The following is a 60,948-nucleotide window of genomic DNA, read 5'->3' as shown; positions in this document are numbered from 1 at the left end:
GAATAAAAGAGCCATTCGCCAGACAAATCAGAGTCTGATATATATATGAAATCAATCCATCATCATCATCACTGCAACCACACTTGAAGCCAAGAAGTGGAAGCAACCAGAGATCCCTCCATGTATGGAAGTGAAGAGGAAGGCAAGTTGAAGGTTCAAGATGACCCAGATCTTTCAGTGCAGAATGGGAAGATAGAGAAGCATTGGAAATGTGTGAGTGATAGAAAAGTGTCCCCAATACTGCTTGAGAAATAGGGGGCTATACTACAACCAGGTGGGCTGACATGATGTCAGTGGATGCCAAACTCCACCCCACAGAACTAGAGTGCCCAGGATTCCCTGGAATGGGAGGGTGCTTACCACAAAGTAGGGTCGGGTAGGCCTCGCTGCTGGATGGGGATGTTGCTGGCACCGGGCTAGGACGTGGTGGCAGTCTTGTCCTCTGCTGGATTCAAGAGCAGGATGCTTGCTGCCTCTGCTGGTCCTCCCCCTGATTCTTCTCTTAGGAATGGCAGCATTTCCCAAACATTACCTGCATGGCGGCCACCTCCCGCACGATCAATATTCGGTCGGGCAAGCTGACGCACCCACTGCACCATCACAAAATACCCACAATGGTGGGTATTTTGCAAGATCCTGTGGCGAGAAGGTTAACAATGGGCCAATTAGTGGCCAACTCAAACCTGCATTTCCTCTCTTGCTATCAACTTCTAAAAGAAAGTAATGCAGACCCACTTCTGAAGTCTCTGCTGCATCAGAGGAATCCTTAACGTTCTCTCCAGACTGCTGTTTTCACAGCCGAGAATCCCCCACCCTCCATCAGGACTGGCGGCACGTCCCCACTACCAGTTTGTATCAGTTGGAAAGTGCTGGAGCTGTCGTGGGGCAACCCAAAGAATCCTGGGATGGTTGTTGAGTGAAGATGTGGAGTAGCCTTGGTCCAATATCCCCATCACCCTCACAACATGACAGTTCCCAGGATTCCCCCGGAAAAGTGAAGCATGATTCAACTGGCTGGAATCTGTGGGGTAGACAAGCTTCAATAGCTAACCTTATGTATGAGTAGGCAGGTATTGGTTGGATGAGCAAAGAGAGAGAGACTTGCTCTGCACTGACGGTCCCCATAGCTGGCCTAAGGCTGAGGAGTACTTCAGCCTGAAAAGGCTTCTGCTGAGAGGGGCTATTTGGACCACCAGATGCTAGGCGGACAGTGCCAGATCTGGCAGTGACTCTCTCTGTAGCCTCCTTCTGTTGCTTTTCTTTCTGCACCCTGGAACATTTTTGTTGGAGGAGGAGGAGCAAAGATCTCTTCCAAATCACTATCCTATCCCTGACTCAGAGTTAGGAATTCCCCACAGCTCAGACCCAGAAAGCCCCACTTCACCGGAACACCTTGTGCAAGTGGAAAGGGAGCAGATCTAGTACCCCCTCCATGGCCCGAGGATGTAGCCCCCACCCCAGTTCCATCCCCTATTCCTCTTACATAGGGAACAGAAGACTTGCATAACACATACGCGGACAGGTCTCAGTCTGTGAAAGGCGGTTACCTTTGTCTGCCACCTACGGTGAGAGGAATACAGTCCTGGGGAGCAATAAGGCTTTTGAACCTACAAGAGAAAAGTTCAGCACCGATTTGGTAGCCACAGTGCCAAAAATACATTCCTCAGAGGATGGCTGATGTCCAGAGGAACAGCAGCAGAGTGCAGCTGGAAGGACACTGCACGAGGACAAAACTCTTGCGCTAGCCACCCACCCTATCTAGCCAGCAAGAAATCAAAGCTTGCCGTGGGCCTGTCAACATTGCTGGAGCAACGTCTACCCTGCTCCGATGTCCCCCTCCAGTTCTGAATCTGAATCTGAATCAGTTTATTACAGCCATAGGCCATATAGAAAACATACAAAAATTAAAACAATATTAAAAGCAAAATATACCAGCAGTAATATAGTACATAATTATCATAACAAAACAATAGCTCCTAAAAATTAGATCTTAAACAGGATCTTAATCTGATAGCGACACCTTAGTAATCTCATTATCTTGATCGTCAAGACAAAAATTCAAATAAAAGGGGTCAGCTCTTCCTGGGAATTGCTCTAATAGAGGGAATATGAGTTCTTTCCTGGTATCAGAGTACAGGGAGCAATATAGCAGCACATGTGAAACTGTTTCAGGGAGGCCTGCACCACAAGGGCATAGGCCAAAATCTGATTATCCCTTGTTAAATCTTTTTTCCAAAAGGGCTGAAGGCAACACATTCATACGGGCCCTAGTGAAAGCTATCCTAAACTTTAAAAATGTAGAGAAGCTAAATATTTAGCACCTCTATTCCCCGAAGGGGGCATGATACCAAAAAGTAGAGGAGAGCAGGTCCTATTTCCCCTAGAAACAAGATTCTGGTGCTCAATGTCATGAAGGCGTTGTATAAGTGTAACCTTCGCCTTCTCCTTCGCCTTCCCCATGAGTAAAATTTCAGAGGGAGATAGAACCATTTGCAATATTTTGTTGTTAACATATGACAGCTAATTTGTTTACTTCAATAAACAGTACAGGTATCTTCCCTGCTAAGTGGAGGATAGCAATAGTGATTCCGGTCTTCAAACGGGGTTCCCATCTTGACCCGTCTAATTACAGGCCCATTAGCCTACTTTTGGTAGTGGGGAAAGTATATGCCCTTTATTTGTTATCTAAACTTGAAACATGGATTTCTGATCAGCAGATCCTAGAGACCGAACAGGCAGGCTTCAGAGCTGGTCGCTCTACACTTGACCACTGTATGATTCTGAACCATCTTGCATGTAAATACTCTAGTGCTCCCAAGGGTAGACGTTTCGCAGCTTTTATGGATTTAAAAGCTGCTTTCGATCTAATTCCTAGGGAATTATTATGGTCTAAGCTTGGGAAATCCTCGATGGACAAAAGATTGTTGTTTTTGATTATGCAGCTCCATGTCAATTCTTCTCCCAATGGGGCACTAACTGATTCAATCCCCGCCACTCGCGGGGTCAGGCAGGGTTGTGTTCTGGCCCCTTCATTGTTCAATATTTTTATCAATGATTTAGCACAGTGTTTAGAAATGATAGATTCACACGCCCCAAAATTGGCTGACATTCGTGTGCCAGTGTTGTTGTACGCGGATGATGCGGTGTTATTGTCCCAGACCCGTTTTGGTCTTCTTAGAATGCTGGCAGCCTTTGCCCATTATTGCAATGACAACAACTTATCTATTAACTATGAGAAATCTAAGGTCCTGGTTTTCACTAAAGCTAGGAAACTTTATAAGTGGGTGGTAAATAAGGAGAATATCGAGCAGGTTTATAAATTCAAATACCTTGTTATACATTTCCCCTCCAGTTCAACTGGAGGCCCTATCCACCCCCAGCACAGTAGCTCCAGTGATTGTTGCTGGTGTCTATCTTATGTTTCTTTTTAGTTTGTGAGCCCTTTGGGGACAGGGATCCATCATATTTATTTATTCTCTATGTAAACCGCCCTGAGCCATTTTTGGAAGGGCGGTATAGAAATAAAAACCAACCAATCAATCAATCAAACTGTTGCTGTCTGGAGCGGCACTCATGCCAAGAAAACAATTGGTCAGGGTTAGGGCTTGAACTGGAGGAAGACACCCGAGCAGGGTGAAGAGCTCTTCAGAGTGGGCTCCATCTCTCTGAAGTGGCTCTCACGCTGAAACGTTTCTGCCCAAATGGCCCCCACTTGGTAAGCAGTCAAGATCACAGCTCTGAGGTCTGGATTCCTCCTGGCCCTCTGGCCTCCAGCCAATCCCCTGAGATTGCTGCAACCCCACCCTGGCCAACAATCCTGCTGGGAAGAGGATCCTCTTTGAGCATATCCCATGGCCCTTTGCTTTAACTGTGTCACTGGCCTCCCCATCAGCCACAACAGCATTTTCAAAAACAGAATGAGCAATTCAGCTCAACTGCAAATCCCTTCTGCTCTTGCATTGATGAGTGCAAACCAAGAGTATGTCGTTGTGCTGTGTCTTGACTAAACCCCACAGAAAATGGTGGTGCCCAAACTGCTTAAGGTGTCTGGAGGTCCTCCACTCTATGCTGGACAATGCCATACAAGATGCTACTCACCTCCTTCCGAGGGACTGCCCCCCATCATTATTGATCAGATTTGTAGTCTAAATCTGTGATTGATCAGATTTATAGTCTAACAAAAGCTCGGGTAAGGATCAATAACTACAATTCAGAATTGATTTCAATTTCTAGAGGTACTAAACAGGGCTGTCTTTTATCTCCTTGGTTGTTTCATCTAGCTATGGAGGCATTGGCTATTGCATTGCATACTAATAATCAAATTTGTGGGATAAAAAGAGGGGATAAGGATTATTTATTAAATTTGTTTGCGGACAATATGATCATAACTCTTGCTAACTCTGGATGTTCAGCTAAATATATTAAAGAGGAGTTACAAGGCTTTGCAAAAGTGCCAGGATTAGCAGTTAATTTCCAAAAATCTCAATTGATGTTTTTTTATACTCCCCTTATAGTCCAGAAAGACGTCTCTAATATTTTGGAAATACCGGTGGTCTATCATTCTTATCGATGCCTAGGTATCAATGTTACTAAAACTTTCAAACAATTTTTTAATCATAATTTTATTCCAGTTTGGAAAAATATATGTAAAGAAATGAAACGTTGGAGGGGAAAACATATTAATATATTAGGTCGGATTGCAGCGGTAAAAATGAGGGTTCTTAATAGTAAATTGTGGATTAAGGGGAAGGTTGTATATAGACCACGGGGAAAGGGAGGATGGGGAATTCCAAATTGAAGACTATACTACCAGGCAGCACACCTTGGACATATGATACCATTCATCCTAGAAGACTCAACTAAAGAGTGGGTCCAAATAGAGAATGCACAAGAGGCGGATGGTTTCTTATGACAAGTTCCTTTTTGTTCAAATTTTTTCCCCCAAAGATAGCCAAGATTAACCATCTATTTACTAAAGCTATGTTCCAGATATGGAAGAAAAGATATAAAGAGCTGATTTTTGACTATTTCCCCATTAACACTTTTAAAGACATATTTTGGCCCTGGTAATAAATATGTGTTGATTCAGCTGGATGTATTGAGGAAATATGAGTGATACAGATTTTGAGATTTTTTTCATGGAGAGGGGTTACTCATTAGGGAACAGATTGAGTATAAGATAGGTTATCAATTATCATGGTTATTTTGGTTTCAAATTAAATCTATTTTGAGTAATAAAGAGATAGTAAATTCAGTATCTCAGTCACTTACACATTTTGAAAAATTAATTGTGTCTTATCAGGATCAGCCAAAAGGGATCATTTCTAAAATTTAGACTCTATTGTTACCGTTAGAAACAGGGGACCCTACAAGAGCTTTGAAGGATATTTGGGAAGTCCTATAGAAGAGAGTCAATGGCAATCATTATGGAAGTCTGGGAGATTCCTATCAGCTTCCATACAGAAATTACAAGGGAAGATTTTACATCGGTGGCAATGAACTCCAGTAAAATTAGCATGTATCTCTCATAACTGTTCTGCTGAGTGTTGGAGCGGGTGTGAGCAAAAGGGAACATTTTACCACATGTGGTGGTCCTGTGAAAAGGTGATATGTTTTTGGCAAATTTTTTTTGGAGAAATAAGAATTATAATAAAACAAAACCTTGAGTGTTCTACTCAATGGCCACTACATATTTTTGTATTTTTGTAGGAAATCATGCTAGGTTAAAAAATCAAAAACTTGTAATTTTTTTTTCTTGTGGGGTTTGGAAAACATGATTGTTAAATGTTCAGTGTAATGATGTGACTGTCCTATGTTATTATGTGAAAAATGCAAATAAAATTTAAAAAGAAAAAAGGGGGGGAAAGCTCCACCTCCTGTCAGGAGGCTATACTCCAGCCGTCCGTATTGACCCTTACAAAGAAAGCTATTCTTTCCTGGTTCCTCACCCTAGACAATCCAGTTCCCATTTGGCCCCTACTCAGCATTTCACAGCACGTGTCGCTATTCTCGTCTCTCTTCTGGGCTATACCCTCCCCCTGTGGCCGCTGAAATTCTGAGCAGATACATGGTGTCCACTGCACTGAGATGCCGATGCACATCACTCAGAAGTAGAGCATCTGCTTCGCGTGCAGAAGGTCCTAGGTTCGTAGGAGCTGTCCTGCCAATAGCATCCCCAAATGCTTCTGACTGACAGCTGTACTTCTCTCCGCTCTACATCAAGTGAGCCTCTATACCCAGCCCCCCACTCTGCTCCAGCATCAGTTCGGGTCCCTGGAATCAGATGGAAAGGAGAACTAGAGCTAGAGCAACCTAGGAAGCTGCCTTCTACCAAGTCAGACCAGTGGTCCGTCTGGCTCAGTATTGCTGACACAGAATGTCTGCGGCCTCTCTCCAAGCTTCCAGACAGGAGTCTTTCCCAGCCCTACTGGGAGATGACAGGGACGGAAACTGGGAGCTCCTGCGTGCAAAGTGGAACTACTATGGCCCCCATGCTATGGGGGACATCAGCATAGAGATGACACCACACCCCAATCCCTGGCGGGCATCCAGAGGACACCACACAGCATCCTGTCCACCGCTTGGGAAATAGCCCTTGGAAGGCCACCTGAAGCCTTCTACCATGTTGCACTGGATCCCTCACAGGTCCTCTCCTCCCCTGCAGGGAATGCCAGACTTCCCTTCAACTTACCTGCCGGCAACTGGACTTGGCATCTGGGTTGGGCACTTCCATGAATGCTCCTTGGCAATGTCTCCGTACCTGAAAAGTTCAACATCTGATCAGTCACTGGAGGATCAATACTACGTGGACCGAAAACAAGTCAGTATTTCAGGGAAAGTGAGAAATGGGAGTGGGGGGAACTTACCTACAGATTTCTTGGCTTCTCATCAGTCTGCTTGTGGAACTTCAGCTCCCTCACGGGAATTGCCGGAGAGTGCCTTCGCATAGACACCCCACCCTCCCCTGCGACACGGGACAGGATCCAGAACAGTGTTCCCTCTAACAGGGATTCCCAGATGTTGTCGACTACAACTCCCAGAATCCCCAGCTGCAATGGCTTCTGCTTGGGGATTCTGGGAGTTGCCGTCAACAGCATCTGGGATTCCCTGTTAGAGGGAATACGGATCCAGACGACAGCAGTCATGACGGAGCATCACTGAAAGCAGGGAGACAGCCTAGTTACCCCTCTCTTCAGCCCTTTAGTTCCCGTCATTCATGAATGATGTGGACAGAGAGAGTTTTCTCTCCCTCTCTCAGGGGGTTCTCCCATGAAACTGACTGCCAGGAAATGTAGAACCAACCCGAGGAAGTGCTTTTTCACACAGTGCCTTATGAACTTGTGGAATTCTCTGTCCCAGGATGTGATGATGTACCCTCTTTGTACAGTGTATGGAAGCAGAAAAGTTCCCATACTTGGTGACCACATTTGTACCCATGCTCACTTTGGAAATGAATGCATGTACAGCCATTGAAACCGAAACACACTCAGTACTTCTAGGAAACCTCTATGCAACTGCACGCATACGAAACACACAATGGGGACCTCCCAATACCACATTTCCTTCCCCACCCACTGAAGCGATCATCTCCATTCCATGCAATATAATCCAAGCCACCACTGGAAAATCAAGCAGATCCCTTAAAAAGCAACATCATAATCAAGAGCGGAACTAGTTAACAGGACATGGATTGTCTGCTTTCCAAGCAGACGTCATGAACCCCGGGCCTGATGCATAGGAGTCCCAGGATGAAGGGGTCATGACCCCTGAGCTGGACAAGAGGGGCTCTTGAGGTGAAGTGGTTTTGCCGCTGAGTCTGACTATGACCCAGAGAACGTGACCAGCTTCGAGGGGCCCTCACCTCAACCACTGGAAAGGCCCACAGCTGCGGTGGACCCCCTCAACACACCCTGGCCAGTGTCCTCTGAGTCGGAGGGTGAACCCAAGGCACCCCAAACCCACCAGCAGCCCCCAAGCTAGGCCACAGCCAAGGCTTAAGAAATAGGGCACAGCCCCTTGCAGACAGCCCCGGAGCAGGTGGGATGCAGTGCCTAGTTAAGGCCTCCGCTCTTTGCTGAAACCACATCTTGTGGAGGTGTGCTACTTGGGTCCTGCTCCTGTTCTAGCTTTCTGAGCCTTTGCTTGTGTTTGGACTTCAACCCTGCCTGCTCCTAAGGGACTGATCACTGGCTCCTGACCTCCTGCTTGCTTGACTTTGCCTTGCCTGCTCCCGCCGTGTTCTTCCCCTCACACCTGATCTGCCAGGTATGAAGAGAGAAGGTCCCTGCACCGTATTGGACAGCCTCTCCATAGAGGGCTGGGAAAGACGGAAACCTTGGAGAGCTGCTGCTGCCAGTCAGAGTAGACAGAGTGAGCATTGTCCACACTGACAGGCAGCAGCACTTCAAAGGTCACATGGCCTAAGGGTTGGACTCGGCAGAAGGCTGGAGTGGGTCTGGGGACAAGGTTTGAAAACGCAACCCCACCTTTGTCTCCTTCCCCTACCCCTATATCTTGGCCACAAAAGAACTTGCAGGACATGTGTGGTCTTGTGTAGCAGGTTATCAGAGGAGACAAGGACAAGAGCCAAGGTGTTCCTTGAAAAGTGGAATGGTGATAAACACATACATGTAGCCCTTAAAAGGTTTTAAATCTGGAACTTGGATTCGGGAGTCCCCCGTTGAAAACCCCATCCAGCCATTAAACCCACTGGGTGATACTGGGCCACCCGCTTAGCTCTCAGCCCAACGTAGCTCACAGGGTGGTTGTGAAGATAACCATAACTGTATACACCACTAAAAGTACCCTCTTGCATGCAGAAACGCAGGGGACTCCATTCTGTAGCTAGGAGTAACTGCAGGTTTGTCAAGCAAAGCAGTCCAGAACAGAACACAAGGAATCACTATACAATTTGGTATTAGATACAAAAAAGAGAGGCTAAATCTGGGAGATCTAAAAACAAACCAAGGCTCAATCCAAGAAGCCTCAAGAGCAGTTTGTTGTGTCTCTTTCTTAAAAAATAAAATAAAAATAGTGTTATTTTCAAAGAGAGAGGAAAGCAATATTTTCTGACACTAGTTTAGCTATTCCAAGAAGTCATTCACAAAATCAAAAATTGTGTTCTACCTGGGTTTGGGAGCTGCCTGTGCTCCCAGTGTTTGATTGTGTGGAAGCAAGGTAGGAAGAAAAGCTGGGTAGCTTTTCCTCCTGCCTCGCTTCCACGCAATCCTTTCTACCCAGCTAGCTGAAGAAAGAGAGGCAAAAGTCAAACAGCTCCTCGCTGGGAGCGGCCTGAAAGAGGAGAGGAGAGCCTGCAGTCAAGATAGAGAAGAGGGGTGAGGCTGCTAAGCACACCTGAGCTCAGTGACCACTCCCTGACTGCCCTTTAGCTCCCACCGTCTCCCTTCATCCCCAAGCTCCACTTGGCACAATGTGACCCTTCCTACCTGCCTCCGCCTTGGTGAACCCCAAATGGTTCTGCACACATAGTGGAAGACCAACAAGATGGGCCTTTGAATGGCCAGAGCCAGTGCCTTGAGCCAGGAGGCCATCTCTGCTTCTGTACAGGAAGGCTGAAGCTGGCCATCTGTCGTCTGGAGCATCTTTTGCATTTCTCCATCTCCATGGATGCCAGAACTCTCCGCTCTGTTCTGTGGGGGGATGGGAGCCAGCCAGGCAGAGGCAGCTGGGAGGGGGGAGACACTGACTGCTGGCAGCAGAGGCTGTGGACTGGGGTGCCGGAACTGGGGTAGAAGAGGTACTCTTGGAGCCTTGGGGTCTCCTAAGCGGAGGCATCTTGGGAAAGAGAGAGTGACCACTCCAACATCTCTTATGGAGGCAGGGGGCGGGGTTTGCATTTGACACAGTTGTGGGGGCCCCATCCTGTTTCATTTTTCTGCAACCTGTCACAGTTATTAGGCACTACACATGCTTTCACTGAAATCACACAAAATAAATGCAGGGCATAGGACTGACTTTGCAGAATCCAACTTGTCTTAGCACAGAGTTGGGTTGAATTAACAGAGAGTGCCCCACCTTTGTGTAAGCCCAGAGGACTCACAGGCCTACCAGCTGCCCTCCGGGCACACCACTGCCAGCCAGGGTGGCCAGCGTCATTTCTAAGCTATGCTCCCGTGTCCTTCAGAGCAGCCCCGACACACAAGAAATGCAGGATGGTGATGATTTCCCAGGGTTAGGGACTGACCGCCATCAAGGAGGTGTCTGCTAAAAAGTGTTGATAGCTAACGATGACCCCACTAATGTCCCGATTGGTGCAATTTACTGAGGAGCTGGAAATGGAAAACCGACCCGCTCTGAAAAAAAGAGATATCCACACACTGAGCAACCACTTCCTCTATGCAGAAGCCACAGGTCGCTTTGTTCTGATTCCATTCCTCTCCTTGGACTGCTTTTCCGAAAAGAGAAGGAAAGCATGGAGGAAGTTTCCCTTCGGCACTGATTTAATAGCCCTAAATACCACTTGGCATAAGTATCTCCTCGACACATTTCGCTGAACTACAGGCCTGAGACATGAACTGTAGAAGCAGCATGCTCTGGTAGACAGTCAAGAAAAAAGGGTGTCATGAAAGCAGTCCACCACACTTTGGCCAATGGGATCTTCTGGCAGAAGTCGAGGGCAGTTTTCTTCTCAGCATTCAGGGTTGGGAGGCAGGGAGGGGCAGCAAGAGGAGTAGCCTGAGGTCATTCTAAAGGGGAGGGAAGAGAGAGGGGCCGCTCCCAATCAGGGGTCATACCTCGCGGCCTCGTGTGGGTGCAGGTTTCGCTCCCCCTTGAATGTTAAATTGCTGCTGCGTTCGCAGCGTGGACATGAGCCGTATCTCCCTGCCTTTAAGGCCGTGTGGCTCCTTCGGAGTTAAATGGCCAGTGGCCAGGAGCGGTTCTTCCCTGCGCCGGCCTGTCTCCCAACTCTTGAACAGAGCTGCAGGGCTCCGATCAGGAGCCAGACCACGTCCCCCGCATCTAACGTCCCCTGCGTTTCTGCATGCAAGAGGGTACTTTTAGTGGTTTACATAGTTATGGTTATCTTCACAACCACCCTGTGAGGTAGGTTGGCTGAGAGCTAAGCGAGTGGCCCAGAATCACCCAGTGAGTTTAATGGCTGGACGGGGTTTTCAACGGGGGACTCCTCAATCCAAGTTCCAGATTTAAAACCTTTTAAGGGCTACATGTATGTGTTTATCACCATTCCACTTTTCAAGGAAAGACTTGGCTCTTGTCCTTGTCTCCCCTATTAACCTGCTACACAAGACCACACATGTCCTGCAAGTTCTTTTGTGGCCAAGATATGGGGGTAGGGGAAGGAGACGAAGGTGGGGTTGCGTTTTCAAATCTTGTCCTCAGACCCACTTCAGCCTTCTGCTGAGTCCAAGCCTTAGGCTAGGTGACCTTTGAAGCGCTGCTGCCCATCAGTGTGGACAATGCTCATTCTGTCTACTCTGACTGGCAGCAGCAGCTCTCCAAGGTTTCCGTGAGGAGTCTTTCCCAGCCCTCTATGGGTTCAATGTCTTGACCCTCTAGCCCTCTGACTCACTAGTCGGTCCTCCACTGTCTTTGAGATAAGAGACAGTGCAAAGTCCTTCACTTCCAACAATAATAACATAGAACAGTCACATAATAAGACAGTACATTTAACAATCATGTTTTCCAAACCTCACAAGAAAATCCAAAATCAAATCTAGTACTGTTAATATAATAAATATAATCTGCCCAAATACAATGAAACTGTGAAACTCTCACAGCCTGCATTAATCGGATCTTCTGAGTGATCTTTTCTAAAAGCGCAATTGACCATACTTTGTTATACCATTGCTCAATTGTTAATTGATCCACATATTTCCATTTTTGAACCATTTGTGTTTTCGCTGCGAGAATTTAAAAAAAATTACAAGTTCCTTATTTTTTTAAATTAGCATGATTTCCTACAAAAATATGTAATAGCCCCAATTCCGGAGAACACTCAACGTTTTGTTTTATTATAATTCTTATTTCTCCAATATTTTTCTGCCAAAAACATATCACCTTTTCACAGGACCACCACATGTGGTAAAATGTTTGCTTTTGCTCACACCCCTCCAACACTGAGCAGAATAGTTATAAGAGATACATGCTAATTTTACTGGAGTTCGCGGCCACCGATGTAAACTCTTCCCTTGTAATTCTTGTATGGAAGCTGATAGGAATCTCCCAGACTTCCATAATGATTGCCATTGACTCTCTTCTATAGGACTTCCCAAATATCCTTCAAAGCTCTTGGAGGGTCCCCTGTTTCTAACGGTAACAATAGAGTCTAAATTTTAGAAATGATCCCTTTGGGCTGATCCTGATAAGACAAAATTGATTTTTCAAAATGTGTAAGTGATTGAGATACTGAATTTACTATCTCTTTATTACTCAAAATAGATTTAATTTGAAACCAAAATAACCATGATAATTGATAACCTATCATAAACTCAATCTCTTCCCTATTGAATAACCCCTTCCCAGTAAAAAAAAAATCTCAAAATCTATATCACCCATATTTCCTCAATACATCCAGCTGAATCAACACATATTTATTACCAGGGCCAAAATATGTCTTTAAAAGTGTTAATGGGAAAATAGTCCCCATCAGCTCCTTATATCTTTTCTTCCATATCTGGAACATAGCTTTAGTAAATAGATGGTTAATCTTGGCTAACTTGGGGGGGGGGGACTTTGAACAAAAAGGAACTCATCATAAGAAATCATCTGCCTCTTGTGCATTCTCTATTTGGACCCACTCTTTAGTTGAGTCTTCTAGGATGAATGGTACCATATGTCCAAGGTGTGCTGCCTGGTAGTATAGTCCTCAGTTTGGACTCCCCATCCTCCCTTTCTATATACAACCTTCCTATTAATCCACAATTTACTACCAAGAACCCTCATTTTTACCACTGCAATGCAACCTAATATATTAATATGTCCGTCCCCCCCACCAACGTTTCATCTCTTTAGATGATTTTTTACAAACTGGAATAAAATTGTGATTAAATAATTGATTGAAATTTTTAGTAACATTGATATCTAGGCATCGATAAGAATGATAGACCACCAGTATTCCCAAAATATTAGATACCTCTTTCTGGACTATAAGGGGAGTATGAGAAAACATCAATTGAGATTTTTGGAAATTAACTGTTAATCCTGGCACTTTCGCAAAGCCTTGTAACTCCTCTTTAATATATTTAGCTGAACATCCAGAGTTAGCAAGAGTTAGGATCATATTGTCCGCAAACAAATTTAATAAATAATCCTTATCCCCTCTTTTTATCCCACAAATTTGATTATTAGTATGCAATGCAATAGCCAATGCCTCCATAGCTAGATGAAACAACCATGGAGATTCGTGCAGTTTCATAGAGGTTTCCTGGAAGTACTGAGTGTGTTTCGTTTTCAATGGCTGTACATGCATTCATTTCCAAAGTGAGCACGGGTACAAATGTCCTAACCAAATATGTGAACTATTCTGCTTGCATACACTGTACAAAGACAGTACATGCAGTGATCAGGGTTCCTGATATCTGAGGATCTGCATATCTGCACGAACAGGGTTGGCCCTCCCCTTCTTGCCGACAGTCCCATTAAGACCTTGTTACACCACTAAAGGTTCTCTTCCTTGTGTTCTTGACCTCACAACACTCCTGCAATAGCCTTATCCTCCTTCAGTTTGTCTAAGCCCCTCTCAGATCCATTCAGGCTTGTGTCCGTCATCACATCCTGGGACAGAGAATTCCACAAGTTCATAAGGCACTGTGTAAAAAAGCCCTTCCTCAGGTTGGATCTACATTTCCTGGCAGTCAGTTTCATGGGAGAACCCCCTGAGAGAGGGAGAGAAAACTCTCTCTGTCCACTCTTTCCACATCATTCATGAATGACGGGAACTAGAGGGCTGAAGATTGGGGTAACTAGGCCGTCTCCCTGCTTTCAGTGATGCTACCTCATGACGGCTGTCGTCTGGATCCGTATTCCCTCTAACAGGGAATCCCAGATGCTGTTGACGACAAGTCACAGAATCCCCAAGCAGAAGCCATTGTGTTGTGGTCCAGGCCTGATTTATATACTAAATATGCTCATTAGCTAGCATACAAAATTAGGCCTGTCTCATAGTGTCACCAAGTGACCAAGTTCTTTTATATAGTGACCATGTAGGATCTGGGCACAAGGAAGAAAGGAGATCAAAGCAATCCTAAATGATTCAATGGGCTTTATTGAGTATAAAAGAATAACAACATCAATCTAGCTGAGCAGAAAGCAGAACATTCTATCAATATTACTAACAGTATTTCAACCCTTAACCAGCAACAATATTCACCCAGTGTTCCTAACTAACATGTGTGTGTATTAAATCTTCCTAGAGCCTAATACAATTCAGATATAGACGGAAAAGGGGGGGGGGAGGTAAGGAAGGCTGAGGGCTGGCATGGTTTGGGGAGATCAGGAATCAGTAGAGGGAAAGCGGGGGCGGGGGGAAGGAGAAGGAGGGGAAAGGATGGAGGGATCCAAGGCTTGTAGAGGCAGCATATTACTAGGATCAGAGGCTTGAGAACGGTGGATCTTTCAGCGGAAGGAGCGAGGCTTTAGCTGGGAACAGCAACCTGGGAGCGGTGGTCTGGCTTCTGGTGGTCAAGCAGACAGTTTGCTCAGAGCAAGGCAGAGAGTAAAGGTCCCATGGCTGGGGAAGTCTAGACTTCTCACTGCGCAGTGGAAGTCACAGACAGCTCCTGTCCATGGACAGAGTTCCTGCTTGTTGCCCCGCGGCTTAGCAGCAAACTCTGGGATTGCTTGTGAGCAGATCTTGCTTGTAGGCACAAGATTGCTAGCTCTCTGTCCAGTAAGCCTGTTCTTTATAGTTGTATTTTCCTTTGATCTCTCATAGAGTCTATTCAGATCTCCTCATCTTTAACTGGGTCCCCAAAAGGGTGACAATGCTGTTACCTTCTGGATAATGTCTTTTAATTATTCAGGATATTGGCCAGTCCAGAGAGACTTGAATCCCATCTTCTGTAAGCTGTGAGCTTAGAAGCGGGGGGGGGGGGGGACACTGCCCAAAGCAAATCTGCATCTCTGAGCTGCAAATGGGCATCTTCTCTTGTCCCAGATTTGCTAGCCTGATCCCAAAAGGTGCTAAAGTGTTAGTAAAGTAAGAATTAAAGTCTATAGGTGTTCTATTTGTGTGCATTTACCTATGTTGAATTTCTATAGAGAGCAATTGAGTCAATCATTGACAAAGATTAACATAGACTTCTTGCAACAGGAAAGGGGAGATCAGCCTCTGGCCTCTTCCACAGACATTATCTGATAGTGAGTCACATTTTAGCATTTGGATTGTTCTGGCCTGGCTTTTGTGCTCCCTTGAGTACCCATTTCACAATACAATGCTGGATCGCCTCTTCCCTCACAAACCAGTTGAGATCTGGGGTGTCAATTCACCCTGAGCCCAGGCATTAATTGAACTCTTAATATAAAATGAAATCAGACACAGGCCTGAATTCCATATACTTCTGGGCTGGTACCTCTGGGTATAATATGTTGGGGTGCAGCTAACAATGGCAGCTGGGGATTCTGGGAGTTGTAGTCGAAAACATCTGTGAATCCCTGTTAGAGGGAACACTGTTCTGGATCCTGTCCCGTGTTGCAGGGGAGGGTGGGGTGTGTGTGCGAAGAACCTCTCTGGCAATTCCCGTGAGGGAGCTGAAGTTCCACAAGCAGGCTGATGAGAAGCCAAGAACCAAGAAGCCTAACAAGAGTTAGGATCACATTGTCCGCAAACAAATTTAATAAATAATCCATATCTCCTATTTTTATCCCACAAATTTAGTATGCAATGCAATAGCCAATACCTCCATAGCTAGATGAAACAACCAAGGAGATAAAAGACAGCCCTGTTTAGTACCTCTAGAAATCGAAATCAATTCTGAATCGTAATTATTGATCCTTACCCGAGCTTTTGTTAGACTATAAATCTGATCAATCACAGATTTAGACTACAAATCTGATCAATCATGATGGGGGCAGTCCCTCGGAAGGAGGTGAGTAGCATCTTGTATGGCATTGTCCAGCATAGAGTGGAGGACCTGCAGACACCTTAAGCAGTTTGGGCACCACCATTTTCAGTGGGGTTTAGTCAAGACACAGCACGGTGACGTACTCTTTGGCTTGCACTCATCAATGCAAGAGCAGAAGGGATTTAGAGTTGAGCTGAATTGCGCATTCTGTTTTTGAAAATGCGGTTGTGGCCAATGGGGAGGCCAGTGAAATAGTTAAAGCAAGGGGCCACGGGATAGGCTCAAAGAGGATCCTCTTCCCAGCAGGATTGTTGGCCAGGGTGGGGTTGCAGCAGTCTCAGGGGACAGGCTGGAGGCCAGAGGGCCAGGAGGAATCCAGACCTCAGAGCTGTGATCTTGACTGCTTCCCAAGTGGGGACCATTTGGGCAGAAACTCTTCAGCGCAAGAGCCATTTCCCACAGTGCTGACCTTTGCACAGTCCTACACTTTCCCCCAGTGCTGGGACGGCCATTTCAGAGAGATGGAGCCCGCTCTGAGGAGCTCTCCACCCTGCTCTCGTTTCTTCCTCCAGTTCAAGCCCTAACCCTGACCAATTGTTTTCAGTTCCAGTTCAAGCCCTAACCCTGACCAATTGGGCCTGAGTGCCGCTCCAGGCAGCAACAGTTTGATTGACTGATTGATTGGTTGGTTGGGTTTTATTTCTATACTGCCCTTCCAAAAATGGCTCAGGGCAGTTTACATAGAGAATAAATAAATAAGATGGATCCCTGTCCCCAAAGGGCTCACAAACTAAAAAGAAACATAAGATAGACACCAGCAACAATCACTGGAGCTACTGTGCTGGGGGTGGATAGGGCCTCCAGTTGAACTGGAGGGGGACACCAGAGCAGGGTAGACGTTGCTCCAGCAATGTTGACAAGCCCACAGCAAGCTTTGATTTCTTTCTGGGTAGTTAGGGTGGCTGGCTAGCACAAGAACTTTGCCCTCGTGCAGTGTCCTTCCAGCTGCACTCTGCTGCTGCTCTGGAGGTCAGCTGTCCTCTGAGGAAATGTATTTTTGGCCCTGTGGGTACCAATTCTGTGCTGAACCTTTCTCTTGTAGGTCCAAAAGCCTTATTGCTCCCCAGGACTGCGTTCCTCTCGCCGCCGTAGGTGGCAGACAAAGGAAACCGCCTTTCACAGACTGAGACCTGTCCGCGTATGTGTTATGCAAGTCTTATGTTCCCTATGTAAGAGGAATGGGGGTCGGAACTGGGGTGGAGGCTACATCCTCAGGCCATGGAGGGAGAACGAGATCTGCCCCCTTTCCACGTGAAGTGGGGGTTTCTGGGTCTGAGCGGTGGGGAATTCCTAACTCTGAGTCAGGGATAGAATAGTGATTTGGAAGAGATCGTCGCTCCTCCTCCTCCAACACAATTGTTCCAGGGGGCAGAAAGAAAAGCAACAGAAGGATGCTACAGAGAGAGTCACTGCCGGATCCGGCACTGTCAGCCTAGCATCTGGTGGTCCAAATAGTGGTTCCAGCCAGTTGACTCATGCTTCACTTTTCTGGGGGAATCCTGGGGATTGTTATGCTGTGAGGGTGATGGGGATATCCGACCAAGGCTACTCCACATCTTCACACAACTACCATTCCCAGGATTCTTTGGGTTGCCCCATGAAAGCTCCAGCACTTTCCAACTGATACAAGTTGGTAGTGGGGATGTGCCGCCAGTCCTGATGGAGGGTGGGAGATTCTCGGCTGTGAAAACAGCAGTCCGGAGAGCACGATAAAGATTGCTGTGATGCAGCGGAGAATTCAGAATTGGGTCTACGTTCTTTTCTTTTAGAAGTTGACAGCAAGAGAGGAAATGCAGGTTTGAGTAGGCCACTAATTGGCCCGTTGTTAACCTTCTCGCCACAGAACCTTGCAAAATATCACCCACAGGGATGGTGCTGTTGGCGCATCAGCTTGCCGTACTGAATATTGATCGTGCGGGAGGTGGCCGCCATGCAGGTAATGTTTGGGAAATGCTGCCATTCCTAAGAGAAGGAGCGGGGGGAGGACCAGCAAAGGCAGCAAGCATCAGATCCATGGGGGTTGACATGGTTGTGCCATTAGTGCCTGAGACCTCTCCTCTGCCTCCTTGCCCTTCCCTCGCCACTTAGGATATATATGCTCCAATGGGATGTGTGTCAAAGCGTCTTCACACAGGCTCACGTGTCTTCACACAGGTGATCAAGCATAACTCCCCAATTCCCAGAGCTTGGGAAGGGCTCAGTGTTCCCTGTCAGAGAGATTCTCAGATGTGTTGGACTAGAACTTCCAGAATCTGCAGCTGCAATGGCCTTTGGCTGGGGATTATGGGAGTTTTAGTCAACCACATCTGGAAATCCCTCTGACAGGGTAGGGCTAAGGGCATCTGGTTCGGGGCAAGCTCTTGGAGACCTGAACTTTGCTGCCATCCGGAAAAGTGCAAAACACAAGTCAGCTTTCAGGTGAGCACGGTGCATTTCCAAGCAGCAAAGGAGAATGCATTGCAGGGAAAGGCCAAAGAGAGATCAAGACCCACTGGCAGATTTCTAGTCAAGCTGGGTTCTGCAGTCCTCCCCAGATGTGGTTGCACGGCATTCTGGAGTGCCCCCATTTTCTGGAATCTGCATTCTCTTCTCATTCTGGAAGCCTCATTCTCTGTTCAAACTGGGGAGGGGGTTGGCATCCCACCCCGTCTCTTTTGATGTCCAGAGTGCAGCAGGAGCTTTGCTCACGCCTATCTTCCTGCTCTTGAATCCAGCAGAGGACAAGACTGCCACCACGTCCTAGCCCAGTGCCAGCAACATCCCCATCCAGCAGCGAGGCCTACCCGACCCTACTTTGTGGTAAGCACCCTCCCATTCCAGGGAATCCTGGGCACTCTAGTTCTGTGGGGTGGAGTTTGGCATCCACTGACATCATGTCAGCCCACCTGGTTGTAGTATAGCCCCCTATTTCTCAAGCAGTATTGGGGACACTTTTCTATCACTCACACATTTCCAATGCTTCTCTATCTTCCCATTCTGCACTGAAAGATCTGGGTCATCTTGAACCTTCAACTTGCCTTCCTCTTCACTTCCATACATGGAGGGATCTCTGGTTGCTTCCACTTCTTGGCTTCAAGTGTGGTTGCAGTGATGATGATGATGGATTGATTTCATATATATATCAGACTCTGATTTGTCTGGCGAATGGCTCTTTTATTCCACCAGGGTGCGGTCGGAAAACGATGCTATCTCACCTGTGGCCCGATCCAACCACCAAGGGGCTTCGGGAGAAGGCAAGGTTCCAAGTACTTTTGAGATTCCGCAAGCTGAATGAGGTGAGGAAATAAAAAGCACACGGGCCCCACACTCAGAACCAAATTCTCTGAGACAAGCTCAGAGAGGTTGCAGGGGAGCAGTGGCAGGAGAGGGAGCATGCCTTCACCTCTGGCCTGTGGGCTCCCCAGAGGCACCTGATGGCCCATGTGGGAAACAAGATGCTGGACTAAATAGGCCTTGAGCAGGGCTCAAAGCAAGACACAATCGCATGCCTTTCCTTCAGGAACTGACAGGAGAAAGGGCAAGGTCAGGGAAGACCTTGTTCCTGTGCAACCAACCCCTGCAGGGTCCTTGGTCATGAGACAAGATGGTTGGGGCCCTGCTGGAACGAAATGAGTCCCTGTGGCTGGGTGAGGGGGTCTGGCGTGGTGTCTCCCAGACTCACCCGTTTCCCACATGGGGCGACTCTTCTCCTATGGGGGAGCCTTCATTCACCTGAACATTTCCCACCCTGGGCCATGGGAAGGGGTACAGCTTGATCCCCTCACCGGAGATGTGGGAACTCGGCCTAAGGCCTCACCTGAAAGGCAGGGGGCTGGAATGGGTTCTTTCCTGGATGAGAACGGGTGTTAGTCACTCTTCCCTGTAGGTGGCTGGAAGCCTGCAGAGCAAACCCTGGCCTGCCACAGGGACTGATTCCTTTCCTCCTCTTTCATTTGCAGGATCAAACGGAGGGACATCTGGCCATCTAGGACCATCAATATTACTCTATTATTTATTATTATTATTACATATGTATTATTGTTGTTGAATAAAGTCAGTTACTTAAAAACATCTCCTTCCAGTATCTGTCTCCCTTGAGGCTTGACAGTACAGTATGTCACTAGGGCCATTAGAAAGATTCTCCCGATGGAATGACACAAGGTAGGCCATCTAGTTTGGAGTTGGCGGGAGCAGGCAGGCAGGACCATCCCTGGCGGGGGGTATGGGCCTGTGGGCAAACTGGAGTGAGTGGGGCCTCCTTCTTTAGCTTTTGCTGGGCCCTGGGCAAAGGGACTTTTCAGGAGCCCCTCAGATGAAGCAAGATTTAACTTTTATTTTAGTCTACGTCAGCCAATCTTAGTCAACCCACGAGAAGGCAGGATTTCCGTCTCCTTGATCTCCTGCAGCCAATACCCCACACAACTGAGAGCCGATGTGGCAGCGTAGTTAAGAGTGCTGGATGAGACCTGTGGCTACCTGGGTTCAAATCCTTCTCTACGCAGCCATAACACTCACTGGGTGACCTTCGGCCAGATACTCTCTCTCTCTCTGTAGAGGGGCACTGATCCTATGATGGACACTACACTGTCAACGCAGCTTTCCTGCTGATCAGGAGGAGCCTACAGCTAGGACTGGCCAGACTCACTGAGCAGATTCTCCGGCACTCTTCCCTTTTCTGCAAATAGAGCTCAAAATCACAGCCAAGGGGAAAAGGTGCAAGTGACAAGCTGCAAAAAAGGTGCCACTGTTTCAAGCACTTACAATGGATAAAATAAAAACCTTTCTCTGGAGGAGCAAGGAGCACTTTGTCCATGGGGGCAGCGCTATCCAAGCTTATCACGCCCACCCTCGACTGCCACATTCCCAATCCAATTTCCTTCTCCTCGGGCCCCTAAGTGAACTGGAGAAGACTAAACATCACAGATCTCAGATATCTCATCTTGAACCCAGGAATATTTCAGGCCTTCAAAATTGCCTCCCCCCCTCCCCTATTTTCTCCCTACATCACGGAAGAATCTGCATCTGCCAAGAAGGCAGGCTTGTGCGACCGGCATCCCTTCCGTGTCCGTTGGTGTCCAAAGTCCCATGAGCTGCAGGGCCACGGTCTCGTCTTCAAGCCCTCCAAGCCACCACATTTCCATCGCCCTTCCAAACCTCCTCCGATGCCACTCATCCCCTGCTTGAGGGTGTGCTGCAGTCGGGTCCTGAGAGCTTCCGTCTCACGCGCACAAATCTACAGGAGAGAAGCAAGATTATTACTGAAACCAGCGCAGCTTTTTAAAAAAGGTGTGTGTGTGTTTGTGTGTTGAGAAAACCCCGCATATTACAACTACAGTTATCACACAGGGGCAATTCCAAGGGTGACAGAATCTGGCATGTTTGCATTTTTTCCATGACGGTAGCCATAAGCACATTTTCACCACATGGTGATTTCTTTGGTCTGTGACTATGATTACTCATTTACTCTTCACAATCATACTATATATATTACTGGCAAGAGACCGCTGCTACGGTAAGCTCACATTTTTACAAAACCCTTAAATGGTATAGATAACATCGGAAGCATGTAAAGAATGTCAGTAACGGAAGCCATGTTTGGGGACCTCATTAATGATTCTGTTACCGACATATTCTGCACGCTTCAGACACTTGCAAGCATGTTCGGCTGCACAACATGACCTATTCCCACATGGCGACAAGTACCGATGGTGAAATTTCACGTGGCTTTTTGTGTGTAGCCTGAATCCACCCATGGTGCCAAATTGGGCAGAATGCCCTTTGTGTGTGCCTAATTCAGCAGTCGTTCTGTGGCTCAGTCAGTGGTAGAGCATCTGAGGTCCCAGGCTGACTCCCTGGCAGTATCTCCAGGTGGGGCTGGGAGAACCTCCTGCCCCGAACCTTGGAGAGCTGTTGCCAGTCAGCGTAGACCATTCAGAGCTAGATGGACCAAGGGCAGGACTCAGCAAAAGGCAGCTTCCTAGCTGGCAGCAAACCCAAGCTTGCCGTGGTATCTGAATGTGTGTGGCAAACTATGGTTAGTCCACAAACCAGCATCAAACCCCAGTTTGGGAACCTGCTTTGCAGGTCCGTCACGGTTTGCTGCTAACTAGAACCAGAAGCTTCTCATCCCCACCCCTCCTGTATGGAGCAAAAAAGAAAGGAAGCATGAGGAGCATGCAAGTCTAAGGACAAACCTGGGCTGCATCAATGTCTGGCAAAGCTTCTTGTCCATTTCTCCTTGACAGCAAATCCAACTAAAGCCTCCACCCAAGTAAGAAGACTTAGCACCAGCTAGGTTTTGGGGTCTGTGGCTCAGCCACCAGTGGGATAGCCAAGCATCTTTTTCCTCGACCAGCTCTAAAGTGTTGCTGCTGCTGCCTGCTATGCTCGAGAAGAACTTACCCGACCCACCTTTTCCCATCCCACCACCTCTCAAGTAGCAAGAAGTACAGCTGGAGGAACTGCAAGCACTCACCGGCCTTGTCACCTCGACAAAAGCAGCCTTCTGTCCCCACAACCCAACGCAAGGCATTAAAGACCTCCCAGCCGCAGGCAGGACCTTTCTTTTTCTTTCTTTTCTCCCTTCGGCCATTGTGATGCGACAGCCAAGCCATTTTTACTTCTTCATGCCAGATCCTTTAAGTCCAGATCACATCTAGGCCCGTGCTCCTCAATCTAACCAATAAAAAACAAGTTGTTGTAGTAAGAACGAAGCTGCCTACTTTCCTGTCACTATCCCTGCAACTGGAATCAATTTGGTCCAAATGGCTTAGTTCCCAAGTTAGCCCATTTGTGCCTCAAACATTCATGTGTCTGCCATCTTGAATTGTGGTGGATGACATAATCACAAACTAAGCCACTGAGGTGGGAAGATAGAGAAGAATTGGAAATCTGTGAGTGATAGAGAAATGTCCCCCATCCTGCTTGAGAAACAGAAGGGTATACTTCAAACTGGTGGGCTGATGTGATGTAAGTGGAGCTTGGGGGGCGTGGGGGCGTGGGCAGGCAAAGCTCCATCTGAAAGAATTATTGTGCCCAGGATTCCCTGGAAAGGGGCGGGGCGTGTGCTGATGAAACCACTTTCAATCAGTGGAACGGATATGGCCCAAGCCTTTGGAATTGTAACAGGCAGGTATTAACAAGACAAATGAGAAGATGATATTTGTGCGCTAAAAAGACCAGTAAAGCTGGCTGAAGTTCTGGGAAGACCACCATAGGATTCAAGATGTTCCAGCAAACAACGTTCTTTCCTTATTGCTGCCTACTGCGGTGCCCCATCTAGCCCAGGGCTGTGTGAAGGGGAAATGTGGGGGTGGCTCAAGATCCCCCTTAACTGCCTCTGCCCTCCTATTCAGATTGGGAGCTGCCCCCTCCTCTTCTGACTCCCCCTCCTGCAACTCTTGTCTTGCCTTCCACACGGCACATACGCCCTCTTGGATCCCTGCGATCCAAGGACAGGACTCTGCCCATTTCTAAGGATCGGATCTGGGACCTTCCCTGAAACTCTGCTCCCCAGAATAGGAAGCTATAGCACTGCCTTGAGCAACTTCTCACGTGGCAGCCTGCCTGCCCCACACATGGCTTTTTCGACAAAGAGACAATATGTAGGCTCCACAGCTCCCCTCTGTGACAAGTTCTCTCTTTGGCCCTAAAGAACTACTTGCTTAAACCAACACATTTATCATCAACTTTTATCGACTAGAATCTACTGCTTCACATGTCTCTGATGAAGGGGAGTGCTAATCCTCAACAGCTCACGTGCTGAAACTACAAAATAAAGCATGGTCCTTCAGAAGTTTGAGAGAACTTTTAACACCCACATGCCTAAAATTTAAACTAGCAAAACAAACAATCAATAAATACAAATGCAGGCCTGAAATTTAAACTATGGGGGGGGACATCAATTCAAACCAGGGTTGGGGAAGCTCTCTTTACTTGAGCATTAAGCCCCCAAACTTGATAGCCAAACACTTTCCAGTATACAAGTTCAGTTTTTAACCTTGTCCAACTAGCTGTGTGTAGTGCTGTCATAGATTCCTCACCAACGACAGACTACCACCCCACTGCATTTTACAACTCTGTTATTTATTCATTTTTAATATCCAAATGTGCCATTTATTGGTAAAGAAATATGCTATTTAATAGTGAAGATACCAGATAAGATTGGTGAAGATACCCAAATCAAAGCTCATGCTGAGGAACTACAAAACTGGTACTAGGGCTTAAGGCTTTCATGGTCACCATTTACATAAAGATTATTTTAATAATTGGTTTTAATAATTGTTTTATGCTACTCTTTTGATTTCTGTTTTATGCTACGGTTTTAATTGTTTCGTGTATTTTCATCTGTGCTGATTTCTAAATATTGTGTTGAATTTTGTACACCGCCTAGAGATGTACATATCAGGCAGTATAAAATAGGATAAATAAATAAACAACACCCAAGGGACTCCTTTTGATTTAGAAGATTAGAACAGTCTGGAAAAGGGCAGGGGGTATTCGTGGTGGTTTAAAGCAAATTTTAATAAACCAAATAATATCTATAGAAAATAAATGAAATGTACACCAAGTGCGAGATATTAATAGCAGCAACAGAACCAAAAAAAAAAAAAAATACACTGAGCTTTACAGTTAAGGCTGTAATCCTATACACACTTACTGGGGAGAAAATCAGATTGAAACCAATGGTACTTACTTCTAAGTAGGCATGCAAAGTGTCTGCCCCACTTTGATGCTGTGTGTCAGTGCGAGTGTGTGTGGGGGACGGAGCAGGTTTCTCTTCTTTCTCTTCTAATATTTGATGACATAGTTTTCTTTCCTCCTATATGACCTGACCTGCTTCGCCAGCTTGGCATCAGGAGTAGCTATACCAAGCAAAACTCTGTTGCAGTATCACACTTACTTACAACCTAAGGGGAAGGGGAATATCACGATAAGAGGACAGACACATATGCTATGTACATTCTCAGTCAAAAAGTGAGTTTGTTTTGCTCTCGTAGATGCTCACTGATGTGTAGGACAATGATTTCTAAATAGCTCTGTGTGTGTGTGTTTCATTAACAGTTGAAAACCCAGGTTCTTAAAGATGACTTTAATTCTTTGCTCCTGCTAACTGGGCAAAGAGGCACCTTTTTTAACATGGTGATTCTCTTCACTGAGCAGGAGGGGAGTAACTGGCCCTATCCACTCCGAGCACAGTACTTCCAGTGACTGTTGCTGGTGTCTGCCTGTTTCTTTTTAGATTGTGAGCCCTTTGTGGACAGGGAACTATCTTTTTAATTTATTATTTCTCCATGTAAACTGCTTTGGAAACTTTTGTTGAAAAGCAGTATATAAATATTTTGTTGTTGTAGTAGTATTGAAAGGAGAGATCTTCAGCATACATCATTTGGTGAGGTCTGTGATATATATAGCTTAATGTTCAAATTGCATAAACTAAATGTTGCACAGAATTCAGGCTGCAGCCAGAGTTGATAGAAACCAATGTTTGTTTTCTATATCTTTAAAAAATAAAAAATAAAATCTGATTTTTTCATTTAAAGTGGGTTTTATTTTATTTTTCTTAAACCAGTTTATTTTCAAAAGGAACACAGGTCAAAGATATCTTCATCACCATGAATGTTAATCATAACTCCTAATTCTATTCTGTGAATTTGTTAAGAGCAGTAAATCCTAACTGGGTAAAGAGGCACCTTTTACCGTGGTTATTCTCTTTATTTAGCAGGGGGAGTGTAATTGGCCCTATCCATCCCCCCACCGTTCGTCCAGTGACTGTTGCTGGTGTCTATCTTGTGGGGTTTTTTAGAATGTGAGCCCTCTGGGGACAGGGAGCCATCTTATTTAATTGTCTGTGTAAACTGCCCTGAGCCATTTTTGGAAGGGCGGTATAGAAATCTAATAAATAACAACAACAACAACAACAATAATAAGGCAGAAAATGACCAAAATAATCCCAGTGGTAATTGGCACCCTGGGTGCAGTTCCAAAAGACCTTGAAGAGCACCTCAACACCATAGGGGCCACAGAAATAACCATCAGCCAATTACAAAAAGCAGCTTTACTGGGAACAGCCTATATTCTGCGACGATATCTATAACAACAGCAACAACATTGACAATAAAATTCAGCCATCCTAGGTCCTTGGGAAGGACTCGATGTCTGGATTAAACAAACCAGTCAATAACATCTGTCTGACTGTGTAAATAAATAATAATAATAGATGGGGATGAGAGATAACAGGCCTGATCAATCCTATTCTGCAGGTGGTGATCAATCCTATCCTGCAGGTGGTGAATATACAGCACGCACATACACAGTCAAGCCCTTGTGGGTGTCTGGGTGTTTCTCTCTCTCAAAGTGCAAAGACATTAGGCCCATTCACACATGATCTTCAACACTCATGCGATGAGTCTATACACAGGTACAAATCTGTGCACAGGTACAGTCATTCACATGTTACGCTGAACACAGGTACAGCAGTATAATTTCTATCTGTACCATGCATTTGAAGGGCCTGTAATGAGGTTCAATTTTGTAATGAACCCCGGTACAGTAATTCACACCAACATGGAATAGGTCTGAACAAGGAGTAGGAACATGGAGGAAAATTTCCCCAGGTCGTAAGAGGGATGGATCTCACCGGAAACTGAGGACAGGTGTAGCCTCAGAGGCAGTGACCTTCAACCGCTCCTCTAGAGCTCCGTACGGGAAGCTCCCCACTATGGGAGAAAGAAACAGAAAAGCAGAGCATCAGTACCGATACGTTGGGCTGAAATAAGCGGTTTCAGATGGGGGTCCCCAGCCAGTGTTGAACGACCATTCCCATCACCCCCATGCTACAATTTATGGTTGAGGATGATGGGATTTGTCAATCAGCAACACCTGGAGTAACATGGCTGGGAACCCCTGCACTATTCAGAGACTTCTTTTTGCTCGCTAGGAGCACTGAGGCCTGGCAGTGCAGAGGTCAAATGAAGGGGGAGGCCACTGCCTGAAGGGAAGAACGTGGGAAGAGGACATGGACACCCAGGCCTCTGTGAGTGAGCCAGGCTCCCTCGTTACCTCAGAGACGTGAGGGACATCATCACTCCGGTGCAAGAATGGCTGCCCTCTTCTGGTCAAGAGCTTTCTCAGGCCCTGGGGGTGGCGCAGATCTCACCAGTCCTGTCAGAAATTCTTCCCAGTGGTTTCTGAGGGGAAAGACTATTGAGAAGAAGAGGAAGAAGCAAGAAACAGCTGCCCGCTCCCTCCCTTTCTTCTCACAGTCACACTCCCTTTTCTGCAAGGGGAGAATAATGGAAAATATCCCCACCCCCACCCCCCATACCGGCACACCATGTAGGAGGGCAATATTTGGGGCTGGGAGACTTTGATTTGAGTCCTAGAACCAGCTCCGACTACACGGACCTCGTGGTCTTTTCCTCTCCCCTCCTCTCCCCAGAGAGACCGCAGGAAGGCGAGTGGGGGAAACCTGACTGCATGAGGCGGGCCATCTCCCCCCAGCCCCCTATACTTTTTACCAGGATGGTAAGGAACTAACAGGGCAAGGAGGGAGGGGCCTTTTCCAACGGGTGGTTCTCTTTCTTGAGCAGGGGGAGAGTGTTGCAGCAGCAAGAATGGGAGCTGTCTGCGTGGTCTCCAGAGCAAGCACCAGAGAAAGGCTTAAGATCACTTTCCTTGGGAGACCAACAGAAGAGGCACTTGGAGATCAGTAGAGAACTGACTGACTCACACACGGGAAACAGAGCCCAGGAACAGGAAGGAGAAGAGAAACTCCTAGCTAGCCCCACCAGTCCAGAGGAAACTACGGTGCCCCCTCTGGCTGCAGGGCTGATCGCATGATGCAAACGATGCACAGTCGGTTGGGCTGCAGCTGTCGCATATCCCAGCAGAGAGCAACTGGCCCTATCCATCCCCAGCACAGCATCCCTCCAGTGGCTGCTGCTGCTGCTGTCTAATCTGATCTTTCTTTTTGGATTGTGAGCCCTTTGGGGACAGGGATCCAGCTTTATTTTTTTATCATTCTCTGTTTAATCCATTTAGACACTTTATGTTGAAAACATATCCATAGTAGAAATAATACACGGAGTAAGGAAGGACAGAGAAGTAGGCTTCATTAAGTATAGATAAAAGGCAGCCAGAATCTGGATGAACAATAACCGGGCAAGGTCAAAGCGCCAGATGAGTGAGTCACAGACTCGGATGCCAGCAGTCTGTGTCTCTCCCCTCCCAGCTCCCTCTGCCTGCCCTCCCGGGAGTGTCCCCCCCGCCCCCCACAATACTGATGTGTTTAGAAAACCAAAGAAACTCCATGTTTGCCCAGAATACCTCATTCTAACTTAAAGTAACCCCAGCCCAGCTCAGGGACATCACGGCCTCTCATGATCAACATCGTTATCTCTCTCCACTAAATTGTATCTAAGAAACTTGGTTCTCACAAGATTCTCACTGTTCTTTGCTGACAGTTAAGAAAACAGGATGTAACCAAATAAGGAGTAATCACCAGATGAACAATGAATCATTCGCATACTTAGTCCACCATTTTATTGCCATGTATACTATGTCTAGGGTGTCAGCATCCATTTTGTTGATTGTATAAAAGGGAACCTCAGCTATAACCAATTTGTATTCAATATAGAGCCATAGCCGTTGAATACCTTGCAACTGCAGTGCAATAAAGTCTCAAAAGAGATTCCCACTGAGTCTATTTGATTGGCTAAAGGCGGACCCAGGGACGAACCGAATTCACATCAATACCACACTGCTGGGAGTTCCAGCCTCCATGGAGATGGGGACGGAAGCGGGACTCAGAGGTCATCTTCAGCCCTTGTGTTCCTCCGAGGCAGGCACCTCAAAGCGGTTTCTCTCTGGAGGCGTTCACACCTTCCGTGATGAAGCCCATCTCTCTCTGTTTCAGTCTACTGATTGGAATTGTTTTGCATATTCCACGAAGATGGGATATGAAAATGGGATAGTTGTCAACCGACAAAGGCCAATGCTGGTAGGAAGGGCCACGTTTTGCAAAGCTGAAGCTGATGATGGAGGGAGAGGCTTGGTGGGAGGTGAAAGGGCTCCCCAGTCAACCGTTTCCACTAACTGCAATCACTGCGGTATGAAAGAAGCAAATGGTATTCTCTTGAATGCCTCTCTTCTCCTTTTAGTGACATGCCAAGCCCACAAAGGGCTCCTATTTCTAATTGTTTTGCATTTTGATCAGGAGGGAGACCAGTGTTGTGATTTTTCATCTCTAGGGTCCCCTGAATGCCACCAAAGGATCTTTTCCCAACTTGGCTCCTTTGGGAGTTGAGACAAACCCTGAGGCACCATAGCAAGGCAAGGGCCTCTGGTTTTCCTGAGGCTGTGGATTGCATATGGAGGTGAAAGGGTTTGGGGTGATTATTTGTAAATAATGTATAATTCTGGAAAAGCTTGAATTGTGTCTATATAGCGAATAAACACTTGCATTAGAGATGCTGTGCTCGGTATCTGTAATTGTATGGAACTGACACAAGGAGTCATAGGGACAGAGCAATGTTTCAAAGAGTCCAGCGGTACATTCTGCTTTAAATACGGTGATGAGTATCATCATCCATTTTATTACGGCCGTTGGCCAGCAGAAATAGGAGTAACAAATATGCCCAATACAATAAACAGTGCTAAAACACAATAAAACAGAATACAATCACTCATAATAAATCACTTACCGTCTGTTCTGCCGCGGCCTCCTCCTCCTCTCCTACCGCATGTGTGGGGTGTTGCGAGAAGGAGGCAAATGGGGGCAAAGCCTCCTGAAGTGAAATCTGCAGTCAGTCCTCCAATTCCGGTCATTTCCATGATGACTTAGAACTACCGCTTTTAAAAAGACAGCTTGGACATCCAGAAGGGGCAAAGTGGGGCCAAGGAAGTGGCAAGATGGAAAAGAAACACAAGAGGAAAGGTGGGAAGGACCTTCTGTGGCTCACTTGGAAGTCGCAGGGATTACAGGACAAGCCCAGTGCCCTGCGCATGGAAGGAAGAGCCACAAAAATGGGTCAATGGCGCCATCCAGATTCTGCAAGCCTCAACGCTTTTCAGCTGACACCTCCTTGACGGCGGTCTGTCCCTAACCCTGGGAAAGCATCACCATCCTGCATTTCTTGTGTGTCGGGGCTGCTGTGAAGGACACAGGAGCATGGCTAAAAAAGACATTGGCCACCCTGGATGGTAGTGGTGTGCCCGGAGGGCAGCTGGTAGGCCTGTGGATCCTCTGGGCTTCCACAAAGGTGGAGCACTCTCTGTTAATGCAACCCAACTCTGTGCCAAGACAAGTTGGATTCTGCAACCGCATGGATCACGCAAAGTCAGTCCTATGCCCTGCATTTATTTTGTGTGATTTCAGTGAAAGCATGCGTAGTGCCTAATAACCGTGACAGGTAGCAGAAAAATGATACAGGATGGGGCCCAGCCCACGGGAGCCACAACTGTGTCAAATGCAAAAACCCCACCACCACCACCACCACCATGAGAGATGTTGGAGTGGTCACTCTCTCTTTCCCAAGATGCCTCCGCTTAGGAGACCCCAAGGCTCCAAGAGTACCTCTTCTACCCCAGTTCCAGCACCCCAGTCCACAGCCTCTGCTGCCAGCAGTCAGTGTCTCCCCCCTCCCAGCTGCCTCTGCCTGGCTGGCTCCCATCCCCCCACAGAACAGAGCGGAGAGTTCTGGCATCCATGGAGATGGAGAAATGCAAAAGATGCTCCAGATGACAGTTGGCCAGCTTCAGCCTTCCTGTACAGAAGCAGAGATGGCCTCCTGGCTCAAGGCACTGGCTCTGGCCATTCAAAGGCCCATCTTGTTGGTCTTCCACTATGTGTGCAGAACCATTTGGGGTTCACCAAGGCGGAGGCAGGTAGGAAGGGTCACATTGTGCCAAGTGGAGCTTGGGGATGAAGGGAGACGGTGGGAGCTAAAGGGCAGTCAGGGAGTGGTCACTGGGCTCAGGTGTGCTTAGCAGCCTCACCCCTCTTCTCTATCTTGACTGCAGGCTCTCCTCTCCTCTTTCAGGCCGCCCCCAGCGAGGAGCTGTTTGACTTTTGCCTCTCTTTCTTCAGCTAGCTGGGTAGAAAGGATTGCGTGGAAGCGAGGCAGGAGGAAAAGCTACCCAGCTTTTCTTCCTACCTTGCTTCCACACAATCAAACACTGGGAGCACAGGCAGCTCGCAAACCCAGGTAGAACACAGTTTTTGATTTTGTGAATGACTTCTTGGAATAGCTAAACTAGTGTCAGAAAATACTGCTTTCCTCTCTCTTTGAAAACAGAGGGGGTTTTTTAATGAAAGAGACACAACAAACTGCTCTTGAGGCTTCTTGGATTGAGCCTTGGTTTGTTTTTAGATCTCCCAGATTTAGCCTCTCTTTTTGTTTCTAATACCAAATTGTATACTGATTCCTTCTGTTCTGTTCTGGACTGCTTTGCTTGACAAACCTGCAGTTACTCCTAGCTACAGAATGGAGTCCCCTGCGTTTCTGCAGGCAAGAGGGTAGTTTTAGTGAAGTGTTCTTTTATTCATTTTTACATGTATATCCCACTCTTCCTCTGAGGAGTTCGGAGTGGTGTACATAGTTATGGTTATCTTCACAATCACCCTGTGAGGTAGGTTGGGCTGAGAGCTAAGCGAGTGGCCCAGAATCACCCAGTGGGTTTAATGGCTGGACGGGGTTTTCAACGGGGGACTCCCCAATCCCAGATTTAATACTTTTTAAAGGCTACATGTATGTGTTTATCACCATTCCACTTTTCAAGGAAAGCCTTGGCTCTTGTCCTTGTCTCCCCTGTTAACCTGCTACACCAGACCACACATGTCCTGCAAGTTCTTTTGTGGCCAAGATATGGGGGTAGGGGAAGGAGACGAAGGTGGGGTTGCATTTTCAAACCTTGTCCCCAGACCCACGCCAGCCTTCTGCCGAGTCCAAGCCTTAGGCCATGTGACCTTTGAAGCGCTGCTGCCCGTCAGTGTGGACAATGCTCACTCTGTCTACTCTGACTGGCAGCAGCAGCTCTCCAGGGTTTCCTTGAGGAGTCTTTCCCAGCCCTCTATGGAGAGGCTGCCCAAGACGGTGCAGGGACCTTCTGCTGTCATACCTGAGCAGATCAGGTGTGAGGGGAAGAACACGGTGGGAGCAGGCAAGGCAAAGTCATACAAGCAGGAGTTCAGGAGCCAGAGATCAGTCCCTTAGGAGCAGGCAGGGTTGAAGTCCAAACACAAGCAAAGGCTTGGAAAGCTAGAACAGGAGCAGGACCCAAGTAGCACACCTCTACAAGAAGCGGTTTCAGCAAAGAGCGGAGGCCAACGGAGGCCTTAACTAGGCACTGCAGCCCACCTGGACCGGGGCTGTCTTCAAGGGGCTGTGCCCTATTTCTTAAGCCCTGGCTGTGGCCTAGCTTGGGGGCTGCTGGTGGGTTTGGGGTGCCTTGGGTTCACCCTCCAACTCAGAGGACACCGGCCAGGGTGTGTTGAGGGGGCCCTCCGCAGCTGTGGGCCTTTCCAGTGGTGGAGGTGAGGGCCCCTCGAAGCTGGTCACGTTCTCTGAGTCCTCTCGGTCATAGTCAGGCTCAGCGGCAAAACCACTTCACCTCAAGAGCCCCTCTTGTCCAGCTCAGGGGTCATGACCCCTTCATCCTGGGACTCCTACGTATCAGGCCCGGGGTTCATGACATCTGCATGGAAAGCACACAATCCATGTCCTGTTAACTAGTTCTCCTCTTGATTATGATGTTGCCTTTTAAAGGGATCTGCTTGATTTTCCAGTGGTGGCTTGGATTATATTGCATGGGATGGAGAAGATGATCACTTCATTGGACTGGGAAGGATTAATCAATCAATCGATTGATTGATTGATTGAGGGTTGGGAAGGAAACGTGGTATTGGGATGACCCCATTGTCTGTTTTGTATGCGTGCAGTTGCATAGAGGTTTCCTGGAAGTACTGAGTGTGTTTCGGTTTCAGTGGCTGTACATGCATTCATTTCCAAAGTGAGCATGGGTACAAATGTGGTCACCAAATATGGGAACTTTTCTGCTTCCATACACTGTACAAAGACGGTACATGCAGTGATCAGGGCTCCTGATATCTGAGGATCTGCATTTCCGCACAAACAGGTTTGGCCCTCCCCTTCTTGCCCACATTCCCATTAAGACCTTGTTATGCCACTAAAGGTTCTCTTCCTTGTGTTCATGACCTCACAACACTCCTGCAATAGCCTTATCCTCCTTCAATTTGTCTAAGCCCCGCTCAGAGCCATTCAGGCTTGTGTCCGTCATCACATCCTGGGACAGAGAATTCCACAAATTCATAAGGCACTGTGTGAAAAAGCACTTCCTCGGGTTGGTTCTGCATTTCCTGGCAGTCAGTTTCATGCGAGAACCCCTTGAAAGAGGGAGAGAAAACTCTCTCTGTCCACTCTTTCCACATCATTCATGAATGACAGAAACTAAAGGTCTGAAGAGAGGGGAAACAAGGCTGTCTCCCTGCTTTCAGTGATGCTCCGTCATGACTGCTGTCGTCTGGATCCATGTTCCCTCTAACAGGGAATCCCAGATGCTGTTGACGACAACTCCCAGAATCCCCAAGCAGAAGCCATTGCAGCTGGGGATTCTGGGAGTTGTAGTCGACAACATCTGGGAATCCCTGTTAGAGGGAACACTGTTCTGGATCCTGTCCCGTGTCGCAGGGGAGGGTGGGGTGTGTATGCGAAGGCATTCTCTGGCAATTCCCGTGAGAGAGCTGAAGTTCCACAAGCATGCTGATGAGAAGCCAAGAAATCTGTAAATAAATTTCCCCCACTCCCATTTCTCACTTTCCCTGAAATACTGACCTGTTTCCGGTCCACGTAGTGTTGATCCTCCAGTGACTGATCAGATGTTGAACTTTTCAGGTACGGAGACGTCGCCAAAGAGCATTCGTGGAAGTGCCCAACCCGGATGCCAAGTCCAGTTGCCGGCTGGTAAGTTGAAGGGAAGTCTGGCATTCCCTGCAGGGGAGGAGAGGACCTGTTAGGGATCCAGTGCAACATGGTAGAAGGCTTCAGGTGGCCTTCCAAGGGGGGAGTGGGGGGCTGGGTGTGGGTATAGAGGCTCAGTTGATGTAGAGGGGAGAGAAGTGCAGCTCTCAGTCAGAAGCATGTGGGGATGCTACTGGCTGGAGAGCTCCTATGAACCTGGGACCTTCTGCATGCGAAGCAGATGCTCTACCACTGAGCAATGTGCATCGGCATCTCAGCGCAGTGGACACAAGGTGCATCTGCTCAGAATTTCAGCGGCCACAGGGGGAGGGTAGAGCCCAGAAGAGAGACGGGAATAGCGACACGTGCCGTGAAATGCCGAGTAGGGGCCAAATGGGAACTGGTGAGGAACCAGGAAAGAAGAGCTTTCTTTCTATGGGTCAATACGGATGGCTGGAACATAAGTCTCCTGACAGGAAGTGGAGCTTTCCCCCCCTTTTTTCTTTTTAAATTTTATGTGCATTATTCACATAATAACATAGAAGAGTCACATAATAACACAGTACATTTAACAATCATGTTTTCCAAACCTCACAAGGGGAAAAAAATTATAAGATTTTGATTTTTTAACCTAGCATGATTTCCTACAAAAATACAAAAATATGTAGTAGTTCTCCAATTCCGGAGAACACTCAAGGTTTTGTTTCATTATCATTCTTATTTCTCCAATATTTCCTACCAAAAACTTACCACTGTTTCACAGGACCATAACATGTGGTAAAATGTTTCCTTTGCTCACACCCCCTCCAACACTGAACAGAATAGTTATGAGAGATGTATGCTAATTGTACTGGAGTTCATTGCCACCGATGTAAACTCTTCCCTTGTAATTCTTGTATGGAAGCTGACAGGAATCTCCCAGACTTCCATAATGATTGCCATTGACTCTCTTCTATAGGACTTCCCAAATATCCTTCAAAGCTCTTGGAGGGTCCCCTGTTTCTAATGGTAACAATAGAGTCTAAATTTTAGAAATGATCCCTTTTGGCTGATCCTGATAAGACACAATAAATTTGCCTCTTGTGCATTCTCTATTTGGACCCACTCTTTAGTTGAGTCTTCTAGGATGAATGATATCATATGTCCAATGTGTGCTGCCTGGTAGTGTAGTCTTCGATTTGGAATTCCCCATCCTCCCTTTTCCCGTGGTCTATATACAACCTTCCTATTAATCCTCAATTTACTACTAAGAACCTTCATTTTTACTAAAGCAATGCGACCTAATATATTTGACTTGATGTGTAAGCACTGCAAGATATTCTGCTCAGGTGATGAAGCTGCTCTGGGAGGAGCAGAAGGTTTCAAGTTCCCTCCCTGGCTTCTCCAAGATAGGGCTGAGAGAGATTCCTGCCTGCAACCTTGGAGAAGCCGCTGCCAGTCTGTGAAGACAATACTGAGCTAGATAGACCAATGGTCTGACTCAGTATATGGCATTTTCCTATATTCCTATGTTCCCCCCCGCAACGTTTCATCTCTTTACATGATTTTTTCCAAACTGGAATAAAATTATGATTAAATAATTGTTTGAAATTTTTAGTAACATTAATACCTAGGCATCGATAAGAATGATAGACCACCGGTATTCCCAAAATATTAGAGACCTCTTTCTGGACTATAAGGGGAGTATGAAAAAACATCAATTGAGATTTTTGGAAATTAACTGCTAATCCTGGCACTTTTGCAAAGCCTTGTAACTCCTCTTTAATATATTTAGCTGAACATCCAGAGTTAGCAAGAGTTGGGATCACATTGTCCGCAAACAAATTTAATAAATAATCCTTATCCCCTCTTTTTATACCACAAATTTGATTATTAGTATGCAATGCAATAGCCAATGCCTCCATAGCTAGATGAAACAACCAAGGAGGTAAAGGACAGCCCTGTTTAGTACCTCTAGAAATCGAAATCAATTCTGAATCGTAGTTATTGATACTTACCCGAGCTTTTGTTAGACTATAAATCTGATCAGTCACAGATTTAGACTACAAATCTGATCAGTCATGATGGGGGCAGTCCCTCGGAAGGAGGTGAGTAGCATCTTGTATGGCATTGTCCAGCATAGAGTGGAGGACCTGCAGACACCTTAAGCAGTTTGGGCACCACCATTTTCTGTGGGGTTTAGTCAAGACACAGCACGACGACATACTCTTTGGCTTGCACTTATCAATGCAAGAGCAGAAGGGATTTGCAGTTGAGCTGAATTGCTCATGCTGTTCTTGAAAATGCGGTTGTGGCCAACGGGGAGGCCAGTGGCATAGTTAAAGCAAGAGGCCATGGGATAAGCTCAAAGAGGATCCTCTTCCCAGTGGAGTTGTTGGCCAGGGTGGGGTTACAGCAATCTCAGGGGACTGGCTGGAAGCCAGAGGGCCAGGAGGAATCCAGACCTCAGAGCTGTGATCTTGACTGCTTCCCAAGCATAGGCGGAACTAGGGGGGGCAGGCAGGGCACGTGCCCTAGGCGCCACTGAGGGGGGGCGCCATGCCAGTTCCGGCCACCCCCACCCCATTGCCCACCTGCCCAGCCCCAGGGCTCCTCAGCCACTTGCCTCCAGCTCCGGCCTAGGATCGGCAAGGCCTAGATCGGAGTAGCCTGCAAACTGCAGAGCTCTTCCTTCCCCGCCTCTCAGCTGATCGGCGGGTGGGCGGGAATTCCAGAGAGGCCTCCGAGTAGGCCTCCCTGAACCCTGAACTCCGCAGGCCCCAGCAAGCCAGGAAGGAGGCTGGCAGAGCTCCCTGCAGCAGACCCCCCCTGCAGCAGACCAGACCATCCAGCACAGCTTTTGCAGGTAGGCTGTGAATTCCTTTTTGTGGTTACCCCCATATTTAGGGATCTGCTTGCCATAGGGCTTTGATATGGGTGGTGGGGCAAGACTGAGAAGTCTCTGAATAGTTAATTTAAAACAGACTGAAAAATGTGCTGGCTTTAAAAACAAAAACTATCTAAAAAGGCCTATAAGTGGCTTGTTTCATGTCAGAAAATTACAAAAACTTCTGGAACAAATATTCATTCATTCATTCATTCATTCATTCATTCATTTATAAATGCATTTATGTTCAAGTTGTTTTGCAACTCAGAAGGTCTGAGTGCGAACTGTGAAGCATGTGTTGTGCTTTTATTTTATTTTATTTTTCTTGTGTGTGAACTGCTCTCCAATAACTTGCAGGGACTTCAGAGTATATCTGGCCAACATGTGAATGCAGCACCTCCATTCCAGAGGAGAGGTGTGTTAAAGGGCTTTAAAAGCCTCCTGTAAAAGACCTCCTGGAATCAAACTTTACTGAATTTGTTCAGAATTCTGAGAAAACAAACATAGGCTCACTCTGCATGGCTGAAAGTCTCCTTTGCTAATCTGCAGCGAGGGGGCCATTTTAATAATTAGCGTTGCTAGTGTGTTCTAGGCATTAAAAGTAGCACAAATATATAGTACTCAATGTCTATCACTATATACTGTGAAGTGTGCATGTGTGTATTCAGTGAAATGTATTTCCAGGCAGCATACTTATTTTGAAATATCAGACTTAAATCCTTGGGGGCCTGGGATGTGTGGAGGCCCTAGACTTTGAGGGGCTGTTGGCCCATTTTAAAATCTCATCTTGGCCCATTCCAACCTTGCTATGCCCCTGGCGGTCACTACACATGGGTTTCTGCACAACACCTGCACAGAAGAAACTTCCATGTAGAAAATGTGTCTGTTGTAAATTGACCGTGAATTTTCCATCCATGACTGGGATATTTGAGAGTTAGAGTCAATAATAAAAGAACAGCACGCTGCTTGTGACAGGAAGGGGCAAATTACAATGATTTCTTAGTCTGGCAGGGGCTGGTTTTGGCCCTGGCAGAACTTGGCTGTCTTGCTCCTGTTTCAACTGCCTCTGTCTAGTGTGGCAAACTAATGTATCCTCCTACCTCTTGATGTCAAAGTAAGCACTGGTGTGGTGAATGCACATATACCCCATCATGAGCCAACAGTCATCATAAGACAAAGGCTGGCAGGAATCATTTACCCCCACCACCACCACCACCTTCTTCTTCCCCTGTTTTGCTAGTGGCTATTTGGGCAGGTGATCCTCTAGGACAGGGATTCTCAACGTTGGGTCCCCAGATGTTTTTGGACTTCAACTCCCATAATCCCCAGTCCCAGTGGCCTTGGGTTGGGGATTATGGGAGTTGAAGTCCAAAAGCATCTGGGGACCCAACGTTGAGAATCCCTGCTCTAGGACAAAGTCATGTTTTTTAAAAAAGAATGAGATGAGACAGAGAAAATGACACTTGGAATCCTTGCATAACTCTTGACTGTTGTTCTAGGTCTTTTACAGAGATGGCTCATGTTTTCAGGTTTTGATCAACAACCATGTCTAGATGGTACAGTGTTCCTTTTAACAAGGATTTCCAAATATTGTTGACTAAAAGTCCCATCATTCCTGTTTGGACAGGGGTGCAATTTCAGGGCTTGCCCTAGACGCTATTTTCCCTAGTTACGCCTCTGTTCCCAAGTGGGGGCCATTTGGGCCGAAACTCTTCAGCGTGAGAGCCATTTCCCACAGTGCTGACCTCTGCACAGTCCTACACTTTCCCCCAATGCTGGTAGAGCCATTTCAGAGAGATGGAGCCCGCTCTGAAGAGCTGTCCACCCTGCTCGGGTGTCTTCCTCCAGTTCAAGCCCTAACCCTGACCAATTGTTTTCTGGGCCTGAGTGCCACTCCAGGCAGCGACAGTTTGATTGATTGATTGATTGGCTTTTATTACTATACCGCCCTTCCAAAAATGGCTCAGGGTGGTTTACATAGAGAATAAATAAATAAGATGAATCCCTGTCCCCAAAGGGCTCCCAAACTAAAAAGAAACATAAGATAGGCACCAGCAACAATTACTGGAGCTACTGTGTTGGGGGTGGATAGGGCCTCCAGTTGAACTGGAGGGGGACACTGGAATAGGGTAGACGTTGCTCCAGCAATGTTGAGAGGCCCACGGCAAGCTTTGATTTCTTGCTGGCTAGTTAGGGTGGCTGGCTGCCTAGCGTAAAGGTTTTGCCCTCGTGCAGTGTCCTTCCAACTGCACTCTGCTGCTGCTGCTCTGGACATCAAACATCCTCTGAGGAAATGTATTTTTGGCCCTGTGGCTACCAAATCTGTGCTGAACTTTCCTCTTGCAGGTCCAAAAGCCCAATTGTTCCCCAGGAGTGCGTACCTCTCACCGCCGTAGGTGGCAGAAAAAGGTAATTGCCTTTCACAGACTGAGACCTGTCCGCGTATGTGTTATGTAAGTCTTCTGTTCCCTATGTAAGAGGTTTTGGAAATTCTCTGTGGTGAGAGAATCCCTTTTTCATTATAGCAGAGTGCACAACACAGCAGAATTTGCTTAGGCATGCGTGTATGCTGAGAGTAAAGTAACTTGGAGCCAATTCATAGTTTCAAATTAATATATAAGGCATTTATTAAGGAACTCCATTCTAGATAGGATGCAGATGGATTCTGCATCTTCTCTGCACACATGGTGCAGGGAGAGGAGCTTGTCATGCTGCAAGGTAGAAGGACAGGTAGGGAACTGAAGGAGGAAGGAAGTTAATCCCTAAGTGTACCAATCTAGATTTTAAAGGGATAGTGTCAGAGCAGTGGAGGACCAATGTCTTGACCCTCTAGCCCTCTGACTCACTAGTCTGTCCTCCACTGTCTGAGACAAGAGACAGCGCAAAGTCCTTTAACTTCCAACAAGAGGAATGGGGGTCGGAACTGGGGTGGGGGCTACATCCTCGGGCCCTGGAGGGAGTACTAGATCTGCCCCCTTTCCACTTGCACAAGGTGTTCCGGTGAAGTGGGCCTTTCTGGGTCTGAGCTGTGGGGAATTCCTAAATCTGAGTCAGGGATAGGATAGTGATTTGGAAGAGATCTTTGCTTCTCCTCCTCCAACACGAATGTTCCAGGGTGCAGAAAGAAAAGCAACAGAAGGATGCTACAGAGAGAGTCCCTGCCGGATCTGGCACTGTCCACCTAGCATCTGGTGGTCCTAATAGCCCCTCTCAGCAGAAGCCTTTTCAGGCTGAAGTTCTCCTCAGCCTTAGGCCAGCTATGGGGACCGTCAGTGCAGAGCAAGTCTCTCTCTCTTTGCTCATCCAACCAATACCTGCCTACTCATACATAAGGTTAGCTATTGAAGCTTGTCTACCCCACAGATTCCAGCCGGTTGACTCATGCTTCACTTTTCTGGGGGAATCCTGGGGACTGTCATGCTGTGAGGGTGATGGGGATATCCGACCAAGGCTACTCCGCATCTTCACACAAATACCATTCCCAGGATTCTTTGGGTTGCCCCATGAAAGCTCCAGCACTTTCCAACTGATACAAACTGGTAGTGGGGATGTGCCGCCAGTCCTGATGGAGGGTGGGAGATTCTCGGCTGTGAAAACAGCAGTCCGGAGAGCACGATAAGGATTCCTGTGATGCAGCTGAGACTTCAGAAGTGGGTCTACATTCTTTTCCTTAGAAATTGATAGCAAGAGAGGAAATGCAGGTTTGAGCTGGCCACTAATTGGCCTGTTGTTAACCTTCTCGCCACAGGACCTTGCAAAATATCCCCCACAGGGATGGTGCTGTGAGCGCGTCAGCTTGCCCGACCGAATATTGATCGTGCGGGAGGTGGCTGCCATGCAGGTAATGTTTGTAGTAGTAGTAAATTTATTATGGTACTTAGACCAGTTTAACATTTAAAGTAATACAATTATAATTTACAAAATATTCAGATTGCTAATACAAGCTCTACAGCATACAAGCATCAGATCCATGGGGGTTGACATGGTTGTGCCATTAGTGCCTGAGATCTCTCCTCTGCCTTCTTGCCCTTCCCTCGCCACTTAGGATATATATGCTCCAATGAGGTGTGTGTCAAACGTCTTCACACAGGCTCACGTGTCTTCACACAGGTGATCAAGCATAACTCCCCAATTCCCAGAGCTTGGGAAGGGCCCAGTGTTCCCTGTCAGATGGATTCCCAGATGTGTTGGACTAGAACTTCCAGAATCTGCAGCTGAATGGCCTTTGGCTGGGGATTATGGGAGTTGTAGTCAACCACATCTGGAAATCCCTCTGACAGGGTAGGGCTGAGGGTATCTGGTTTTGAACCACTTTTTACTGCAGGCCTATGCTTTCTAACGCTGCCGTCTCACTCACCCGTGCAAACGGTCAAGTAGGCTTCTGTGCTTCTTCCTAGCACAATTGGACTCCCTGGCTGGCGGTCGTGTCGTCTTCACAGATCCCCCTTCTGGCCGGTGCCTGTATTCTGAGTGGAACCCATCCCTTGTCATACTCTTGCTTCCAAAGAGGAATGAGTTGGGATGGGTTCTCTGAATTCAAGCACTGGCCAGCAGGTGGTGCTGTGACAATCATCTGCTCTCCATTCTCAGCCATTGAAGAGAGGGTCCGATCATACCAGAAGGGCCTCCGGAGCCTACAGAAGTGTCTGAACAGTGAGTGAGATGGCATTGGACACTTGTGGGCAAGCTCTTGGAGGCCTGAACTTTGCTGCCATCCGGAAAAGTGCAACACGACCACATAAGTCAGCTTTCCAGTGACCACGGTACACTTCCAAGCAGCAAAGGAGAATTCATTGCAGGGACAGGTCAAAGAGAGATCAAGACCCACTGGCAGATTTCTAGTCGGGGTGGGTTCTGCATCTGGAGTCCTCCCCAGATGTGGTTGCACGGCATTCTGGAGTGCCCCCATTTTCTGGAGTCCCCATTCTCTTCTCATTCTGGGAGCCTCATTCTCTGTTCAAACTGGGGAGGGGTTTGGCATCCCACCCCCTGTCTCTTTTGAGGTCCAGAGTGCAGCAGGAGCTTCGCTCATGCCTATCTTCCTGCTCTTGAATCCAGCAGAGGACAAGACTGGCACTCCGTCCTAGCTCGGCGCCAGCAACATCCCCGCCCAGCAACGAGGCCTACCCGACCCGACCCTACTTTGTGGTAAGCACCCTCCCATTCCAGGGAATCCTGGGCACTCGAGTTCTGCCCCCTATTTCTCAAGCATTATCGGGGACACTTTTCTATCACTCACACATTTCCAATGCTTCTCTATCTTCCCATTCTGCACTGCAAGATCTGGGTTAGCTTGAACCTTCAGCTTGCCTTCCTCTTCACTTCCCATACATGGAGGGATCTCTGGTTGCTTCCACTACTTGGCTTCAAGTGTGGTTGCAGTGATGGTGATGATGGATTGATTTCATGTATATATCAGACTCTGACTTGTTTGCCGAATGGCTCTTGTATTCCTCCAGGGTGCGGTCGGCAAAAGGTGTTATCCCACCTGTGGCCCAGATTCAACATCCAAGAGGCTTCGGGAGAAGGCAAGGTTCGAACTCCTTTTGCGATTCCGCAAGCTGAATGAGGTGAGGAAATAAAAAGCACACGGGCCCCACACTCAGAACCAAATTCTCTGAGACAAGCTCAGAGAGGTTGCAGGGGAGCAGTGGCAGGAGAGGGAGCATGCCTTCACCTCTGGCCTGTGGGCTCCCCAGAGGCACCTGATAGCCCATGTGGGAAACAAGATGCTGGACTAAATAGGCCTTGAGCAGGGCTCAAAGCAAGACACAATCGCATGTCTTTCCTTCAGGAACTGACAGGAGAAAGGGCAAGGTCAGGGAAGACCTAGTTCTTGTGCAACCAACCCCTGCAGGGTCCTTGGTCACGAGACAAGATGGTTGGGGCCCTGCTGGAACGAAATGAGTCCCTGTGGCTGGGTGAGGGGGTCTGGCGTGGTGTCTCACAGACTCACCCGTTTCCCACATGGGGCAACACTTCTCCTAAGGGGGAGCCTTCATTCACCTGGGCCACGGAGTACAGCTTGATCCCCTCACCGGAGATGTGGGAACTCGGCCTAAGGCCTCACCTGAAAGGCAGGGGGCTGGAATGGGTTCTTTCCTGGATGAGAACGGGTGTTAGTCACTCTTCCCTGTAGGTGGCTGGAAGCCTGCAGAGCAAACCCTGGCTTGCCACAGGGACTGATTCCTTTCCTCCTCTCTCATTTGCAGGATCAAATGGAGGGACATCTGGCCATCTAGGATGATCCATATTTCTCTATTATTAATTATTATTATTACATATGTATTATTGTTGTTGAATAAAGTCAGTTATTAAAAAACATTTCTTTCCAGTGTCGTCTCCCTTGAGGTTTGACAGTACAGTATGTCACTAGGGCCATTAGAAAGATTCTCCCGATGGACTGACACAAGGTAGGCCATCTGGTTTGGAGTTGAGGGGAGCTGGCAGGAAGGACCATCCCTGGTGGGGGGTAGTGGCCTGAGGGCAAATTGGAGTGAGTGGGGCCTCCTTCTGTGGCTTTTGCTGGGCCCTGGGAAAAGGCAATTTTCCGGAGCCCCTCAGATGAAGCAAGATTTAACTTTTATTTTTGTTTATGCCAGCCAATCTTTAGAACATGTAGCCAACCCACTAAAAGGCAGGATTTCCGTCTCCTTGTTCTCCTGTAGCCAATACTCCACACAACTGAGAACCGATGTGGCAGAGTAGTTAGAGTGCTGGATGAGACCTGTGGCTACCTGGGTTCAAAACCTTCTCTACGCAGATACTCTCTCTCTCTCTCTCTCTCTCTCTCTCTCTCTCTCTCATCTTAACCTACCTCACAGTATTGGCAGAACCGTGTACACCATCTTGAAGGAAGAGCAGGGTATCAGTGGCATAAGAAAATACATGTCTGTGCACATGCCATATACCTATTTATGGTATTAGCCACATCACGACCTCCAGTGGAAGCATCACTTATCCTGTGTCCCACCATGCCTACTGCTGTTCCGTTTATGTGTCCATAAGCAGCATTCCATCTCTTTCAGGAATAGATATGAGATGCTGCTGCAGCAACGATATTTCTGTGCCCCAGGGCTAATCAAAGCTTGAGGGGCAATTTTAGATCAAGAAAAGGGTTCTAAGGAAAAGATCCAAGATTCATTGCTTTTGGAAAGGGAAAATGCTGCCAGCCAGAGCTGAGCGGTGCTGGTTCAGACAGAATGTTGGTGTGTCTGCCAGTCTGCCTCCTAGTTTGAAATCCCAGTTGGGGGACACTGATATATATTGTTGTAGTGAATAGCGGATTTAAGCCCAGTCTTTGTCTCAAGGCAAGCCCACGTAGGGGAAAGAGAAATGCTGCATCATTCCCATCATATTTGCTCCACGACAGCTGTTCCTTTAATACTTCAACTGTCCCTTTGGTAGTCCGATTGCTGCCAGCATGCCCACTTTTTAACGGAGTTTATCCCCCCCCCCCGCCCGCCCCCAGTGTGGGTGGCATTCCAAAGAAATTCTCTTCACCAATTGAAAAAGATAGAAAACCTTCTTTGTGCTGCTTAAACGTGATGAGAAAACTTGGTAGTGTGAGTTGCTGAGCAATCAAACCTGAGACATGTTTGCACCAGAGTAAAACCCCATTAAACCATTTTTCCTCAGTTAAAAATCCACTCAGAGGCAGGTCTTTTTAAAAATAAAAAGAACGAAAAGAGAAAAACTTTATTCAAAATACTACAGACTTCTCCAGTCTGAGGCTCTCTCAGCTTTGAATTACAGGTAAAAGGAATACTCAGTAACTACAAGAATACTTCAAAAAGCACCCTCAGAAGATATTGGGATGGCACACCTTAAAAATGATGGTTGGCCAGTTGCAAAGAACATAAATGTAAGAAAATACAAAAAGCTCCTTTGAGAGTCTACAGAGACTTTTACAATGCCCTAGTTGGAAAAGGGGATTGGCTCAGTTTGCCTTGATTTGTCACGTTACAAATAAAAACACCAGAAACCAGTTGTAAGGATTTGTCCAGCACAAAAAGAAAGGAAAACCATCGAAGGCAGGCTAACTACAAATTGTTCCCTGGCTATGCCTTTCCGAAGCCAAAGCCTGGGAATCCTTTTGCCTTGAACTCACCAAAACCATGGCAGAGGATTCCCCAAGTCATAAGAGGGATGGCTCTCACCGGAAACTGAGGACAGGTGTAGCCTCAGAGGCAGTGACCTTCAACCGCTCCTATGGAGCTCCATACGGGAAGCTCCCCACTATGGGAGAAAGAAACAGAAAAGCAGAGCATCAGTACCGATACGTTGGGCTGAAATAAGCGGTTTCAGATGGGGGTCCCCAGCCAGTGTTGAACGACCATTCCCATCACCCCCATGCTACAATTTATGGTTGAGGATGATGGGATTTGTCAATCAGCAACACCTGGAGTAACATGGCTGGGAACCCCTGCACTATTCAGAGACTTCTTTTTGCTCGCTAGGAGCACTGAGGCCTGGCAGTGCAGAGGTCAAATGAAGGGGGAGAGGCCACTGCCTGAAGGGAAGAACGTGGGAAGAGGACATGGACACCCAGGCCTCTGTGAGAGAGCCAGGCTCCCTCGTTACCTCAGAGACGTGAGGGACATCATCACTCCGGTGCAAGAATGGCTGCCCTCTTCTGGTCAAGAGCTTTCTCAGGCCCTGGGGGTGGCGCAGATCTCACCAGTCCTGTCAGAAATTCTTCCCAGTGGTTTCTGAGGGGAAAGACTATTGAGAAGAAGAGGAAGAAGCAAGAAACAGCTGCCCGCTCCCTCCCTTTCTTCTCACAGTCACACTCCCTTTTCTGCAAGGGGAGAATAATGGAAAATATCCCCACCCCCACCCCCCATACCGGCACACCATGTAGGAGGGCAATATTTGGGGCTGGGAGACTTTGATTTGAGTCCTAGAACCAGCTCCGACTACACGGACCTCGTGGTCTTTTCCTCTCCCCTCCTCTCCCCAGAGAGACCGCAGGAAGGCGAGTGGGGGAAACCTGACTGCATGAGGCGGGCCATCTCCCCCCAGCCCCCTATACTTTTTACCAGGATGGTAAGGAACTAACAGGGCAAGGAGGGAGGGGCCTTTTCCAACGGGTGGTTCTCTTTCTTGAGCAGGGGGAGAGTGTTGCAGCAGCAAGAATGGGAGCTGTCTGCGTGGTCTCCAGAGCAAGCACCAGAGAAAGGCTTAAGATCACTTTCCTTGGGAGACCAACAGAAGAGGCACTTGGAGATCAGTAGAGAACTGACTGACTCACACACGGGAAACAGAGCCCAGGAACAGGAAGGAGAAGAGAAACTCCTAGCTAGCCCCACCAGTCCAGAGGAAACTACGGTGCCCCCTCTGGCTGCAGGGCAGATCGCATGATGCAAACGATGCACAGTCGGTTGGGCTGCAGCTGTCGCATATCCCAGCAGAGAGCAACTGGCCCTATCCATCCCCAGCACAGCATCCCTCCAGTGGCTGCTGCTACTGGTGTCTACAGGTGAAACTCGGAAAATTAGAATATCGTGCAAAAGTCCATTAATTTCAGTAATGCAAATTAAAAGGTGAAACTGATATATGAGACAGACGCATTACATGCAAAGCGAGATAAGTCAAGCCTTAATTTGTTATAATTGTGGTGATCATGGCGTACAGCTCATGAAAACCCCAAATCCACAATCTCAGAAAATTAGAATATTACATGGAACCAAGAAGACAAGGATTGAAGAATAGAACAATATCGGACTTCTGAAAAGTATAAGCATGCATATGTATTCAGTACTTGGTTTGGGCCCCTTTTGCAGCAATTACTGCCTCAATGCGGCGTGGCATGGATGCTATCAGCCTGTGGCACTGATGAGGTATTATGGAAGACCAGGATGCTTCATTAGCGGCCTTCAGCAATTCTGCATTGTTTGGTCTCATGTCTCTCATCCTTCTCTTGGCAATGCCCCATAGATTCTCTATGGGGTCAGGTCAGGCGAGTTTGCTGGCCAATCAAGCACAGTACACTGTATACTTTTCAGAGGTCCGATATTGTTCTATTCTTCAATCCTTGTCTTCTTGGTTCCACGTAATATTCTAATTTTCTGAGATTGTGGATTTGGGGTTTTCATGAGCTGTACGCCATGATCATCACAATTATAACAAATTAAGGCTTGACTTATCTCGCTTTGCATGTAATGCGTCTGTCTCATATATCAGTTTTACCTTTTAATTTGCATTACTGAAATTAATGGACTTTTGCACGATATTCTAATTTTCCAAGTTTCACCTGTAATCTGATCTTTCTTTTTGGATTGTGAGCCCTTTGAGGACAGGGATCCAGCTTTATTTTTTTATCATTCTCTGCTTAATCCACTTAGACACGTTATGTTGAAAACATATCCATAGTAGAAATAATACACGGAGTAAGGAAGGACAGAGAAATAGGCTTCATTAAGTATAGATAAAAGGCAGCCAGAATCTGGATGAACAATAACCAGGCAAGGTCAAAGCCCCAGATGAGTGAGTCACAGACTCGGATGCCAGCAGTCCATGTCTCTCCCCTCCCAGCTCTCTCCGCCTGCCCTCCCGGGAGTGTCCCCCCACCCCCCGCAATACCACACTGCTGGGAGTACCAGCCTCCGTGGAGATGGAGACGGCAGCGGGACTCGGAGGTCATCTTCAGCCCTTGTGTTCCTCCGAGGCAGGCACCTCAACGCGGTTTCTCTCTGGAGGCGTTCACACCTTCCGTGATGAAGCCCATCTTTTTCTGTTTTGGTCTATTGATTTGAATTGTTTTGCATATTCCACCAAGATGAGATATGAAAATGGGATAGCTGTCAACCGACAAAGGCCAATGCTGGTAGTGATGTGAATACGCGGCTCGACTTGGGTCTGCTTTTAGCCAATCAAACAGACTCAAGGGAATCAATCAGAGGCTTTAATTGCTTCGCGATAGCAAGGTACCCAATGCAGCTCGTGCTTCACATTGAATACAGTGAGTTACAGCTAGAGATGTTCTTTTATACAAACAACAACATGAATACAAAAAGGCTCTTGACCCTGATACACATAGCAACTGTGACCTAACCCCTTTCAAGTACGCATGTGTGACTTGACTATTGTCCATCAGGTGATTTCCCTAATATGGTTAGATCCGCTCTTTCTTCAGCATTAACTTTCTCTTGGGAACCCAGCATTGCATTTGCTACTTTGTTAACATTACAATGGTTACTATGCCAGCTAGAGAGATAGGAATAGTGGCGGCTATTGTTAAGGCAGTGTTGCAGAGTTTGTGTCCTTGGGCTTTGCTGAGGTTTCTCTAAGTTAGAGCTTTTAGCTTCCTAAGCAAAAAGGAATTTCTTTGGTTTACTAAGCAAATGGAGTGGCTTTGGTTTACTAAAACACATCAATTCCCCCCTGAAACAATTGGATCATCCTGAATCTTCAGGATGCTTCAGGATGCCCTCATTAAAGCTTGTAAGGGTACGGATGTGTATTTAGGTCCCAAACTGTGGCAGGGTCTAAAAGCTTTCATAAACAAGTGGATTAAAGTTGAAATGCATTGCAAGCAGCAACATGTGATTATCAATACAAGACAAATACATACTATAATTATGATTATCTTCTGTGCCCACAATCCCCAATTGGGTAACCAAGAAGTGAGCCATGCCCATATATCCATAGGGTTTTCCTTTCCCATGTTATGCCATATTTGAAGTTGATCTTTAAGATTTTGAACATGAGCAGCGGTGGATCCAGTCTCATTGACATAAAAACAACAAACCTCACCTAGGACTGTGCAGGCTCCTCCCTCATGAGCTGTGAGAATATCTAAAGCTCTACGATTCTGCATGACTACTTCTCCTAATGAATTTATCTCTGTGCCCATATCAGTTAAGGCTAACAGAGTCTGGTTAAATGAGAATTCAATTTGTCTGGAAATATTAATTATAGCTTTTTCTAGTTTATTGACTCCTAACCTAGGTAGTATAGTTCTTGTCCATTGATGGAACTTTGTGTTTCGTGTAGCTAAAGGATTTGGAACATAATTGATTTTGGCTTGTCTTCGTGTTCTGTGTAACAAGCTTCCAAGATTAAGAACTTGTGATGCATTAAGTGAAGGTTTCACATAAATGGTAGGTGCTAAATGGGCTGGTGCACATCTGCCTGTCCATCCTGGGGGTAATGCATGATAGGCTCTGTTCCCACAGACCCAATAAAGGCCTGCTGGTAAGGCAACAATTAAGTTGTTTCCTGAACAAGGTAAATTGACATAATGGCTACACAAATCCACAATGTCTTTACCTGCATTGCTAAACAAATGCTTCCATGTTTTTGACACTTTCTCTGGATAAGCACATGCAATAGTCACCCAGATGTCAAACCAAGGCGTGTGTGTGTTAAAACTAGAGCCTTCACAAACATGATCAGTTTGGTTTGCCTGTTGACAAAGGCCAAGACCTTTTGTAAGATATATGGAAGAATTATAAAGGTTCAGGGCTTTTGAAACAGTGAAGATATTGACTGTCTGGTCCTGGGCTAACAGCAAAGCTCTCGTCAAGGCGATCAATTCTGCCAACTGAGCTGAGGTCCCAGGGGGTAATGAGCTAGCTTCCACTGTAGCATGTATGGTAACAACGGCGTAACCAGCCCTCCTGACCCCATTGTCCATAAAGCTGCTCCCATCTGTATAAAATGTGAGATCTGCATCTGATAGTGGAATATCAGTCAGGTCTGGTCTGGCTGAGCAATGATAGTCCAGAAATTGCTGACAATCATGCAAAGGGTATTCTGGTTCTGACATGTTTTGTGGTAAAAGGGTCGCTGGATTTAATGCAGTGCAGTGATGAATGGAAAGTTCTGGAGATTCGATAAAAATGGCTTGGTACTTAGCCATGTGTGCAGGTGTCAGCCATTGGCTTGCTCTGTTCTCCAACAATGTAAGAACTGAGTGTGGAACATACAGTTTTGTCTTAGAACCTAGAGTAAATTTCAGAGCTTCTTCCAAAATGACAGCCGCTGCGGCCAGGGTCCTTAAGCAAGGAGGCCAACCTTGGGCCATGCCATCTAGTTTTGAAGAAAAATATGCAATTGGCCGATGATCTTCGCCCAGGGTTTGTGTAAGTATCCCAGATGCTGTCCCCTGATTCTCAGAAGCGAATAAATAGAAAACTTTGTTGTAGTCTGGCAGTCCAAGTGCTGGAGCACTTGCAAGAGCTGCCTTTATCTCCATGAAAGCAGACTGGCAGTCTGCTGTCCATGTAAAGCTATCATTTTCTCCTCCAGAAAGTGCATCATACAGAGGTTGGGCTAAAGCCGCAAAACCATGAATCCATTGGCGGCAAAAATTAGCCATTCCAATAAATGAACGCAACTGATGGCGATTGGAGGGTGGGGCTATTTTGCAAATGGCCTCTTTTCGCTCTGGCAAAAGAGACTTCTGTCCTTGGCTGAGTAAAAGTCCCATGTACTTAACCCGGGGCAAGGCCACTTGTGCTTTAGGTTTTGATGGATCGAAGCCTGCGCTAAATGGAGCAAAAGTGAAGTGGTAAGGATCAAATTGAGCTCCTTTGAGGTTGTAGCTAGGAACAAATCATCTAGAAATTGCAGCAACACAAAATCCTGATCATCTAGAAACTGCAGCAACACAAAATCCTCGCCTTCTGAAGGTGTCCACCTGCCCAATTCCTCCCTCAACGCATCACTGAATAAATGCGGAGCCGAATTTAACCCTTGTGGGAGCCTAGACCATTGAAGCCCGACCTTTACATGCGTTATCGGATCGTGCCTTTCTAGAGCAAAGATTGGTTGTGATTCTGGCGCTAAGGATATGCAAAAAAAAAGCATCCTTCAAGTCCAGAACAGTAAAAGTAGTCATTTGTGGTGGCACAGCTGTCATTATAGTGTGTGGATTTGGCAAAATTGTGTGTAGGGGTTCCACACAGGCATTCACTGCCCTTAGGTCTTGTACCAGGCGCCATCTACCGTCTGATTTTGGAATTGCAATGATGGGGGAATTCCATGTGCTTTGGCTAGGAACTAAGATTCCATTGGCTATGAAAGCATCAACAATTAGTTTTAATCCCTCTGCACCTCCCTTCCTTAAGGGATACTGTGGTATTGCAACAGGCTGGGTGTTTGGTTTCAATCGAATTGTCACTGGTTGGACATATTTTGCTTTGCCTGGCACTCCCTCCTTGGCCCACACTGTCTCTGGTACTTGTAAATCAACCAATGGTGCAAGCATGGGAGGGAAAAGACCCATCACTCTTGCTTGAACTGCCCAGGTTTCTGAATCAGGAATTTCCATGGTGATTTGGTCTGGGGCGAAAGATAAGGTTGCCCGCATGGCACACAATAAATCTCTGCCCAATAGATTCACAGGGCACTGAGGCATGTGCAGGAAGGAATGTTGTCCTTGTGACCCTGTGCATTCAAAAGGTATGGCTTCCAAAAAGTGATGTTTTGCTGAGGCACCCGTGGCTCCTTCCACAAAGGTGGAACGGCTGCTTGGGGTAGCCCCTTTTGGAGTAATTAAGACTGAATGAGTGGCGACAGAATCTACTAACATTGAAACAGTCTGAGCATTTGCTCCAGAGCCCACTTTGCTGGCCACCAGGGGTTCTGTGGGTGAAAGTGTTCGGCAAGTCGCCAATACAGCTGTTTCCCCCGGCCTGTCCTATCTGGAGTTCCTTTGTTGATAGGAACTCTGGGGACTAGACTGGTAGGGCTGCTGTTGGGATTGGAACTGCTGGCCCCCCTGTTGTTGGGGTTGAAATTGTTGTGGTTGAAACTGCTGTTGCGGCTGAAATTGTTGGAATTGTTGCTGTGATTGGAAATGCTGGGATGGCTGGACAGCAGAGGCTGTCTGCCAATAGGGCATTTGCTGCATTTGCTGTGGAAATGGCGCTGACTGCGGTCATTGAAACCGGGTCGGACAGTTCCGGACCCAATGGTTTGGGTTTCTGCAATGGTAACAATATGGAGATCCCTGTCGAGGGGATGCTCTTCCCGGCCCCTGCTGGGCCCCCCTTTCTTGACCAGCATATAAAATATGTGGTTTACTTCCTCCAACTTTCTTCTCCTTTTCCTTTTCCTTTTCTTTCTCCTTCTCCCTTTCTTTTTCTTTCTCCTTCTCTCTTTCTTTTTCTTTCTCCTTCTCCCTTTCCTTCTCCTTCTCTTTTTCTGACTCTGGGTCTGGGTTCTCTCTCTGTGTATAGACACGGTAAGCTGCCTCCACTAAAGAGTCAAGAGCCATGGTCAAAGGTGCATCTAACTTATTCAGCCTTTTTCTAATATCCTGGGCACTCTGAGCTAAAAATGCTGCTCTCAAAATATGTTCTGCTTCTGGAGATTTAATGTCCAGGGACGTAAACTGGCGAAGGCATTTTTCAAGCCTTTCCAGAAAGTCTCCTGGAGATTCATTTGGACCCTGAAAGGTCTGATGAAGTCTGTTCAGATTTGTATGTCTAGGCACACAAGTGTTGAGAGCCTTCAGAAAGAGCTGGCGAAAAGTGTCCAAAGCGGCACGCCCAGTATCAGTATTTGGATCCCAGTTAGGATCCTGCAAAGGATATAGTTCTGCTGCTGTGGCAACTGGTGTCTGACGGGCACCCATGTTAGTGGCTAACTGGGTAGCTTTCTGCAAAAGGACGCGTCGTTCCTCTGCTGTAAGCAAAGAGCCAGCCATTTGCTGGATATCTGCCCATATAGGTTTGTGAGTAGCAAACACAGACTCAAAGAGACTAGAGCAGGCTACTGGGTCTTCTCTAATTGGTTTAGTTTGCAGCTTCCAATTCATTAAATCTGCAGATGAAAAGGGAACATGGACTAATGTTCGGTCCCCTGTGGCAGTTAAAGTCTCCCTCAATGGGGCTAAAATTGGGACTCTGCTGCTGCTTTTACTCCTAGTATGCCAGGCAACGGGGCTGATTTTGGGGTTTGTAAGGGAGACGGTACCGCTGTTAGTAGGCACAATAGCTAAATCCAAGGCTTCCAAATCTTTCTTTAAACGCTGCAATGGTGTTGTTCCCAAATCAACCAAACCTATGCCCGCCCCCGTTCCCAAAGGTGTCAAAGGTGTAGGAAGTGGCCCCAATGTATCTCCCCCCTCTAAGTCAACCAAACCTATGCCCGGCCCCCTGCCTGGAGATGGTGCTCTCTGTACATCTGGTACATTGGGAATTTGAAGCAGCTGAGGCTGGGGAATAACCTGAGGTTGTGGTGGGGGTGGAGGCGGGTAAATAGGTTGAACACAATCATCTTCTGGACATTCATAGGGCTTGGGATAGGGTGGAGGAGGGGGAGGTGCGGAAGGGATGAGGGGAGTGGAAGGGCAAGACTGTAAGGGAAATAGTCCAGAAGAATTCCCTGCAGGCATTAACCCACAGTCTATGGCTAACAGAGGTCTGCACCATAATTCCATGAATGGCTGAACATAACGGTGTTCTTCATATTTTCCATTTTTTGAACAATATACCAACAATTCCAAAATTAAAGATTGATCAACAGTTCCTGTACATGGCCAGCAGGTGGTGCCATCGGCAAGCGGATAGGTTGGCCACACTTCTATACAAAGGCGTTTCAAAATCTTCTTCCTGAGAGCATTTTTCTCCCCTGTGAGAATCTTCCAATTCTTCAACACACACTCCAAAGGCTTGCAAGAAATCCTTTCAGATTTCGTGTGCTTGCTATTTCTGCTCCCCATGGTCCACCCCCTAGCTTGCTCGTGCTTGGGCCATTTATTTCTGACTCAGCCGCCTCTCCCTCAGGCTTTTGGCTTAAGTCACCCTTCTCTTGGGATTTTGGCTTAAATTGCCCCTCCCTTGGGCAGTTTGCTTAATTTGCCCCTGCGTGGGCAGCCCTTCTTCGGCTGTAGGATTTCCCCCCCTGTTCTCAGGCTGAAAATTGCCCCTCCCTGGGCTTCCCCCTCCCCTTTGTTCCCCTCCTCTTCGGCTTGGGGTACTCACCAAGACGTCTCTGGATTTCTTGCCTCTCCCTCAGGCTTTTGCCTCGATTCCCAGATGCAGCGTGTAGTAACGACTGACGCGTCCCAGGCCCATGAGAAACCTCCTCAGACAAAGGCTGTGGTGCGCGCTGGTCCTCGTTGTCCCACGACGGGCCAAATCGTCCACCCAAGTTACATCCGACTTTCACGGCACCAAATTGATGTGAATACCCAGCTCAACTTGGGTCCGCTTTTAGCCAATCAAACAGACTCAAGGGAATCAATCAGAGGCTTTAATTGCTTCGCGATAGCAAGATACCCAATGCAGCTCACGCTTCACATTGAATACAGTGAGTTACAGCTAGAGATGTTCTTTTATACAAACAACAACATGAATGCAAAAAGGCTCTTGACCCTGATACACATAGCAACTGTGACCTAACCCCTTTCAAGTACGCATGTGTGACTTGACTATTGTCCATCAGGTGATTTCCCTAATATGGTTAGATCCGCTCTTTCTTCAGCATTAACTTTCTCTTGGGAACCCAGCATTGCATTTGCTACTTTGTTAACATTACAATGGTTACTATGCCAGCTAGAGAGATAGGAATAGTGGCGGCTATTGTTAAGGCAGTGTTGCAGAGTTTGTGTCCTTGGGCTTTGCTGAGGTTTCTCTAAGTTAGAGCTTTTAGCTTCCTAAGCAAAAAGGAATTTCTTTGGTTTACTAAGCAAATGGAGTGGCTTTGGTTTACTAAAACACATCAGTAGGAAGGGCCATGTTTTGCAAAGCGGAAGCTGATGATGGAGGGAGAGGCTTGGTGGGAGGTGAAAGGGCTCCCCAGTCAACCGTTTCCACTAACTGAAATCACTGCGGTATGAAAGAAGCAAATGGTATTCTCTTGAATGCCTCTCTTCTCCTTTTAGTGACATGCCAAGCCCACAAAGGGCTCCTATTTCTAATTGTTTTGCATTTTGATCAGGAGAGAGATCAGTGGCATGGGGGGGGAGGGAAGTTTTTGGTTCTGCGAAGTGGCCTCAGTTAAGCTGGCCGTTGTAAGGCAGTGCTTAGAAGAAATGAACACAGCCAGAAGGTGCCCTGCTCACAAACGCCACCTTGCAGCTTCTTCCCATGTGCAGAGGCAGATTCTCGCAGGTCTTGCATGTGCTCTGATGGCCAGAGAACACTGAACCAGGGGAATGAGCCAACTTCTCTTTTCGGAAAAGCAGTCCAAGGAGAGGAGTGGAATCAGACCAAAGCGACCTGTGGCTTCTGCATAGAGGAAGTGGTTGCTCGGTGTGTGGATCTCTCTTCTTTTCAGAGCGGGCCAGTTTTCCATTTCCAGCTCCTCATTAAATTGCACCAATCGGGGCATTTGTGGGGTTATCATTAGCTATCAACACTTTTTCGCAGACACCTCCTTGATGGCGGTCAGTCCCTAACCCTGAGAAATCATAACCATCCTGCATTTCTTGTGTGTCGGGGCTGCTCTTAAGGACACGGGCGCATGGCTTAGAAAAGACGCTGGCCACCCTGGCTGGCAGTGGTGTGCCCAGAGGGCAGCTGGTAGGCCTGTGAGTCCTCTGAGCTTCCACAAAGATGGGGCACTCTCTGTTAATTCAACCCAACTCTGTGCCAAGACAAGTTGGATTCTGCAACCGCATAGATCACACAAAGTCAGTCCTATGCCCTGCATTTATTTTGTGTGATTACAGCGAAAGCATGCATAGTGCCTCATAACTGTGACAGGTTGTAGAAAAATGAAACAGGATGGGGCCCAGCCCTCGGGCTTCACAACTATGTCAAATGCAACCACCACCACACACCATGAGAGAAGTTGGAGTGGTCACTCTCTCTTTCCCAAGATGCCTCCGCTTAGGAGACCCCAAGGCTCCAAGAGTACCGCTTCAACCCCAGTTCCGGCACCCCAGTCCACAGCCGCTGCTGCCAGCAGTCAGTGTCTCCCCCCTCCCAGCTGTCTCTGCCTGGCTGGCTCCCATCCCCCCACAGAACAGAGCGGAGAGTTCTGGCATCCATGGAGATGGAGAAATGCAAAAAATGCTCCAGACGACAGTTGGCCAGCTTCAGCCTTCCTGTACAGAAGCGGAGATGGCCTCCTGGCTCAAGGCACTGGCTCTGGCCATTCAAAGGCCCATCTTGTTGGTCTTCCACGATGTGTGCAGAACCATTTGGGGTTCACCAAGGCGGAGGCAGGTAGGAAGGGTCACATTGTGCCAAGTGGAGCTTGGGGATGAAGGGAGACGGTGGGAGATAAAGGGCAGTCAGGGAGTGGTCACTGAGCACAGGTCTGCTTAGCAGCCTCACCCCTCCTCTCCATCTTGATTGCAGGCTCTCCTCTCCTCTTTCCGGTTGCCCCCAGTGAGGAGCTGTTTGACTTTTGCCTCTCTTTCTTCAGCTAGCTGGGTAGAAGTGATTGTGTGGAAGCGCGGCAGGAGGAAAAGCTACCCAGCTTTTCTTCCTACCTTGCTTCCACACAATCAAACACTGGGAGCACAGGCAGCTCCCAAACCCAGGTAGAACACAGTTTTTGATTTTGTGAATGACTTCTTGGAATAGCTAAACTAGTGTCAGAAAATACTGCTTTCCTCTCTCTTTGAAAATAACACTGGTATTTTTAAAGAAAGAGACACAACAAACTGCTCCTGAGGCTTCTCGGATTGAGTCTTGGTTTGTTTTTAGATCTCCCAGATTTAGCCTCTCTTTTTGTTTCTAATTACCAAATTGTATAGCGATTCCTTGTGTTCTGTTCTGGACTGCTTTGCTTGACAAACCTGCAGTTACTCCTAGCTACAGAATGGAGTCCCCTGCGTTTCTGAAGGCAAGAGGGTAGTTTTAGAGAAGTGTTCTCTTATTGATTTTTACATGTATATCCCACTCTTCCTCTGAGGTGTCTGGAGTGGTGTACATAGTTATGGTTATCTTCACAACCACCCTGTGAGGTAGGTTGGGCTGAGAGCTAAGCGAGTGGCCCAGAATCACCCAGTGAGTTTAATGGCTGGACGGGGTTTTCAATGGGGGACTCCCGAATCCAAGTTCCAGATTTAATACTTTTTAAGGGCTATTTGTATGTGTTTATCACCATTCCACTTTTCAAGGAAAGCCTTGGCTCTTGTCCTTGTCTCCCCTGTTAACCTGCTACACAAGACCACACATGTCCTGCAAGTTCTTTTGTGGCCAAGATATGGGGGTATGGGAAGGAGATGAAGATTGGATTGCGTTTTCAAACCTTGTCCCCAGACCCACTCCAGCCTTCTGCCATGTACAACCCTTAGTCCATGTGACCTTTGAAGCGCTGCTGCCCGTCAGTGTGGACAATGCTCACTCTGTCTACTCTGACTGGCAGCAACAGCTCTCCAAGGTTTCCGTGAAGAGTCTTTCCCAGCCCTCTATGGAGAGGCTGTCCAAGATGGCACTGGGACCTTCTCTCTTCATACCTGGGCAGATCAGGTGTGAGGGGAAGAACACGGTGGGAGCAGGCAAGGCAAAGTCATACAAGCAGGAGGTCAGCAGCCAGAGATCAGTCCCTTAGGAGCAGGCAGGGTTGAAGTCCAAACACAAGCAAAGGCTCGGAAAGCTAGAACAGGAGCAGAACCAAAGTAGCACACCTCCACAAGAAGCAGTTTCAGCAAAGAGCGGAGGGCAACGGAGGCCTTAACTAGGCACTGCAGCCCACCTGGACCTGGGCTGTCTTCAAGGGGCTGTGCCCTATTTCTTAAGCCCTGGCTGTGGCCTAGCTTGGGGGCTGCTGGTGGGTTTGGGGTGCCTTGGGTTCACCCTCCGACTCAGAGGACACCGGCCAGGGTGTGTTGAGGGGGCCCTCCGTAGCTGTGGGCCTTTCCAGTGGTGGAGGTGAGGGCCCCTCGAAGCTGGCCGTGTTCTCTGAGTCCTCTCGGTCATAGTCAGGCTCAGCGGCAAAACCACTTCACCTCAAGAGCCCCTCTTGTCCAGCTCAGGGGTCATGACCCCTTCATCCTGGGACTCCTACGTATCAGGCCCGGGGTTCATGACATCTGCATGGAAAGCACACAATCCATGTCCTGTTAACTAGTTCCGCTCTTGATTATGATGTTGCCTTTTAAAGGGATCTGCTTGATTTACCAGTGGTGGCTTGGATTATATTGCATGGGATGGAGAAGATGATCTCTTCAGTGGGCTGGGAAGGAAATGTGGTATTGGGAGGATCCCATTGTGTGTTTCGTATGAGTAGTAGAATAACCATACTTTATTTCAAAAAAGATTAATGACCCTAGGGTCAGGGGTCAGGCTTACGTCATAGGCGTAGGCCCCTAGACCACGTGTTTCATCCGTGTGGTAGGCGTGACGCGTGAGGGTTGATTTTTAATTGGGTAATGGGAGCACGTGAGAGGTGGCTGCTTATATAGGGGTAATTTTGGAGGGTCAGTACTGTGGGGAGAAAACATGGAACAACCTAGCGCATCTAAAACACCACTGAATCCTGTGGAGCTCTCACTACCAATGGCTCCATCGAAATTGAAACCTAGGAGGGAGCGCATCAGACAACTACGGCCAAGGAGACTGGCCTTTAGTCTAATGGCAGCGAATCTTTGCCCAGAAGAAGAGAAGTGGTCTGCCTATAGAAACCCTAAGGGGCAAACCGGGGCTGCTAAGAAAAAGAGAAGGCCTAGGCTATTTTACTGTCAGGAAGAAGAGGAGTGGTCTGCCTATAGAAACCCTAAGGGGCAAACCGGGGCTGCTAAGAAAAAGAGAAGGCCTAGGCTATTTTACTGTCAGGAACCCTGTTGCAAAGTTGATCTGACAGTTGCACAGCTGGAATGTGATTGCGGGCATTCTCCAGAAAGACCGAGGCTAGGATACTGCCTCGATAAGTGCTGCGATTGGAATGATGACCACTCATCGGAGGACGACAGTACAGTTGGTGGGGCTGTCACAAATTTCATAAAAAGATTTGAATTGGGAACAGAGCCAAAGGAAGAGGAGGAGAAGGACAAGGAAAATAAGAGGGTAAGAGCAGCATTTATTCTTTATTTTGTGTGTGACATGTTGTAACAGAGATGGGGGCCGGGGTGTGTGTGATGTGCACGTAGATGAACTGTTACATTGATAAGGTTTTTATTATTAGATGTGATTGTAAATCAGTGTATTGATTGCAAAATGAGAAAGTGATCCTAAAGGGACTGAAAGTATAGATGTATTCATTTATTTTCTGGTCTGTTTCTTCAGGTGGATGAAGAGCTCAAGCCGGCTATGGAGAACCTGAACACTGATGATGATGAAAAGCACAGTGATATTCATGTTATATGCGCCCCGTGCAGTTGTATGATTGCTGAAAACTAATAACATTGTCAAATGTTATTGCAAATGACATATACCCCCCACCAATTTTTGTCTGTTACTATGTATCAATAAATTCATTTTGTTTTAAGCATGTGTGTTCATTTGTGTGTCAACATGCGATATGGCAGACTCTGAAAAAATTCTAAAGAAAATATATTATACCCCTAACCGCATAGGGAGTTTTGGGGGAGTGAATCCACTATTTCAAGAGGCCAGGCGACACAGCAAAAAGATCACTAAAAATCAAGTAGTAAACTGGCTTTCAGAGCAAGATGCTTATACTATGCACAGGCCCACTAGAGTCCAGTTTAAAAGGAACAGAATCATTGTTTCACAGGTGGATGCACAGTGGCAGGCCAATTTGGTGGATATGCAGCAATTTTCAAAATACAATAATGGGTACAAGTACATTTTGATGGTGGTGGACGTCCTGTCTAAATATGCCTGGGCTGTGGCTCTAAAAGACAAGACAGGAAGAGAAGTATCCAGGGCTTTTAAAGCTATTTTCAGTCTAGGGAGAAAACCCAACAAGCTCCAGACTGACAGGGGAAAGGAATTTCTAAATAAGACTATGAGTAGACTATTGAAGCACTATGGAGTTTAACATTTTGTCACCAATAATGAGGTTAAAGCCGGTATTTCTGAACGGTTTAACAGATCTTTAAAATCAAAAATGTGGAACTATTTCACAGCTAACAACACCTTCAAGTATATTGACGTGCTACCAGACCTTCTATGAAGTTATAATCATAGTTTTCATAGAACCATCAAGGCCAGACCTGCGGATGTCAATCGTAACAATGATTTGGCCGTCTGGAGAACTGTTTATGGGGATACTATTCATAGAAAATCCGAACCCTCAGTGTTCAATAAAGGAGATCATGTTAGGGTTTCTAAAATCAAGGGGCTTTTTGAGAAAGGTTATGAGCAGACTTTCACGGCTGAGATTTTTATAATAGATCAAGTCATCAGAAGAGCACAGAGACCTGTATTCCTGTTGAAAGATTACATGGGGGATTCTGTTGAGGGGAGCTTCTATCCTGAAGAACTACAGAAAGTCAGTACTAAAAATGAGAGGGTCTATAGGATTGAAAAAATTCTATCCACAAAAGGCAGGGGTAAAGCAAAGCAGCATTTAGTGCGCTGGCAAGGGTGGCCTGATAAATTCAACAGTTGGGTGTCTGCTTCTGATCTTTGTAGCCCCGCGTAGAATGGAGGAAAGGGGGTTTTATATTACTCTTCCTAGTAATGCAAGTGCAAAAACATTCCCACAGAACACGAGTTCAGCCTTCACTATCCGTTTAGCACGACCCCTGGATCTGCAGGGGCATTGGGAAGTCGGTTTGGTTGAAATACAATACCCTCACAGTTGGGACAATCTTACACAGAATACCAGATTTGAAATTGTTAGGGGTATGAAGAAATGGTTCTTTCGTTTACGAACAGGGTATTACGCCAGCATTATGGAACTGTTGGGTCATATGAATGCGGAGATCAAGGACGGTGATGCACCGGCAGAAGCACAGATGTATTATGATCCAGTTGACAAAAAAGTTGTGTTCAAGAGCTCTGGCGGATTCTTCTTTTCAGCTGGAGGAGACCTGGCCAATATATTAGGCCTTCTTCCCGATACGCCTGTAAAAAACATGCCTTACCCCGCTGATATTACGGGTGGGTTTAATGCTCTGTATATTTATACAGACATCGTAGAGCAGCAGATGGTGGGGGATCATCACGCACCACTACTGCGCTGTGTTCCAGTTTGCGGCGAG

The 60,948-nt window shown here is 47.1% G+C and overlaps 1 protein-coding gene across 8 annotated transcripts; it reads right to left on the bottom strand.

Moving 5' to 3' along the window:
• Nucleotides 1–389: 389 nt before the first annotated feature.
• LOC128326888 (uncharacterized) lies at nucleotides 390–36,828 on the bottom strand. Of its 8 annotated transcripts, XM_053254728.1 has the most exons (10): nucleotides 36,058–36,828; nucleotides 33,935–34,090; nucleotides 27,144–27,271; nucleotides 26,722–26,800; nucleotides 24,778–24,991; nucleotides 22,558–22,757; nucleotides 21,086–21,315; nucleotides 6,692–6,760; nucleotides 1,548–1,607; nucleotides 392–636 (listed from the first exon to the last, which is right to left on the bottom strand). In XM_053254728.1, the coding sequence occupies exons 6-10, from the start codon at nucleotides 22,672–22,674 to the stop codon at nucleotides 417–419; spliced, it is 696 nt and encodes a 231-aa protein (XP_053110703.1). In that variant the 5' UTR covers nucleotides 22,675–22,757; nucleotides 24,778–24,991; nucleotides 26,722–26,800; nucleotides 27,144–27,271; nucleotides 33,935–34,090; nucleotides 36,058–36,828; the 3' UTR covers nucleotides 392–416. The 8 variants fall into 8 exon arrangements, with proteins under 8 accessions (XP_053110709.1, XP_053110710.1, XP_053110703.1 ...); XM_053254733.1 differs by lacking the exon at nucleotides 27,144–27,271; XM_053254727.1 differs by lacking the exons at nucleotides 33,935–34,090; nucleotides 36,058–36,828 and adding an exon at nucleotides 27,622–28,332.
• Nucleotides 36,829–60,948: the final 24,120 nt, after the last annotated feature.

Source organism: Hemicordylus capensis, chromosome 5, assembly GCF_027244095.1.
Source record: "Hemicordylus capensis ecotype Gifberg chromosome 5, rHemCap1.1.pri, whole genome shotgun sequence".
Classification (NCBI taxonomy): domain Eukaryota; kingdom Metazoa; phylum Chordata; class Lepidosauria; order Squamata; family Cordylidae; genus Hemicordylus; species Hemicordylus capensis.
This window is presented reverse-complemented; position numbering and strand designations above follow the sequence as displayed.

What these genes read in the sequence shown, in the direction of transcription:
- LOC128326888 (XM_053254728.1), bottom strand. Translation starts at nt 22,674, where the DNA reads ATGGCCGAAGGGAGAAAAGAAAGAAAAAGAAAGGTCCTGCCTGCGGCT. An exon ending in TTGTCGAGGTGACAAGGCCG is followed by an intron (nt 21,316 to 22,557) that starts GTGAGTGCTTGC and finishes TCTCTCCTGTAG; the next exon opens with ATTTGTGCGCGTGAGACGGA. An exon ending in GATGCAGATTCTTCCGTGAT is followed by an intron (nt 6,761 to 21,085) that starts GTAGGGAGAAAA and finishes TGAACTTTTCAG; the next exon opens with GTACGGAGACATTGCCAAGG.